The sequence below is a fragment of the Triturus cristatus genome, chromosome 1_1, assembly GCF_964204655.1.
Source record: "Triturus cristatus chromosome 1_1, aTriCri1.1, whole genome shotgun sequence".
NCBI classification, from domain to species: Eukaryota; Metazoa; Chordata; class Amphibia; order Caudata; family Salamandridae; genus Triturus; species Triturus cristatus.
Window position 1 is genome coordinate 135,113,887 of NC_140579.1, and position 66,408 is coordinate 135,180,294.

General features: G+C 48.4%; 1 protein-coding gene and 1 long non-coding RNA gene across 2 annotated transcripts in view; both read right to left on the bottom strand.

The window, feature by feature from the left end:
• The window catches only part of LOC146869809 (uncharacterized), a 23,155-nt gene extending 21,850 nt beyond the window's left edge, over window positions 1-1,305 (bottom strand). Inside the window, exons 1-2 of the long non-coding RNA XR_014966636.1 lie at window positions 1,169-1,305; window positions 971-1,072 (exon numbers count right to left, since the gene is read on the bottom strand). This is a non-coding gene — a long non-coding RNA (uncharacterized LOC146869809). The remainder of the gene's footprint in view (window positions 1-970; window positions 1,073-1,168) is intronic.
• Window positions 1,306-13,616: 12,311 nt separating this feature from the next.
• Window positions 13,617-57,046, bottom strand: LOC146869810 (H-2 class I histocompatibility antigen, Q9 alpha chain-like). The gene is made up of 4 exons (XM_085617763.1): window positions 56,983-57,046; window positions 16,521-16,790; window positions 14,694-14,715; window positions 13,617-14,260 (listed from the first exon to the last, which is right to left on the bottom strand). Exons 1-4 carry the CDS (start codon window positions 57,044-57,046, stop codon window positions 13,969-13,971), a joined length of 648 nt encoding a protein of 215 aa, XP_085473889.1. The 3' UTR covers window positions 13,617-13,968.
• Between the last annotated feature and the right edge of the window lie 9,362 nt (window positions 57,047-66,408).

Consider the following 66,408-nt stretch of genomic DNA (forward strand, 5'->3'; position numbering starts at 1 on the left):
CACCAGCCCCATCACAGATTTCCAAAAGAAACTGAAAACCTGGTAATTCAAATAGGTTCTTAAATCCATTATCAGGGGATTACGATCACTTTTGGCTATGATATCCACTCTCATATCAATACCAATTGCACTGGCTCAAAAGCAAGTAATCTATAAAACTACATCTACTAACAGAGTCTAAAGTGAATGTCAGTGGGGAGTCAAATGATGTTTCTAATTCTTGGCCCTCAGACTAAGTGTAACGAAAAACAGTGCAAATCTGTGGGCAACTTTGACTGTAAGTTAATGGTGAACGATATAAAACAATGGGGTAGCTCAGTCTAGTGCAGAACCTGGGGATTACTAGTATATGTGAAACAGTGGTTCTGCCACTCTTAATAATCTAAATAACTTCTTTTACAATTATGTCTCTCCCAGAACAGTCAACAAATGAGAAAGCGAGACGTTATGTCCAAACCAAAAAGCGCAAAAACTCTTGTTTTATATTCAACGATATTCTTTTTATCTGTTTTTTTGAAAGATCAGTACAAACTTATTGTGATATATATATTTACATACACACAGAATAGTTCTTTTGAACTAACATTTAGGACTTAGAAGTGCACACACATTGAAATATTTACATGTCACAAAACATTTCACAAAATACATGGACATATACTATATAGAAAAATTATATACTGTGTGAGATTTTCGAAAGGATGAAAAAAGAAGTATCAGCCCAGTAAGTGATTAATCAAATTATTGGTTTAGTATCCTGGGTGAACATCAACACTTGAGATTAAAGCGTTGACGTTTCGACCCCTGAAAAAACGCAATATTTAAACCGTCTTAGTGGGGTCTTCCTCGGGACTAACTGGAAATTCTATGTGTAGCCTATTAGGGAAAAACAAATTGGGGGTAGGTACTTTAATATATTGCGTGGTTTGGATAAAAACATAAAGTGGAAAGACCAAATGTCCCTGCTCACCTTTGAGGGGCTTCCACCCTGTCATCTATTTTTGGCACGGTAGTTTCAATCACGTGCTGTAAGTGATCTGATCACTTCAGAGATAAATCCGATTAGCCATTCCTGCATGGTAATAAAGAAGAGGGATTGCTACAATTACAGCCTATCTACACAGACTTTATTGCACTGGGGTACATAATATTAAGGAAAACCACTAACCTCCGGCGTCAAGCGCACGGGGCTCCATGTGGATTTAAAAGGTGACTTCCAAGGGCCTTCCGCCTCTTCACCTGGCCCTTCAATTTTACTTCAAAGGCTCCTTAATCGCCTTTTGATACTGTGGTGTAAAAATCAAGGTTAGAAATATGTGGGCGATTAAGAGGGAAAAACGTCCCTTTAAATACTAATTCCTAAGCCTATCGCGGTCTTATCTCACTTTCAGAGCATGTATTCCCTTCTTAGATAAGAGCGACGGGCAGCCCTCGTCCTCTGTGTCCTTGTTAGTAAAGACAGCAGGATTCCCTTACGCTCGGTTTAAATACAAAACGTGCTCATGTGTCTGAGCACGTACATGACGCTGCTGCCACCTAGTGGGGATCGGCTATAAAGCGAAAGACTAAAGGTGCCTAAGGGGCTATGGAAAATTATGTAGAAAAACTGGTTCATTCCTAATACTTTGAGAAAGTAAACTAAAGAATATATATAGCAAGGAATGTCAGTCGATATACATTTTGGTGATCAATCCAAAGCCCCTTAGGCACCTTTAGTCTTTCGCTTTATAGCCGATCCCCACCAGGTGGCAGCAGCGTCATGTACGTGCTCAGACACACGAGCACGTTTTGTATTTTACCCGTTAACCGCGGCGTAAAATACGCCGCGATGCGGGTGAAATCTTGTGCGGGCGGCGCACACATCGAAGGGGTTAAACCGAGCGTAAGGGAATCCTGCTGTCTTTACTAACAAGGACACAGAGGACGAGGGCTGCCCGTCGCTCTGATCTAAGAAGGGAATACATGCTCTGAAGGTGAGGGCTGTGTGCATGTGTGAGAAGTTGGCCTGATATATGCTGTCCACTAGTTATAGTGGGCACCTTGCACCAGTCCAAACAACCCTTTACTGATGATAGGTTAAAGACAAACTTATTTGAAAGCTATTCTAGTGGTAGCTATGGAGAGCAGCCTTACGAGTTGAGCGTTACGTGAGATACAGAAGCAATCAAGCACCGTCAGTGGAACTTGTGTCCTGACGGCTTCATTCTTTTTTCGAAGTGGTATACGCAATTTTTCAACCCTGAAGTCAGTTGAAATACCCAAGTGTGGTTAACGAAAGCAGCAAGAATAAGGAGAGAGTTATTCAGAAGAAGCCAACCTGGCAGAATAAGAGGCCTTTTGTGCAGATTAAATCCGTTGCAAGCCTGTTCCCCTTTGATTGACTACAAGAGGTGGCAACTGCAACACTATTGGTCAAATCTGTTCATTCACCTATATCCTAGGCTGGTATACAATTCCTGTGTCCTGAAGAAGACCCGATATGACTACTTACAACTAGCGGTTGATGTAGGGTTGAAACGTTGACGGTTCTCCAGTCCCTTATTAATCTGATTTCCTTGTTGACAATAAATAGATAGGATACGTGCTTTACAAGGTCTATCGTATACCCATGAGGAAACTAAGGACTTTTTCAAAATAAGGAATCTTGTATATATTTTTGTTACATTGTGTAAATACGTACATATACTGTAATCATTTGCACTGTCACTTATTGCACTAAGTCACTTTATTCACTTGTTCACTGCGTCGTTTTCTAAAAATATTGTATATACAGCCTTAGCTTTATTTTTTCAATTTTCGGATTTTGCTTACCTCAATTCAAAATATAAGGAATAAATTGTTATATCTAAAATTGTATAATTTTGTTTAATATTGATTATTCAATTGATTCATATATGCTGTGATTCTTGATTTATTATGATTGAAAGTAATTGTTTCCCTATGGAACCATTGTTTATATTTTGTTGATGAGGCCCAGGTTCCTTGGGTTATAGGGTTACCCCTGTTTCTTTAACTTTAGTCTCTTTATGAGGCTAGAGGTCAAAGCACAGATGTTACACTTCAAATATTACAGTAAATTAGCACAATATACGATAGGCCCTAGGGGCGAACCAAACCATATATTAAGAAAGTGGTATAAGACCACGACTTGACTAGACACAAGGTCTAGAGCCGGTAGAATTGCTGGGACCCCAAGGAACCACCCAAGGTAGTGACACAGGGGACCCACGGGGGACGTGTGCAGTGCGAGAACACAGCCGCGAGCTCTGTTAGCTTCTATGGGGAAAGTCACAGTTGGAATTTTAAAGTTTAAGGACACTTAGGAGTGGACTAGTAACAAACCCGTTACTGGTGTGGGGGTATGATTCCAAGATGTTTGACACCAAACACGACATGTTTCCGGTTATAATGCACTTAAGAGTATATGGTCAGGCTGCATCACAGACAACCTCAGGGAATAGATTCCGAAGGCTGCAGAGGGGCTCTGCTCATGCATGGGCACCCTCTCACATAAAACCAAGCACCTTGCATTCAGGATTGATAAGGCCTGCCATTGGGGTGACTGATAGGTTTATTTGCGCAGTGATAGGGTGAGATATAGTGAACCTATATCTCAGTAAGGGGTGCATGCACCACCTTACTCAAGCTGCAGTAGCAGACCTGTGGTGTCATTTTGGAGGGCTTCCCAGGGGTGGCATAATATATGCTGCAGCCCCTGGTAGGCCTCTGGGGTACCTATGCCCTGGGTCCATAGTATACCATATACTAGGGACTTATAATGGTACCCCAAAACCCAATCTGTGGTGTACCTAAGGTACATGGACTCAATTTAGAGAGGAAGCAGCTAGGCTGGGGTCCTGAATCGCAAAACAGTGAAACATCAGCAAAAAGTGGGGGTAACCCTAAGAAGCAGATCATACTCTCCTACAGATGTCACTCCGTATGACTGAATACCAGTGGGTGACTTTTTAAATAATGCTTGCTCTATTTCCAATATCTGCTTCTAAGGAGTTTTGTGACCCAACCATCTATACAGGGTCCTCTGTTATCATCAACCACGGACTGCACAAGTCGACACATTTATTTTCAAATAAAAAATGTAGGCAAGAGTATTTTGCAGGGACGTGACTCAGGCAATTTGTTGTTGGTCAATGCTAAGAACAGACATTGAGGGACAAGTACAGCCGTGATCCCCCATATTTCCTGTGTGATCCACAATCCCTGTAGTATCAAACCTACAAGTATTACCTAGATGTATAGTGAGAATTGACTCATATAGAGTCTTCCTGGGGCCCAGATGGAAACTCTAAGCTACATTCGACCGATCTTTCTCTTGAATGTAGTTTGACATTTCACTGCTCTGTCTCTTAATGTGGTCTGAATGTAGTTTGGAATTTGTGATAACCCCTGTCAGGGGGCCACATGGCACTCATGGACTACTGGGCTCAACAGTGGTGATTGAGGCCTTTGACTCCTCCTGTTCTGGGGCCCATCCTACTATGGATCCTGAGCAACTGGGCCAAGTATGGCTTCTGTATTTGACTCTCAGTGGTAGCTGTCGTCGAGCAGTCATAAACAGGACTCATAACTCAATGTGCACACAGTACGAACAATAAAACAATTTCTAGTCTAATACTTACTTTCATATGAAAAATTATTCTATTTCTAACTCTACTGATGCAAAGAAATACCAGCACTCATGAGCAATATCACAATCCGCTTGCGGTTGGGGCACTAGTCATTGTTAGGCAAATCCCTGTCCCACCTTCCATCTTATAACGTGGTCGGGTTTAGTCCCCATTCACAGATGTCCCCATTCAGCGAAAGTGCACTTGATGACCATACTCAAGACTTCCCCTTTGTCTCCTTAGGAACTAATCAAAAGTGTCTATGGTACCTCAGCACCATTAGTGTAGAGTCCCCTTGGGCTCCAAAGGCCCAGTTCAAATCTTACCCACTACAGTGATATGGACATAATCAGAGATGCAGTGAATGTCCTCTCGCTGTGGGCACTCACGAGTCCTGATCTTGTGTGGCGAAGTCAGGCTTCTTGTGGTGCACCCCGTGGAGCAGTCTCTCTTGGTCGAGCAGCGCTGCCAGTTTGTTCCAACAATTGGAGCTGCTCCCGCTCGGCAAACACAAGATAAGTCACTCTTTCCCTAATGGGCGGGGTGAAGGAGGGAGGAGGAGTAGGGAGGGTGAGTAGTGTTGGTACTAACCTCTGGCTCCTGACCACTGCAATGGGGAAACAGCCTTTTTAATGCAACCATTACAACGCATGCAATTACATCGCGTGCTATTGCAACGCAAAAGGTGTGCAGCAGTGGGTAGAAGGTGTTGGATTTAACTCCAACACCTTCCCGGCTGTTGCACACCCTGGAGTTGGAATAGAAAATGAATCTATTACAACTTCCGGAGGGCCCCCAACCAAAAGTCAGGGTCAAGTTTTGCGTCGCAACAGCATGTGATGTAATGGCATGCGTTGTAAGGTCACATATTCACTGCAATGTCCTCTGCATCCTTGCGATGCTCTGGGAGTCTGTTGGTGCAGTTCATGGTGTGCAGGCTTAACCTGCTGGTCAAAGCAGTAATCCTCCAGTCTGGGCAACGACCCCACCTCTTGGCCACAGTGGTGCTGGCTGGCATATTGAATTGTCGTGGTACTCTCGGTCTGAGCGCAGACACTCCTGGTGCTGTCGCCCTCACTACAGTGGCCCCTCCTGGCATACGGGGTCGCCGAACCATTCTCGCACACAGGCAATGACCCGATTGGCCATTTTCCACACAACCTACTCAGGTAGTCCTGCCTGTAGAGCCCCCCACTGGAGCACGGTCCCTCCAACGCTCACCTCTTCCTCACAGAGCACACTGGTATTAGCAACCAGGCAGGCGCCGTTGCTCCAGGCTCCAGGGCAGGTGGTCTTGGTTTCCCGGGATTGATGTCCCCGCCCCTAGCAGAGAGACTAGCAGGCCTCGGCCCCTAGTCCTGTTCACAGGCTGAAGTCTTGCAAAGCTTCTCCTCCACACAGAGCTCGTATGGCTGCTTGGCAGATAACAAAGTTTGGGGTCTCCACCTCCCCTTCTTATTCTCCATTTTCAGTCACCGAATGTGATTTAGGGTCTGAGTCTTTGAAGTTTTATGTTGGGGTTCTGCTCCTTTTGAAGTGGACATCTTTCCTTTTCTTCTTCCTAACTGAAAGGATGCCTGTCACAGCAGGAGATGCTCCAAAGTTTGTATTTATTTCTTAAATATTGTTTATCAACACAGAGTATACAGACATGTAATCTGGCTTGATACATCATCATGACATAATTTATGTTACATTAAGATAGAGTAACATGAAGTGGCACAAACATCACAGATCCCCAAGTCGGTCCTACATTCAGAAGGTGGCACAAGTGAAGGGTCGAGACAACTAGTGTCGGGTAACCAACAGAGTATAAGCAGTTATCCAACACATTAGCATTCCTTTTAGCCTGACACATATAATACCTATGAGAATAAAGAATCAAGGTACATCATCATCTTTGCGTTCTGTTTCACCAGTCTCTTTGCCCACTAATTAATTAATATGGGCCCCAGAAACCCTTAGGATACCTCTGAGGAGGAAGCAAGTCGCCATAGACATTGGATTGCGTATTACAATAGACCATATCTGCATGCCATTCTTTTAGGGTCGGGGCAGGGCATTTAGGTAGAAGTAGCCTCATGGCTCCCAGTCTCCTGACACTCCTGTTCAGGAAGAAACGAGTCGGGATCCAGAGAGATGCCAGCACTGATACCCAGCTTATGAAAAATCGTTTCCCAAAACTCCAGGATATCTGGGCAGGACCATGCCGTGTGCATGAAACTAGCATCATGCGCATGACAACGCTCACATTCCGCAGAGTCACGCAACCCATATCTGTACAATATTTCTGGAGTATAGTAAACGCGATTGACGAAGTTGAAATGTATAATACGGTGCCTACTGTTTAAAGAAATCCCCCTGGTCATAGCACAATAATATTGCCAGCATTTGTCATCCATGGTCCTACCAAGATCATTCTGCCACTCCATTCGTGTCTTTCTCATAGCAGGCCTCCTACCTTCCTGAGTAAAAGGTTGAATTTAGACACCAATTTCATATTAGAGATGAGAGTGCCAGCATTTCTGGGGTACCTGCAAATCATCCCCTAATAGGTCTCATAAAGCCTGACGGGCTCTATGATAGTGGAATCGGGTAAGGGGTGATAGAGCGGGAAAAATCCCATGTTATTTCCAGCAAGGTAGGAGTGCGATATAATCACATGTAGTACGCACTCACATTTATTTGCTTATATTTTCGATTTCTAGAAAGCTCATAGAATTCCCTATCAATCGCATTTAAAGTAGTTGATAAATAATTAATGTGTTGTGTATTTAAATGTGTTGACCTAGCACTGCAAAGTGGTAGTCTAAATCGTGTAGGATGTGAATTGATCGAATGTGCTCAAATTACACGCTTTCAGTAAATCACATTGCTTCATTAGCTGCTTTAACTGTAACATATGGAACATATATTTACAATTAGCATTGATTCCTAATATAGGGAAATGTTAAGTTGACATCACAATTTTTCTTACTCAATAGCCACTACTGTCCTTGTCAGTTCAAGTTCACCTGTACCCAATATTCACCTATTATAGCCTTATAGCCCGCCGTAGCGAGCTATACCGGCTATTAAAGGCCCGCTACCGCGTTAGAGGCCCGAGCCGAAGGCGGGGCCTTTAACAAGGGAGCGGGACTGTAATAGCCGGTAGAGCCCTGCTACGAAGGGCTATAAGGCTTTTAGAACATTCTGCCACTAGAGGGCAGAATGTTCTAACAAATAAAACAAAGGCCTCTCGAAGCTCGAGGGGCTTTAAATCCCCTCGAGCTCCGAGGGGCCTTTGTAAGACATTGGAATGTTGCTCTGCAGGCCTTTCCCGGCCCGTACAAGCAGGGAGCACTCCATTGTATGCAATGGAGCTCCCAACATTCCAATGTTCTAATAAAGAAGTACGGACAACCCCGTAGTATTTCCCAGACAGTAAATCTCTAACCAGTTATCTAATTACATCATAGATATATTTAAAGAAGAACGGACATTCCCGTGGTTACCCCAGATCTTGAGTACTTGAGTCTATCTTATCACTTCATTTTAATCACAGAATCTCAGTATCCCATAAATTAATACTATCATATCCCAGCACCCGCAATGCATCAACGGTTGGTTTGAGGTGGTGCACATCTGGGGACCTCGCGGCCGGGAGTAGGTGGATGACATACATTATTGGGGTCGGTTTATCGATGATTGTATTATGATTTGGACCGGTTCGCCCCTTATGTTAAATTAGTTCTTTGACTTTTTAAATGATAACAAGTACAACATGTCGTTCACTATGGTTAGCAGCAACACAGAAATAGTGTTTTTAGACGAATAACTATATGTTTCTGGAGACCAAATACATAGTAGAATGCATCGAAAGCTTACATCTTGCAACTCTCTTCTGCAAGCAGACAGCTCGCACCCCAAGAGCAAAATTAATTCTATTCACTTTGGGGAGATGTTTAGTGTGGGCAGAATATCGTGTCAAAAATACAAGGTCCAAGGGGCATATTATCAAGCACGGAGTTAAAATTATTGCCGCTTTAGCGGCAGAAAACTGCCGCTAAAGCGGCGATAATGGGCTTGATAATATGCCGCAGAGAATTCCCATAGAAGCCCATGTTGACACCGGAACCTGGGCTTCTATGGGAATTCTCAAGGGCATATTATCAAGCCCGTTATCGCCGCTTTAGCGGCAGTTTTCTGCCGCCAAAGCAGCGATAATTTTAACGCAGTTTCTTCATAATATGCCCCCAAATTATTAAGAAGGTAAGTATAGATTTACTGTTCTTAATCCACATCTACGTACCTTGAACATATAGACATCCGATACATGCATCATCATGGTACATATGTGTGGAGTTATATAGAGTAAAACTTTGCTTACCTTTAGAAATTTACCTGAACAATATTTTCATCCTCGATATTCTTGACACAATATTTTCTCCCACAATATTTTTGTTCCTGATATTCTGTTTAAAGTCCACATTGACACCCATCTGAGGAATTATGAAATATTTGTGACATAATTTACATCCTGAATGAGCCCGCTGTGTGAATGAGCCCTTCTACATACAACACGCACGAACAGTAAAATACATGCATGTGCTTCAGTCCCAAATCTCGGTTTGTTGTCGGATGACATTTAATTTTACAAATCAAGAAACGCAGTGAGAAGCGTTGTGCACATTGTGCACTGTCCTGTAATGGGACCACTTAAGGGCACTGGACCAAGACATGCGTGGGCAATCAGGAGGGTCTCAGAGGGCTGAGTGTAATAGTGCAGGGAATGGGGGTTGGGATCAGAGGAGCAGACCGGACCTCTTCAGAAACATCACTCACCGTGTTATAACACTGCCCCCTAGTGCTCACCCCCCGCATGCAGCCCCATGCCCCCCGCTTTGAGAGGGAGAAGTAGAAACCATCAAAGTAAGACTGCAAGGGTGGATGGGTTGTGGCTGGAGCGGAGGGAGGAAACTGACCTCATACAAGGTCTGCAAAGCCCCTCAGTGTGTATAACACTTTACAGCATCCCACATTGCAGTGACCACCAGCAGCCACCCTCCCCATTACTGAGTTCAAGACTGCTCCCACCCACACACCCCCTTCCCAAAAACATCGGAGACTGGGGCTCCCGGAGGTGTCATCCACAGACTGTCTGACCCGGGGACTTTCTTGAGTCAGTGGCTGTTTTTTGATCCCACTAGAGAAGATGCGCTGGTTTTGAAAATGGGGTTTTAAAACGGGCTTTCGGCTAGGATTTCAGGGTCCCAGGATCAGGAGATTTGCAGAGAAATTGGATTACGCCAGGGAGCGCCCACAGATTGTGAAGCAGAAGTCAGAAAAGGAAGTCATGGAAGGGAGGATGGCAGATCCCATTTACATACTGGCCATTGCCAGATGTGATGGTTTGCCTACTGGAGGTCCTACCGAAGAAACATGCAGGTGAATTCTGGAAGATTCATCATCTGGCTTGGCCTGAAGGGGCATCAGTAAATGACTTCATTGCTAGAGAGGACACAGCAGTTCAGTTCCCTTCCATGGATGAGATTATGGCTTTGGTACGAAGGGTGGGTCCTGGTGCCGAACTGGCAAAATGAAATATAAAATCAGCTTTTTGCCTGCTCCCTGTTCATCTGAGCAATTTCACTATTGGGTATTCGGTTAGAGAATCAGTCGTACCTTCTTGCAATGGTGTTTCACATTCAGGACAGGCCATGAACTAGTTACACATTATTTGGACGAAATCCTGTTCATTGGTGCAGGCGGCTTTAAGACATTGCAAACTGCGCTGCAAAGTTTTCAGAATTTGGCAGATGAGATGGGTGTTCCATTGGCACCAGAGAGTGGTGAAGGACCAATAGGTGCTCAGTCTTTTTTGGTATAAAAATGGATACCATAAACCTGGAAGCTCCGCTGCCTAGTCAGGAAGTGCAAGAAATAGTGGCGTTGCTGGAGAGCACCATCAGAGCACGCAAGCTCCAGCACCGACGGTTTTAGTAATTGCTGGGTCATCTCAACTTGTAATGGCAGGGGCGAAGTTATAACACCACAGGATTAGTATTGCAGCTGCATTAAAGGCGGACATTGAAGTTTGGCTGATGTTTCTAAAGGGTTTCAGTGGTGTGACAAGGTGGCCGTGGATGATGACTTTGTTGGGGTGGTTCAAATGTACTTCAGTGTAGCAGGATCACAAGGTTTTGGTCTGTTTTGGAAATGTCGGTGGTGTGCGGAAAAGTGGCCTTCAAGGCGGAAAGATGAGGGGAGGAGCATTGCCTTTTAATTCGTCCCATTGCTGGTGGCACTTGGGGACAGAAGTTAGAAAAGAGAACAGGTGCTTTTCACGTGGTCAACAGAACTGTGGTGGATTTGGTGAATGGTCAACAAGCTAAAGACGAAAGACTGTTGAAACCACTACAGAGATTTATGCTAGACTGCTTAATGCACAACATTGTCTTTAGAGCTAAACATGTGCCAGGTGTGGACAGTAACATCGCAGACTCATTGTCTCGTTCACAGTGGCCGAGATGTGTCGTGGATTGGTGCCCGGCGCAGATTTGCAGAAAACTCAAGTACTGCAGGAGGTCTGGGATCTCACAGATTGAAGATTCTGGAATTGGTAGAAAAATCCATTTGCAGTGAGCACGAAAACACTTACAGGCGTGCATGGGAAGAATGTTTGGGAAGTGGTGTGACTCCGGAATCATGATGAGATGGGGTCAATTGCTAGACAAGAGGATGTTGTGAGGTCTATAATGTACAATATCGACAGACGCCAAGTCTGAGCTAGTCTTTCTTCACACGTTTGGGTCCAGGCTCTTAGCATCTCAGGTACTGGGAGTCATGAGAAAAGTTCTGAGACAAATGGAGGAGAATCCATCACGTTTTGGCACCCATTCCTTTAGGATTGAAGCTACACCAGAGGCTGCCACTGTGGGTTTTTCATTACAGGAGGTGATGAAATTGGGGCAGATGGTCCTTACAGTACACCAGACAATTGAATTGTTTAATGCTGTTTCTTTTATAGGTAGTTTTGCTGGACTTGCCTCTGCACTGTTTTCGATTTAGATTGTGGACCATTCATTCATTAACTTAGCGGCAAAATAAGCTGAGAAGAGACCTTTTGAAAGTAATTTGGGTTTACACTTTGATGAGATAAAGATGGAGTGGTGGGGTATGGGAGGTATGAAGCGGGGTCAATTGCTGCCACGTTTTACCGAGCGGGTGTCAGTGAGCCCATGTCCAGATGTGTTGGTGATGCATTTAGGGGAGAATGATTTGGTGAAGTTGTCCAGTCTAGGATTACTGAGAGAAACCCATGTCCAGATGTGTTGGTGATGCATTTAGGGGAGAATGATTTGGTGAAGTTGTCCAGTCTAGGATTACTGAGAGAAACCCATGTCCAGATGTGTTGGTGATGCATTTAGGGGAGAATGATTTGGTGAAGTTGTCCAGTCTAGGATTACTGAAAGACGCTCATGTCCAGATGTGTTGGTGATGCATTTAGGGGAGAATGATTTGGTGAAGTTGTCCAGTCTAGGATTACTGAGAGAAACCCATGTCCAGATGTGTTGGTGATGCATTTAGGGGAGAATGATTTGGTGAAGTTGTCCAGTCTAGGATTACTGAGAGAAACCCATGTCCAGATGTGTTGGTGATGCATTTAGGGGAGAATGATTTGGTGAAGTTGTCCAGTCTAGGATTACTGAAAGACGCCCATGTCCAGATGTGTTGGTGATGCATTTAGGGGAGAATGATTTGGTGAAGTTGTCCAGTCTAGGATTACTGAAAGAAACCCATGTCCAGATGTGTTGGTGATGCATTTAGGGGAGAATGATTTGGTGAAGTTGTCCAGTCTAGGATTACTGAGAGAAACCCATGTCCAGATGTGTTGGTGATGCATTTAGGGGAGAATGATTTGGTGAAGTTGTCCAGTCTAGGATTACTGAAAGACGCCCATGTCCAGATGTGTTGGTGATGCATTTAGGGGAGAATGATTTGGTGAAGTTGTCCAGTCTAGGATTACTGAGAGAAACCCATGTCCAGATGTGTTGGTGATGCATTTAGGGGAGAATGATTTGGTGAAGTTGTCCAGTCTAGGATTACTGAAAGAAACCCATGTCCAGATGTGTTGGTGATGCATTTAGGGAAGAATGATTTGGTGAAGTTGTCCAGTCTAGGATTACTGAAAGACACCCATGTCCAGATGTGTTGGTGATGCATTTAGGGAAGAATGATTTGGTGAAGTTGTCCAGTCTAGGATTACGGAAAGACACCCATGTCCAGATGTGTTGGTGATGCATTTAGGGGAGAATGATTTGGTGAAGTTGTCCAGTCTAGGATTACTGAAAGAAACCCATGTCCAGATGTGTTGGTGATGCATTTAGGGAAGAATGATTTGGTGAAGTTGTCCAGTCTAGGATTACTGAAAGAAATGAAACAGGACTTGTATTTGATCGGTAGTTTGTGGTCAGGCACACATGTTTTTGGACAGCATTGGTACCGTGAAGAGTTTGGCTAGGAGCTGCAAAGTATTCTCCAGATGAAAAAGCAAAGCGGAAGGTGAATAGAGAAATGCAGCATTTATGTAAGGTGAGGAGAGTGTGTTGGTTGGAACATAAGGACATCAAAAAAGATTTCATGGTCTATAGGCAGGATGGGGTGCAGCTTTCTTTCACGGGGAATGAATTATACTTGTCAGAACTCAGGGAAAGGTGAGCCATGGCATTGGCAATGAAGAGATGGTGTTTATAAGGCTGTTGGGGCAACAGCCAAATTTCTGCTTGCTCGTTGGACAAACATGGCTGATGTGTATTGCAAAAAGGGACCACGGAGCAGGAAAAACTCCTTGACAGTATTTTATCTCAGTGGCAGAAATGGAGGAGCTCACGACAAGTCAAAAGGGTTGGGGGTTTTACAGGGTAGTCCTGGCAGAGGGTGTATAGGGGAGTTATGGTTAGGTGGCATGTGAAGGACAACAATTGGAAGGAAAAGGGATGGTAAGGAATGAATGTTTGAATGATGGCTTGGGGAATGCTCTTGTTGGGGTGGAGTTTTAAGTGTGGCAGTTCAGGAAAAGGTATTGTATTAGTGAGGCAGGGTCTTGATCAAATTCCAGTCTGCATGCCTGCCCTAAAAAAGCGGCCTTGTGCCCTTATTTTGGTCTGGTTATTCTGCATATTCATGCCCGATGTCAGCTGGTGGGTGGGAGAGGTGCAGACCGGACTTCACACACAAACCACCAGCCCAGGAGTGTATCACTGTCTCCCCACCACTTTCCCAGTAAGCTATGTGGAGTACAGCGCTATTAGTACCTGTCCACACAGATGACTCAGTGCCTGGTGGGAGGCAGTACATTCTATTTGAATACCCATAACCCACCACTTTGGAGACTCTCCGCCCCGTTTCTCAAGTATTTCTTCAGGTACTCGAAGCACGTCCCCTCCAGGTATTCCTTATCTCGCTGGATGATGCTCCTCTCAGAGTTCCATCGGTCCTGTGTGATCTTGGCCGCATCCATGGCCGCCGTGTAGGTCAGTCTGTCCTTGTCAAAGCTGATGAAGTCGTGTCCATCGAAGGCGTATTGATCAAACTCCTCGATAGAGCCGTCCTCTTGGAGCTCACAGCCGTGTACTGGACAATGTGGAGACCTAAGGGGGAGAAAGCGGTGGAGGAGAGTGTGAGAGGCAAGGGGGGAGTAAGGGTCTGACATCTCCAGACAGACAGTAAGTGAAGACAAGAAACCTCCCTCAAGAAGACCTCCTTCCAGAGCTCACAGCCGAACATAAACTGGGCCATGTGGAGGGAGACTTAAGGAAGGGGAGAAAGAGTTGGGAGTTCTCAGAGCAGCGTGATGTCTTAGGGGCCAATAGGGGCAGCAGAGAGTGATACCTGCAGAAGGGCAGCAGAGAGTCTGTGCCTTAGGGGCGAGCAGCAAAGAGTGGTGAAACCGTCAGGAAACCAGAGATTAAATGAGAGCCTGGGGGAGGCGGGAGGTGGGGACAGAGTGACGGTCCGATGTCTCCAGGCAGAGATCGGGGGAGCTAAGAAAATCTCCACTTGCGCAGGTCCCAGAGCTCAAACACCACCTGCGCCATGTGGAGACCTATAGGAATGGTGTGTGGGAGAGTGAGGGGCTAAAGGAGCAGAGTGATGGCCCGACAGGGTGAGGGGGAAAGGGTGCCAGGCAGACAGTGATTGTGGACAAGAATCCCTCCCCCTTCGATTGACCAGTCCCTCTGACAGGGGTGCTAAGTGCGATCTGATGGACAACAGCACAGAGTGTGTCTGAGGGGGAGCAGGGAACAGTGGGGCCCCTGTGTGTGGCAGTGGGGGCCTTGTTACCCCCGGTGTGGTTGGCCCCCAGGGATCACTCAGCCCTGGTCTTTTTCTCTAATTACCACCTCCATCATTCATCCCTGCTATGCCTCACCCCCACCCTTTTGTCAGTGTTACTCATTCCCCCTCCTGTAGATCCCACATCATTCGCCCCCTCTAGTTGTCACCTCCTTCCCCTAGTGTCACTCACCTCCGGTCTGGTTGCCCCCTCCCCTGGTGTCACTCACTCTCAGTCTGGTTGTCCTACCGTTGTCACTCACCCCTAGTCTGGTTTCCACCTTCCAGCGGGTGTCACTCACCCCAGTCTAGTTGCCCCTGGCATCACTCACCTTCGGTCTGGTTCCTTCTCCCCTGGTGTCACTCACCCCTGGTATGGATCACTCCTCCCCTTCCCTGGTGTCACTCACCCCGAGTCTAGTTGCCCTGCTACCCCATCCCACCCCCCTGCTATGCCTCACCCCAACCCCCTTGTCACTCTTTACTCATACCCCCTCCAATCCCCAATCATTCGCCCCCTCTAGTTGTTGCCCTCTCTCCCTGGTGTCACTCATCCCTGGTCTGGTTACTCCTCCTCTGATTTCACCCCTGGTGTGGTTACTTCCTTCCCTGGTGTCACTCATGCCTGGTCTGGTTGCCCCCCTCCTTGGTACCACTCACCCTCAGATCTGGTTGTCTCCATCCCATGGAGTCACTGACCCTCAGCCTGGTTGCCCCTACCCCAGTGTTACTTACCCTCAGTCTGGTAGCCCCATCCTCTGGTATCACTTATCCCTGGTTGCCCCCTCCCTTGGTGTCACTCACCCAACACGGTCTGGTTGTCCCTCCCCCAGTGTCACTCACCACCGGTCTGGTTGCTCCTCCCCAGGTGTCACTCACCCCGGTGTAGTTGCTCAATCCCCTGGTATCACTCAAGCCCAGTCTGATGGCTCCTTCCCCTGGTTTCACTTACCCCTGGTCTTGTTGCTCCTCCCCGATATCACTCACCCACGTCTGGAAGCCCCATTCCTTGATGTTACTCACACACCCAGTCTGGTTGGGCCCTCCCCCGGTGACACTCACTCCCGGCCTAGCTGCTCCCACTCTTGTCACTAACCCCCAGTCTGGTTGTCCCACTCCCCCGATGTCACTCAGCCCCAGTCTGGTGACCCTGCCCTCCCCCGGTGTCACTCACCCCCAGTCTGGTTGCCACTCACCCCGGTGTCACTCACCCTTGGTCAGGTTGCCGCTCCTCGGTGTCACCCCCAGTCTGGTGACTGTCCCCCTCCCCCGTTGTCACTCACCCCCAGTCTGGTTGCCCCCCTCCCCCGCTGTCACTCACCCCTGGTCTGGTTGCCCCTCCCATGGTTTCACTCACCCAAGGTCGGGTTGCCCCCTTCCTCGGGTTTCACTCACTCCTGGTCTAGTTGCCCCAACTCATGTCACTAAAACCTGGTATGGTTGCCCCTCTCAGGTGACACCCCCATTCTGGTGACAGTAGCCTCCCTGGTGTCACTCACCCCGGTCTGGTTGCCCCCCCACCTCTCCTAGTGGCACTCACCCCCAGTCTGGTTGCCCCTCCTCTGTGTCACTTACCCGGGGTCTGGTTGACTCGCTCCATCACGTTCCTCACATTGGCCTTGAACACCTGCTCCGCTCCTCGGCTGTACTCGGTTTCCACCTCCCGGTATTGGGGGTCCTTAATGGTGATCTTCTCCATCCAGGGGGCCACGGGGCTCATGCTGTTGCTCTCACTGGTGTAACTGACGATGGGGACATCGTCCATGTATCCAACTATGGAGAACTGAGGGACCCCGGGGAGGGGCCCCGATAGGGAGGCATAGAAGTACCGGAGGGAGTGCGAGTCTGGAGGGAAAGAGGGACAGAGGTTCAGAGAAGAGAGCGCACACTCCTCCCCCACATGTAATACTTTTCCTCTGCACCCTTACACAACATTGCACCCCCCCACCAATGTGTCTAAAGAAACTGTGAGACCCTGGGGAGGGGGTGGGAAGAGAGAGGGACAGAGAACAGACGTAAATGAAGGCCGCAGGGAGGGGGGGGAGCAAACACTGAGGAAGGAAAGACTGATTCTGGCAGCGAGGGGGCAGGGACTGCACCTCACATGGAGTTGCATTAAAGGTACCATGTCTAATACTGCCCCCCGCCCCCACGTGGTCATTCCTTCCTTTGACCAGCCTGGTGAAGGTGGTTAATAGGGGGCTAGTTATGGAGCTTAAGACTGTTCTAGACAGTGCTGACATGGAGGGCTGTATTTACAATACAACGCCCCTCTAACGCGGATGGTGGGGGCCATAGATTTATCTGAACACTCCCCTCAGGTACATAGAAACCATAACTTACATGGCTTCATCCCTTAGCTCTATGCAAATGCCACCACATCTAATTGAGCAGGAGAAGAAGGGTGAGAACCACTCTCTTATCAACTCTGCGAGGATTAAAGCCCGAGTGCGTCCTATCATGGCTTTAAACCAGTGTCTGCAGGTGAAACAGCTGTATGTACAGAGCTGAGATCGCAAAACAATACCCAGGGGCCCTATACCTTGGAGCCAAGGTGTGACAGAGAAAAGTGGTGGAGTCATGAGGGGCAGAGCCACGAAAAGCAGAGTTTGACGTCAATTTACGCATTCATTTTTGTTAAACCTCAGCCACAAGGACTAATGTGACAGCAAATATGCTGCGGCTTACTTAGCTGATCACAAAGTGGCTGCATTTTGTCTGTTTCAGGTGTGTCGCAGGGAAAGTGGGACTGGTTCCCTCCCCACACACATTGAAGAATCCAGTTGGATCTTGGCGGCTAAATTACATGGCTTCTGGTTTTGGCCCAAGTGCATGCAGAGGAAAGAGGCACCTTGGGATTTCTCGATGCACATGAGACAATAGAGAAATCCGGTCCACAGTGAGGACCCCCGCTAAGTATAATCCTGGAAATTTCTGATCCATATGTAACTGCACCAAGTTAGATGTAGTAACTTTTCAAATCAGGGTGTTTTTGAATTGTCCTAGTCCTGAAGAAGGCTACACCTTCATCAGGGCAAGGATGGACCAATGGTGTGGGACAGACACACCTACAATCATAAAAAAAAGTTATGAACAATTTCAAAATATATAAAGTTTGTACATACAAGGTCAGCAATTCAATATTCAACAGATTAATTTCTCAACTCAGATCTGCCACGGAGGACAAGGATCGTAAGTATGATGGGCATGAAATACAAAAACCAAAATGGAATAGAGTGCGCTGCGGGAATACAATACATAGAAAAGAAATAAAAAGATATATTAAAATAATTTAACACACAGGATAATATTGTGAAGGAATGATAAACCGTGTATAGTCCTCAAAACCATATAGTTCAGTAGAAAGATGTATGACACCAGAAAAGAAAGGAATACTACGAGATAACGAAAGAAAATTCTAAGAAATGAAGAAGAAAAAGACACCCAATCAGCGTGATAAAGACATAGAGAGAATACGTGAGACACAATGTCACCCATCACCTGAAAAAGGCGTTCTCATAAAGGGCCACATGTACGACCATTTTTAGTGGTCGCAAACAGGAAATAAGGTTGTTTGCGACTGCTAAATAGGTCTGTTGCATGTACAAAACCCTATTTTGGAAGCTTTTTACCTACTACCGACTCGCAAAATAAGGTTTGCAAGTCGCTATTAGGAAGGGGCATTCCAAGGGCGTCCCTTCCTAATAGCTAGTCGCAGTGCCATATATAAATGTTTTGTGACCAAAATGTAGTTGCAAAACATTAATATTTTAGCTTCTCCGTGAAGTAAGAGGTAACCCATTCACAAATGGAAAGGAACCCCAACGAAACCCTTCCCCTCGATGAACGGTTGCGAAAACATTTTTATATGTCCCACCGAGCACTGCCTACTCCTAAACAAGCATTGGCATAGCCAATAGGTCTCGCTTTTTGGACCGTATAAGTGTTTAGTCATGCAGCACAATATCCTTGGTGCAACAACATCAACTGTTGCATGGCTAAACACTTACAAGGTCCCAAAGGCGAGACCTATTGGCTATGCCAATGCTTGTTTTGCGTTGGTAGCTTGTTTCAAATCTCGGTGCAAAACTGTACTAGCAGAAGGCTTGTGTAATGTGGTGCCAGTGTACCAACATTATTCATCGGCAATAACTGAAAAATGCACTGTGGCTGATGGCGTTTGTAAAACCCAGGACAGACTGTCTCTGCCTCTCAGGGCGTGTAGTCAGCTCAGCTGGCATGTTTCCCGCGCCGCCCGCGGTGGTTCAGCTCTCGGATGAGCATTATGGCATCGCCGCTTCTTATTCTTCATTTGTGTCGGAGCCTTCCTCGGCCTAGCCAGGAAAGGGGACGGGAAGCAGACCTGAGAAACCAGGCGAGAAAGGGGATCAGCGACACAGGGTGACGGAAGGGGGTCAGAGGTTAATCTCACGCATGCTGGAGAGTGTTTAATTGACAGGGTCCATGAGCCTCTGCGTGCCACCCATCCTGGTGTCCCATGCCACTTAGTATTTATTATATATCACCCAATAATAACTTCTTATGGGAATGAAAAGCAGAGGCCCTTCACGGCCATAAGGGGCAAAGAGCCACGGGCAGGTGGGGTCAGAGCATGCGCACTGCAAGGGAACATTGCAAGCAGAGCTAGCCCGTCTCCTGGCTCCATCGGACAAGGCCATCGGCATCTTCCGCTGCTGGTACTCCAGCTTGGCAGCAGGCAAAGGTAGGAAAGGGAGGGGGAGGCGGGCGCCCTCTCATGGCTGCCAGCTCGGAGAGAGGAGCCGCTGCCAGCTCCTTCCCCTGACCTTGGAGAAGCAGCGAGAGAGGCTGGCAGGGAGGAGAGCAACAGAGCGCAGCCACTGCCGGCGCCCTACCCCCGCCAGCCAGGTTTGCGGAGGGCACCTGAGGGGCAGAGTCTGCACCCACGGATGGGGCAGCACCGCGGGTGCAGAGGCAGGACGCGGTGCAGGGAGGAGGGGACTAAGGAGCCAGTGCTTGCTGTGAGTAGCTTGCGCTTAGGAGAAGGGTAGTTTGTTGTGTTGGCACTGCTGTATACTATGGAGTAATACATGACGTAAGGTAGAGCGTGCCGGCGGCGGCCCTTCGGGGATCCCCCCGGGCAGACGTAGACCATGTAGAGGTGCAGGCCCAGGGTCGCAGTTACTATCAGGTATGAGTAAAGGACACAACACTGTCATAGGTTACTGGGCTACACCATAGAGACCACGTGCGGTCTCGCCCACCTTTATTTATCCCCTCAGGGCGAGCCCGCCCCCAGGGGTGTGTGGATGCATGTGTGGTATCGCAACATTGTAGTGGAGAGCCCGAGTGGCTCTCTACATCCCTCCTTCGTTTTAGATATACAACCCACACACGATCCATACTTTGGGAAAAGTCTATACATAGTCTCTTAGTCTCTGGCTAGGCGCCGGATTGGGGCGCAGCCCGTACCTCAGGCACCTGGAGTAAGAATCGAGTGACCTGTCCTGCAACAGAGTCCCAGAATCACCCGCCCCACTGTCTTGACTCCCTGACCCCTGGCAGGCCTCCTCACCTGACTCAGACGGTCGTCCGCCGGCCAGAGGGGAAGCTATTCAGGTGGGAGACGTTGGAGCCCCGGCCATGACCCGGCCCTGGGCCAGATCAGGATCTTCGACCTCCCGGCCCGTCTCCGGCACCGCCTTGAAGCTGGACACATTCCTCGTGATGGTCTGCTGGCCCCGACGTGCTGTGATCATGGTCCCTTGCACCCCTGTCACTGTCCATTTCTCAGGTTCATAGGGGGTTCGGAACTTCCAGCCGGGGTGCCGGTCCTTGATGACCACGCTGTCTCCAACCTTGAGCTCAGTGTCCTGGGCTCGGGGTGCTTCACTCGCCTTCTGGTTCGTCAACTCTCTCCTGGCCTGAATGGCGGCTTCATCTCGCTCTGCGGGGGTCCAGGCGGGATCCATCGGGATACTGTCCCTCGGGGCTCTTCTAAACAGGAGATGCGCGGGTGCACATTTCGTGGTGCTATGGGGGATCTGACGGTACACTCCCAAGAACTGACTTAAGGCTGCCTCCGGATCATCCCCGGCCTCCACGGCGATCCGCAGTGCCCGGTTGAGTGTCCTCATCAGCCGTTCCACCTCCCCATTAGCTTGCGGCCACAGGGGTGTGATTTTCCGGTGCCGGATGGCTTGACTCGTCAGGTATTCATGAAACTCCCGCCCCTGAAATGGGGGCCCATTGTCCGACTTGATCTCTTCGGGCAGTCCCATCGTTGCAAACACGAGATCTTGACGTGAGGAAATGCGGTGGACGCAATGACTTCCACTATCGGGAACTTTGAAAAAGAGTCAACCAGCACCATCATCTGCCGACCATCCGGAAAACTTCCAACGTCTATGCTGAGATGCGTCCATGGCGACGTGCTTGCTTCCTCAGTGATCACCCGGGCGGGTGCTGGATCCCCTCCAGTGATGGTGCAGGCATGGCACTGTCTGACCATTTCATCGACCTTGGTATCCATCGCCGAGAACCACACCTTGTCTCGGAGTCGTGCTTTGGTCTTGGCCGTGCCTTGGTGGCCCACGTGCGCAAGGGCTAAAACCTTCTGCTGGAGGCTCTCTGGGACCACTATCAGCCGCCCCCTCAGGATGACGTCTTTGTCCCCCACGCTGAGCTCACTCCGGATGTGCCACAGTTGCTGACGAGCATGACTGACCTCCGGCCGCAGCGCCCGAGCCCCGTCGAGGAAATGAGTCCATCCCTCACGATCTAGCGCTTTCCGTACTCAGGTAAGAGTGGGGTCTTCCCGTGTAGCTATGCCGATTTCTTCCAGAGTCATGGCTTTCGGACAGGCCCCTTGGGACACCATTCTCACGAACGCCTCCGTATAGCATGTGTCTTCCTGCGCTCCTGCATCGAGGCTGGGCTTTGGATGTCTGGACAGGTAGTCCGCGGGGTTGTGGGCCCCTGGCCCGTACACCACCTTGAACTGGTACCCTTGCAGTTGGACGGCCCACCGTTCGATTCTGGGTGGGGCGAGCCTCGTCGATCCCGTGAACAGGGAGAGTAGAGACTTGTGATCGGTGACCACGGTGAAGTCTTGTCCGCAGAGATACAGATGGAAGTGCTGGCACGCCCATTTGATGGCCAGCGCCTCTCTCTCAATTTGGGCGTACCTCGTTTCCGTGTCGGTCAGTGCCTTGCTGGCATATGCCACCGGCTTCCATACTTCGGAGCTGTGCTCCTGCAGGAGGACGGCCCCCAGGCCCACCGGGCTGGCGTCCACCACCAGTTCCGTTTTCCGTCGCGGGTGGAAGTATGCCATGATTGTCTTATCGAGGAGCCCTTCCTTGATTTCTTGGAACGCTTTATGAGCTTCCGGGGTCCATTCCCAAGGGCGATCTTGGTGCGTGAGGGCGCGCAGCGGTTCAGACATCGCGGCCAGTCGGGGAATGAACCGCCCGCAGTACGTAGCCATTCCGAGGAAGCTTCGAACCTCTGTCGGGCTCCGAGGTGTGGGTGCCGCTCTGATGGCCTCTGCTTTCTTCGGATCTACCAGCAGTCCGTCGCGCGTGAACGTGTATCCAAAGAAGTCTACCCGGTCCTGGTAGAACGAACATTTTGCCTTGTGCAGGGTCAACCCGCACTCCTCTAGCCTTCGGAGCGTGGCCCTCAGGTGAGCATGGTGCTCCTCCAGGGTGGTGGAGTAGACCAGGATGTCGTCACTGAGGTTAATCACCCCTTGCAGTCCCGACAATGACTCTCGAATGGCGTTCTGGAACACTTCTGCCGCAGAGGAGACGCCAAAACTTAGCCTCTTGTATCTGCGGAGACCAACGTGTGTTGAAAAGGTCGTTATGTATCGGCTGCTGGGATCCAGTTGCAGCTGGTGGTATCCTGCATTAAGATCCAGCTTCGAGAACCACTTGGCCCCGTTGAGATCTGCCACTATGTCGTCCATCATGGGGGTGATGTGCCTTTCCCTCTTCACCGCGGTGTTGGGCAACCGCATGTCGACACAAAGCCGAATGGCTCCGGGCTGTTTGGGCTTGGGCGCCACGACCAGAGGGGACACCCAGGGCGTGGGGCCGGACACCTTCTCGATTACGTCCAGTTCCTCGAGTTTCCTCAGCTCCTCTTCCACCTGCGGGCGCAAGTTGAACGGTACCCTCCGGTGTCTCAAGGCTACTGGCCTCACGGTCGAGTCTATGTGCAGTTTGAACCTTTTGCCCTTCAGTTTGCCCAGGCCGGTGAAGAGAGCTGGGAACTCTTGGAGTATGTCCTCCGCGTGGGAGTCATGAACTTGATTCGCAAAGAAGACCAGGCCAAGGTCCTCGGCAGTGTGACAGCTGAGCAGCGTCCCCTTCTTGCCCTCCGTGACATAGAATTGCGTCTGCATGGAGTATCCTCCGCTGGCGACGGTGGTGGTAATGAAGCCACGGAGCGGAAGGGGATCTGTCCCTCCGTATGTGTATATTCGCGCCTTCGACGACGCCAGCGGGGGTCTTGGAGATAGTCGGTCATACTGGTCCGAGTCCATGACGTTGACAGACGCACCGGTGTCGATGAGGGCCTGGATCTCTGCACAGCCCACGGAGACTGAGCACATGGGCGGTGGCCTCCACCAGGAGCTTGTCCTGCTGACGAACGACACCACGAATACCTCATCGTCTTCGTCCTCGTACACCGGGTCGTGCGCCTGGTGGTGGGGTCGGTCACTCGGCGGAGGATCCTCGTGTTCGATCTGGAGCACCTGTTGTTGTCCAAACTTCGGCCTCGCGGACTGCTGCCTGAAGCGTCCGCCTCGGCACACCCGGGCGTAGTGGTTCATCCTCCCGCAGCCTTTTGCTCCGCAGACTGCCGTCGCCGGGTGATCTTCCCCACAGTATCCACACAGGCCCGACGTCGTGGGCTTGGGCGCCGAGCGAGGCGCGGGTGGCCGCCTTTGTATTGCCTTTGTATTGCCTCTACCCTCTCCTCCTTGATGGGCACGATCTTGAGCCCCGGTCCTGCCGCCACGGGAGCGTGGAGGGCGGCTTCCATTTCTTCCGCCCGGGCATCGGAGAGTTCGTGGACCGGGCCAGGATGAGGATGTCATCTAGCGAGATCCCTGGCTGCCGAAGGATCAGCTTCCGGAGGAGCTTGGAGCGACATCCTAAAATGATTTGATCCCTTATCTCAGCCCTTTGATCGGCGAATGGGCACGTGCTGGCCAGCCGGCGCAGCCGTGCATAGAACATGTCCACCGACTCTGCGTCCGTTTGACACGCCCTCCTGAACTTGAATTTTTCGAAGTCCGGGTTCAGTTGGGGATCAAAATGCTTGTTCAGGGCCGCAACCGCGGCGTCGTAATCATCATCGTCCCCGGTGTCAGGAAGCGTGTCGAACAGCTCGTAAATTTCCACCCCTCCATAGTAGATTAGTAACGATCTCTTTACCGCCCCGTCCGTCTCTCGGGTCCCTCGGAAGTAGTGATTCAAATGACCTATCCATGCTTTCCAGCGTGGGGCGGCGGTAGCTGGGTCTGATGCTTCGCTGAAGGGGGGTAAAGGCACTACGGCTGTGTGGGTGACCACCGAAGGTGGCGGGGGATTGTTGACAGCCACCGCGGCAGGTCCGCTCCTTTGCGATGCGCCTGCGCCGGTAGCCGGCGTTGTGGACATGTTGGGGCTTGGGGCAGCCTGAGTAACGCTTGTGCTGGAGTGCAGCCCTGATGGGGTATGGGTATACCCCGTGCCTTGTCTTCAGTAGCGGTGAGGCAGAGTAATGCCCTCCTAGGCCTGGATTCGTAGCTGCCAATGCTTGTTTGAGTAATGCCCTCCTAGGCCTGGATTTGTAGCTGCCAATGCTTGTGTGCTGGAACCTAGGCGTCTTCGCCTCGTGCCGACGAGCTACTCCCCCCCCAGGGAGTCTCCACGCTACAGCTAGCAGCCACGAGCTGCACAGACGGGCACATTTCTGGCAGGCAGCGCGAAGGGCAGCCTGCCGAGGCCCCCTCGCCGGAGACAGATCGTCGTCGAGCGCCGGGGAGAGCGCGTCGACTGCCACTCACCCGGCCAAACAGGAGATGTCACCAGCGGCTCCAGGCGAGCGCGGACCAGCAAGCGGGTGGGGTCCGCCGACAGCAGGCTTCAGGCGGAGGCAGGCCGCCTCCTTCACCACGCGGGTGGGAACCGCAGGCAGCGGCAGCGATGAAAGCGAGGAGGGAGCGTGACCGCTCCCCTTGCTCCTGCAACAGCGTCGCACGCACGGGCACGACCGTCCTCGTCGCCAGTGTAGAGGTGCAGGCCCAGGGTTGCAGTTACTATCAGGTATGAGTAAAGGACACAACACTGTCATAGGTTACTGGGCTACACCATAGCGACCACGTGCGGTCTCGCCCACCTTTATTTATCCCCTCGGGGCAAGCCCGCCCCCAGGGGTGTGTGGATGCATGTGTGGTATCGCAACATTGTAGTGGAGAGCCCGAGTGGCTCTCTACAGACCAGAGCAGCGGCTTGTTATCTCAGCTGTGGGCTGACAATGCTGGAATGCTAGGCAGATACTGTTCTAGCACCTAAAACCCCAGAAACCCCCGTCCTTCCGGTCCATTTTTTGGAACACCAGAGCGTACAGGTACAGGGTTGCCTCTCCACTGGTCTGCTCTGCATCTGAACTGGAGGCTGTAGTGGGCTGCTTGCAGGGAAATAAGCACAAGGACTCTCAGGTGTAGATGGAAACAGTGCACTTTATTACCACCAATAAAGTAGCGATATACTCGGGAGAGCGCCGGAGGCCGACTTACTCGTGCGCGCCTCGGCACATACTGATCGCCAAAATGGCCGCCTCGCGCCTACGTCATCACACGCAGCATGACAACTAGAGCGCAACTCTACATATCTCCCCTTTTTTATACAAACACAAACAACAATAGTAGTTTACTTGCGTGCACTGTTGCTTCCGTCTCCCATCTCAAAGTCTCTAAACTTTGCAGGTCTCACCACCGTTCTTCCAGTCCGAGTACGTCTCACCGGGGTGCTCGTGGTAGGAACAACCTTCTCTCGGGAAGTTCTCATCTCTCCTCCTTCGGTGTTTGGAAGAACTCCCTTGTCGGGGAAACCTCCCAGGCCACCCCGGGGATCAGAGTTGTTCATTTCTTCGTCATACTGTACATCTGCCTCTCCCCCTCTTTCCCTTGAGCCGCTTGTGTTGTTGTCCTCCGGTATAGTCTCCGTCCCTTGGGTCCCGGGCGGTGTCATTTGTTCCCTTTCCCTTCCGTTCCATTGCATGATTTTATTGCATTTGGACATTCGGTCCTGTGACCACACCTTTCCGTCGCTGAGTAGGGCTGACCGATTATACACTTCTTCCACCTGCATCGGTGCACTGAATTTGCTGTCCCCTTTCCTTCGTAAATGGGCCAATTTGACCCGAACCCATTCTCCTTTCTCCAGCTCAGTCTTCTTGACCTTGTTCCTAGGTTGTAGTGCTCCGCGTATATCTTCTGAGCTTTCTCCAGGTTTTGGCGTACTACTGCTGGAGACCACTTGCTCGTGATGGTGCGCTCCTTCCAGGCCACATTATCTTTCGTGAAAGGGTCTCTACCCTGTAGGATCTGAAAGGGGCTGTACCCAGTGCTGGTAGGTGTGATCCTGTACGCCCACAACATGTTCTTCAGTTCCTTTTCCCAGTCTTTACCAATCGCAATCGCTGCCTGTACGGACCCCATAATGACTCGGTTGAATCTTTTGGCTTGACCATTCCCTGCCGGATGGTATATGGAGGTGTGTTTAATCCTGATACCATTCCTTGCCATGTAGGTGTTCCACTTGTCAGACACAAATTGCGGCCCATTGTCACTTAAGAGGGAACGTGGGATACCTTCTCTAAGGAATACGGCTGTTAGGAACTTTAGTATGTTCTCAGTGTCCATATCTTCTTGTATGTCCACTTCCGGCCACTTGGAGTACTTATCCACCAGTACCAACACGTATTTGGGGGTCCCTTGATTGTCCAGTATCGGGCCCAGGATGTCTATGGCTAGGTCTTCCCAAGGGTTCACAGGGTTGTCAAACTTCCCTAGGGGTGGACGCATCAGACTCATGGATTTGTCCGCTCTTTGGCATTGGCTGCACTCCCGCACGTGCCTCTCTATCTGGGTGTCCATCGCCGGCCACCAGTACATCTGTTTTGCTCTCGTTTTCGTTTTGACGATTCCCAGGTGGCCCTCGTGAATGAGAGTCATAATATGTGGTATCAGCTTGCTTGGGGGAACCACTTTCTCTCCTCTTCTCAAGAAGGTGCCCCGGTCACAAACCAATAGCTCCTCTCTAACTTCGTAGAATTTCCTGATTGTTGCCCCCAGGCGCTTCTTTTCTGGCCATCCCCTCATGATGTATTGCTTTACCGCTTCTATGTCTGTGTCTGTCTGGTATGCGTCCCTCCATTCCTGCTCGCTTATCACTTGTTCGTGATCCCCCATGAATGCTACCTTACATTCTTCTTCTTCCCACATCCCAGGAGCTTCCTCCATAGCCGATGCTCGGCTAAGGTAATCAGCCACCTTGTTCTTGTTTCCTGGGATGTGCTCCACGTCATATCTGTAATCTAACAGTTTTAGGGTCATCTTTGCAATGCGGGGCGTTGCTGTGGCATGTCCTGCCGATGTGAGTACCTTGACCAAGGGCTTGTGGTCTGTCCTCAGTCTGAACCTCGTTCCCCATAAAAACTGACGGAACTTGTCCATAGCCCATACAACAGCCAGCGTTTCTTTCTCTATGACGCTGTACTTCTGCTCTGTGGGAGACAGGGCTCGGGATGCGAAGCTTAGGGTAGATAGTCCTCCGCCTTCCGATTCTTGCATTAGGACAGCTCCTAGGCCTCACTCACTGGCGTCTGTCGTCAGGACTGACCTGGCTCGTGGGTCATATCCGTTCAGCGGGACGGCCGTGCTGATGTCCATCTTAATCTTCTGGAACTCCTCTTCTGTTTCCGCAGTCCACTCAAATTTGGTCTTGTTCCGTATGAGTTGCCGTAAGTGGTGTGTCTTCGTGGCAAAGTGGGGAACGAATTTGCTATAGAACTCGGCCATGCCCTGGAATGACCTTACATCTTCCTTGGACTTGGGAGGTGGGGCACTGCATATCACCTCGACGTTGGACTGTTTGGGGAAGATCCCCCTGTCACTGATCACATGCCCTAAGTACGTGACTGACTTCATCCCGAACCGGCATTTCTCCCATTCTGCCGTGAGTCCGTTACATTCCAGCACCTGTAGGACTGTAGACAGCTTAGTGTCATGGTCTGCCTTGTCCCTGCCCATTATCAGAATGTTGTCTTGAAAGTATTGCACCCCTTCTACTTCGCGAAATAGTCTGTGCATTAACTTCTGGAACACAGCTGCAGCCGAGTTCAGTCCGAACGGCATTCTGCAGTACTGGTAGCACCCAAAGGGGGTTATGAAGGATGTCAGCCCCCTGCTTGTGCAGTGTAGGGTGATCTGGTGGTAGGCGGACGTGAGATCTATTGTCGAGAACCACTTCACTCCCTTGGTCTTGGCTAGCATTTTATCTATCCTTGGCAGAGGGAACTTTTCCACTATGATATTCTTGTTCAGCTCCCTTAAGTCCACACATAAACAAACTTTTCCGTTGGGTTTCATGGCGACCACCAATGGAGCCAACCACTCGGCACTTGTTATCGACTCAATGATGCCGTTTCCTTCCAGCCTATGAAGTTCTTGTTGCACCTGTTCTCTGATGGCTAGCGGTATGTTCCTCACTTTGTGACACACTGGTCGGGCATCCTGTTTGAGATCAATCTTGTGCGTGAATTTTGTTAGTCTTCCTACTTTGCCTCCGAACACAGTGGGAAACTCAGTCTTAAGCTTCTCTGTTTCCGGTCGCTGGGCGTCATTGGTCATTAGGACTTGAATGATTCCACTAGGATTCAGCTGTATTCCTAGACCGCCTTGGTCTACCCATCCTAGGACCGACGGACCTTTTTCCGCTACATATAACTTGCAGCTGGCGTGTCGTTCCTTGAATACAAACTTCAGGCGTCTGAATCCCACCATCGGGATGGGTTCTCCTGTAAAGGTGACTGGTCGGATGTCTGGGGGCTCCAGCTGGTCCCCAATGTGGTTCTTGAACTGTTCTTCCCACACGCTGCGTTGTATGATGGTGTAGGGGGATCCTGAGTCCGCTACCATTTGTATTGGTACTCCCCCAATCACTAGGTCGCATTGTGGTTTCTTTGACCGGTTGCAATTTATTCCCATCACATGTTCGTCTACACATAGTACGCTGTCATCATCATCCTCATTCTCTATGTCTTCCACCTCCTCTTGTGCGATATATTTGACGGCCGTTGTCCCTTGCTTGCGGCGACATACTTTCTGGTAGTGCCCTGTTAGTCCGCAAAACATGCATTTGGCTTTGAAGGCTGGACATCGCTTGTCATGGGCTGGGTGCGACCAACTGCCGCACCTGTAGCACATGTCCTTGCTTTCCTTGCCTGGTTTCTTCGCCGGAGACGGTCTGGGCGTCCACCTGGTCTGTGTTCTCGATTCCCCTGACGCTCCTTTGCCTCTCTCCGACGGTTCAGCTTCTGTGACTTTATCCACCGTCAGTCTCGGGTTAGCCTCCTTCTTTGCTGCTTCTGCGCATCTCTTCGATAACTCCGCCTTTTTTACCATGGCTATCACCTCCTTTAAAGTCGCGCCGCCGTTGACCCACAACTTGTACTGTATCGCTGAGTTGGTGGTGTGCATGACTATTTGGTCTTTGATGAACTCATCATGCAACGCGCCATATTTACACGTGATGGCTAATTTCCTCAAGGCCGCTACGTATTCGTCAATGGACTCTCCTTCTACTTGCTTCCTCTGTTGGGAGTTATACCTATCGATGGACGTACATACGGCCGGCCTGTAGTGTTTGTTTAAGTCGTCGATTGCGTGTTGGAACACGTCGTCGTCCGCCGCTTGCCTCGGCGTGGGCACGATGTTCTGGAACACTCTTATTCCTTCCGGTCCCAGGTTGTGCAGCAAAATTCTTCTTTTCCTTTTGCTGAGGAATGCTTCTCCCGCCTCGTCTTCTAGGGCTTCTACGTAATTCACAAAGTATTCCCTCCAGTCCTCCCATTTCATCGCCGGTTCCCCCGGTTTGGGTAGAAAGGGGATTGGTGTTGTGAGCGAAGATGGTTGGGCGCACATTTCTGCTCTCCCTTCCGGTGACTCGCCTTCACCCCTTGGACTGCCTGGCGCGCTCCGTCTCTGCGGGCGTGGGGGGCTTTGGTGTGCCGTCGCTCAGCCGCCACTGCTTCGTTCAGCCTGCTCCGCCAGGATCTCCCTCTTCTATAACTTGTTTTCCCTTGTGCCTCGGTTCGGTGTGTCCTGAGCGCCTACGCACTCTGGGCCACGTGTGTGTAACTGGTGCCGCGTTCTGTAGTGGCTTAGGAGGTTCACACTCCACCCCGCTGCCCTGCTTGCTACTTGGGTTCCTCTCCCAGGCTGTACCTGCACCTGTGTCGCCTTCCCTGATGTGCCCCGTGGCTTGGTCCTCGCTCGTGGCCCTGGATGTGCCCTGTGCCACCTGACTTGTGTCCCCTTCAGGGTGTTTCTCGAGTTCCAGGCGTCCCCGCTGCCACGCTCTCCCTCCTGAGTACCTGTGGTTAGTCTTTGCGCTGTTTCCTGGATCCTGGCTCTGTGTGCTGTGTTCCGAATGCCAGCAGTCTTCCCCGGTTTTTTTCTTTATTTTCGGATCCCACTCCTCGTCGCCATTTGTAGTGGGCTGCTTGCAGGGCAATAAGCACAAGGACTCTCAGGTGTAGATGGAAACTGTGCACTTTATTACCACCAATAAAGTAGCGATATACTCGGGAGAGCGCCGGAGGCCGACTTACTCGTGCGCGGCTCGGCACATACTGATCGCCAAAATGGCCGCCTCGCGCCTACGTCATCACGTGCAGCGTGACAACTAGAGCGCAACTCTACAGAGGCAACCAAAGAGTAGCCGAACTGTATAGCGCTTGGTCTGGCACTGTTGTGGCCTTGTAGATCTGTTGGATCGATGCTCTAAGCGTCATAGGCAGTTATGTATTAATATATTTATGTGTGCTGTTGCCTAGTGCTAAAACGACACCTAAATGGCTGATTTGAGGCGCTTCAGAGCTTGAGACGAGGCGAACATTCTGCTGGTTGCAGATTACCGTAAACCCAACGACGAACAGCTCTGGAAGTGAGTTCACACGAGTAATCTTTAAGAGTATTATAAATGGAATATCTAATTACAATAATGGATGGCATGGATAATATGAGGATGGAATGCAGCATTTGGCCTTTTATGGTAACCAGCAGAATTTCCTAAGGGAGTCTTCTGGAAAGAGCAAGAGAGACAACCCGGTGTTGGGGTGAAGTGGTCGTAAGACCTATTGCATCACTTCAGACAACCTGTTTTGTGTTACCAACAGCAACTTTTATGCTGGGCTCTGTGGTGCCATGAAATGAGAAAAAAATAAACTTCAAGTCTAAAAATCGAAGGTGGTGTGTCTAAAAACCCAGAACTGGTGTCACACGTGGGATGAGTCACTTGAAAGCTGTTTAAATCCTTCACAGTTTCATTTTAAACGAATCCTTTCCAAGCCATAATGCTCCTCCTCCTTAAATGTAATAATAATAACATTAAATTGGATAATAATATCTTTGATTTGTGTAACAGCAATAGCTGTTGTTTACAGCGCTTCGAAACGGATGTGTGCATGAAATATAAATGTTACTTTTCAGGAGACATTGCTGCGCGCGCATCCCTCGCGTGCTTAGCACGTCATCGCGATCGCAGTGAAAACGAAAGTGATCGCAATGACGTGCTAAGCAAGCGAGGGATGCGCGCACAGGAATGATTGGAGAGGCGGAGCACACTCCCTTTTCGTGTCACCCCACAGGTGTTGGAGCAGCACACATACCACATCCCTGCAGAGTACAACACTGCTCCGCCATCCCCTACGGATACTCTCCTCTCCATTGTGTGCCCTCACACATTCCCCCCCCCACAACCTCCCATTTCATCCAGGTGAACATTCTACCTTTCTATCAGACACTGCCCCCCAGAAGACGCCCCCTCACTCTCATCCACATTACTAGTCCAAAACACTTAGGGACACATGTACATAGGTTTCATTTTGTGAGTTCCAAAAAGTGAATTTTTGTGATTCGCTATTAGGAAATCACAAACATTTATGTATAAATGTGTCCTTGACACATTTAGGGATTCCTAATGGGGTCGCAATTGACCTACCACATAAAGGGCCACATGTATGTACCATTTTTAGTGTTCACAAACGGGGAATAAGGTTGTTTGCGACTGCTAAATAGGTCTGTTGCATGTACAAAACCCTATTTTGGAAGTTGGTAACTTACTACCGACTCGCAAAATAAGGTTTGCATGTCGCTATTAGGAAGGGGCATTCCAAGGGCGTCCCTTCCTAATAGCTAGTCGCAGTGCCATATATAAATGATTTGTGACCAAAATGTAGTTGCAAAACATTAATATTTTAGCTTCTCCGTGAAGTAAGAGGTAACCCATTCACAAATGGAAAGGAACCCCAACGAAACCCTTCCCCTCGATGAACGGTTGCGAAAACATTTTTATATGTCCCACCGAGCACTGCCTACTCCTAAAAAAGGAAACTGAAAGGTCTCATTTTTCTTTCGAAAACGCATCCCAGTTTCCTTTGTTTAAAAGCAAGCCCAGACAAGGTGGTCCGCTGCCCGCAGCAGGCCACCACCCCTGTGTTTTTTGGCCATTCCCAGTGGGTCGCAGTTTGCTACCTACCTCATAAAATATTGATGCGGTAGATCAATTGTGACCAAATTGCGAGTGCTAAATGCTCTGCCCTACTGTCCTTGGCCATTATCCCACGGATCCTTCTCCTACCTCGCTGCGAAGACCTGTAACTCTCATCTCTACATCTCAGGCAATCACCGTCACTGCCTCAATTCAGGAGGGACCCCAAGACCTGGCTCTTCAACTGAACTGCAGAATCCCCCCCCCCCTCAACCCCACCAGCACCTTGAGACTCTAATGGGTGAGTATCTGTACTCTATAAGAACCTTGATTGATTGATCGATTGATTGATTGATTGATCAATCAATCAATCGATTGATTGAGCCAGACACATTTTGCTTCTAAGCATCTTAGCAACAAACTTGGTAAAAACCCTTGTGAACACGGTACCGACCATTGGCGCCATCATGATAAATATTTCTATCTTGCTACACAGCTAGATTGAAAAGTTACAGGATAGCACCTCCCATTGGCAGGCCAGAAAGAGAGCTAGGTGTCACTGTGCGAAGGGATGGGAAACTGAAGTAGAGGCGCCTAGCATTAGTGTTTTAAATGGATCTCTGGGTACCAAAGCCATTCATCCCCATGGCAACAGAGGAGGATGCTTTCTGTCCACTACCCAGTGTAGACACGTGCTATACAATACTGTGAGGGTCCAGCACAGCTCTTCTCTTACAGGAAAGCTTGTCTCTCCAGACGTGCTGAGTGTGCTGATGTTAGCAAGGTTGGTGGGCGCGCGTGCTGCACGGATGTTAGTGACGTTCAGGGGACAGGTGTGACGGTGGACAGGGTCGACTCTGCGTTTGAGAGGGATGTGCGCTGGTACATGAGCATTACCTCTAAAAACAGACGCCCAGCAGTGACAGACAGGAAGAAAAGGGGGTATGAGGAAAATAAACCAAGGGAGGTGTGGGGGGGAGGGAGCACCAGCTGCAGGTGGAGTTAGTCCCTGGTAACTGATCGCCCCACAACGATGGGCTCTGAGCTGAGGGCGATGATGCAGAATGAAGTGATGGGCAATTAAAAGTGGTTAATGCCCAACAGCATTATGCAACAACACAACTGGCATCCACCATGGTAATCTCAACAAACACAGACACACAAGCATGCCAATTCTCCCCATCAGCTCCATCATCTTGCTTCACACTCACTGAACCTAGACCTCGGGCAAATAGGAGCGAGGTCCAGCCATCTGGGCATTTTGATTGGCTGGGACAATATCGCCATTCCAGACAAGATGCTGTTAAACAATACAGAGCAGTCTTTTAAGCAACTCAGAAACGCACAAATCAAGTTGAAAAGCTGCTTCTTAATTGACACCTTTTTAAACATTTTAATGTTTGCGCTTGTGCTGATTTGAGATTTTTTTTAACAATTGATTGTTCGCCTGCTTTGCTTTGTGAACCATCCCCCGCACAACATGTCTCCCATCCACATCATCACTGTCACGCGAAAGCTGAAATTCAAGCAGAGAATACCATAGAAAACCATTATGTCGTGGCAGAAAGCACTATATCCCCCGCTGGCAAGCAGCACTACACAGAATGAATTCCAGAGAGAGGCCCAGCGGGCACAGCCTGGAAAACAAACACGAAAACAAGGTCAACAGAAAAGGACAATAAGGTGAAAGACGAAGTGTAACAAATCACTTACAGTTCCAGCCACATGAAAACGGATGTGTGAAGCTTTATATAATAACCACCGTCTCTCAATGGAATGATGAAACAAGTAGTTTCAAAGAACAGGTCTTCTTTGGAAAACGCTAGTTTGGGTGGGAGGCACTAACAACTAATCAATATAAAAGCACAAAGGTGGAGCTGCAGAGAGTGCATCTGCGATTTATTAAAGTGAATGAGGCCAATAAATTCCTTATCGGAGCAAAAGAAATGAATGGTTAGAAAACAGTAACAAAGCAGAATAAATTCCAATACGAAGGGAATTGAGGAGGAAAGTAAATACAACTAAACAAGAACTATACTGCCTTCCAGCTGTCACTTAGTGAATAACTGAAGGCGATAAAAACATAGGGGCATATCATCAAGGCCAGGCGATAATTATCGCTCAGCGCTCTTAGCGCGAGGATAATTATCGCCGGCCAATGCTGAATTTTATCACGGAGATAGCGTGCAATCAGCAACGCTTATCTCCAAAGCGATAAAATTAAACGTGCCAGCTGCCATCTGTGCGATTATCACTGGAAATCCAGCAATGATCGCACAACGTTTGGCGAAAGCTTGCTGATAGGGCAAGGCAGACTTAGCCATGATATCCACCTTCCATAGGATATCATGGCTAAGTCAGTTGAAAAGCAGGTGTAAGGAAAGTAGCGATAACCGAGGTTATCGCTACTTTTCTTGTCGCTCCGCAGGTTAGCGTGTGGCTAGATAATAGGAGAAATGTTGCTTAGCGACATTTCTCCCGTTATCTTGGGGTGGAAAGCCCACTTTGCATCTCATTAAAGATACGAAGATGGGCGTTGGGGAAAAGGACGATAAGGCAAGCATTCACGCGATAGCATGACCTTACTGATTAGGCGATCAAATTATTGCTGCTTTGCGTCCGAAAACGGACGCTAAAGCGGCGATAATTTTATCGCCTGGCCTTGATGATATGCGCCCTAGCTTTTTGTCTGTTTGTTTTTGTAGTTTTATATAGCGTGAACTCGACCCGAAGGTATGGGACCGCTTTCTAAGAGCAGCAGCCATATTACACAAGGACACATTCATTTTCGTTATGCACGGGGAGATTAAAGGACATATCATCCATCCAGGTGATAATTATCTCTCAGCGCTCTTAGCGCGAGGATAATTATCGCCAGCCAACGCTGAATTTTATCGCGAAGATAGCGTGCTATCAGCAACGCCTATCCCCAAAGCGATAAAATTCAACGTGCAAGCTGCCAACTGTGCGATTATCGCTAGAAATCTAGCGATAATCACACAACGTTTGGTGAAAGCTTGCTGGTAGGGCAAGGCAGACTTAGCCATGATATCCACCTTCCATAGGATATCATGGCTAAGTCAGTTGAAAAGCAGGCGTAAGGAAAGTAGTGATACCCGCTACTTTTCTTGTCGCTCTGCAGGTTAGCGTGTGGCTAGATAATAGGAGAAATGTCGCTTAGCGACATTTCTCCCGTTATCTTGGGGTGGAACGCCCACTTTGCATCTCATCAGAGATGCGAAGATGGGCGTTGGGGGAAAGGGCGATAAGGCAAGGATTCACGCGATAGCGTGACCTTGCTGATTAGGCAATACAATTATCGCCGCTCTCCGTCCAAAAACGGACGCTAAAGCGGCGATAATTGACTGGGGTCAGCAAGGTGAAACCACTGCGCGATGTTTGAGGCGCGCTGCGACTACTTTGAAGAAAGCTTTTACCCCTGCACATGGCGTGCCCGCTTGGGGAGAAGGGAAGGCCGGTTTCTGTGACCCCTGCACACCTGCAGGGAGACAAGACTGCACCCACCAGTGTAGCAGCCCCAGCACCTGCGAGAAAGAAGGCTGTGTGCCTCTCACTGCAACCTTGCAGTATCCACGGTGCGTTCGCCCAACAAAAAGGAGGAAACAAGTGCCCTAGGCCCCCAAAGGTAAGAGAGAGCCCAGCAGCGGCTCATGAGATGAGAAGGGCCCGATAGAACCTCGCCTTAACGCTGCCCTGAAAACCCTGCCCGCCCGAGGGGACAGCGTGGGATCGGGCTGCTGTGGGCACACAGAGGATGAAATGCAAAACCAGCAAGCACCACTAGAGGGCGCCAGAGCGACATGTATCACAGCACCACACCAGTACAGCGAACCACAGTGCAGACTGATTCCTCCAGCACATGGGGATACTGGAAGGGACAAATAGAGAGACTGTGAGCATCAACTCCCTGGGGGGCACCAACAACTACCACCAAATGGAAAGACCCTCTGGAGGCTAGCAACACGCTGGCCAAGGAGTAATAGAGACAGGCAAAGGAGTAATAGAGACAGGCAGGCACAGAGACGCAGAGCATAACAAAGCGACCCTCACTGAGTCAGACCCTGCCCGTACCACAGAGGGGCACAGCTCAGTGGTCCACAAGGAAAGCATTGTGGCAAACCACAACCACAGCAAGAGTAGACGCCGGCATACAGGGTCCAACAAAGGGCACCCTCTAAAGAGCCAAGGCTAGCTACAGAAAGAGCCTGCCAGGGGCCTGCAGGAGAGGTGCTGCAGATGCCTTAGGGAGGAAGACTGGCTCTGCCCCCCACAACAAGACAAGTAAGGAGCTTCCTGCCATCGACCACACAACGTGCCCAGCCCACCAGCGCTCCCCGGATATAAGAGGAGAGGACAGGTCTAGCACGGCCCGAACACAGGAAGGAGATCGTGTCCATCCTGACTGCACCAGCAGCGCCCCGCAGTGGGCCAAATACTGCACAGAGAGTGTCGTCCCCCACACGGCCGTAAGACGGAGTCGCCAGTGGACCAGTACAGGCAGGAGCAGGGTTGCACATCCCAGATTGGCTGGCTGCCACTGTCGCAAAAGAAATGAGACCCTCGTCTCCCACGGGATCCTGAGTTGCACCCAAAATACCTTGTCCAGAATACAAAAGATATGGAACAGGCTGCAGACCAGATCCATCAAAGCAAACCTACCTCCACTGCCGTTCACAACCTGGCTGACACATCAGTGAGAAGACGCCTGATCCTACAGAGAGGACCAGACCTGCGAGTGGTCCAAGACAGAAGATACGCAGTCCTTCAGACACAACGGAGCTGGCAGGAGGTCCCAGTGAGGAGAACTGACAGCACGTGGCAAGACGCCACACTGCAAGCAAGAATGGAGGGAGAAGAGCATGTGACCAGACCTGTCACACTGAAAGACTGGGCGACCACAGATGAACAAGAGCACTAGATCACAGGGTGAAGGGACGGAGGGCTCGTGCCACTATCTGAGAGTGCACCTACAGACTCAAGCCAGCCCCCAGGGTGCAGCAATGTCACTCGAGACAGCCCAGTGGGAGTACTGAACGTTAGCCCTGATGACGCGAACCGAGTATCTGCCCATCTCACAGTGAGTCTGCCCAGCACCTGAAACCCGCTGCTTGAAGCAGAGGGCATTCATACTAGCAACTGCACATGCCAAAGGTGGAGAAGAACTGCACCATCAAGGTAACAGGTCAAGTGGCCACAAAGTCCCTCCAGTCATCCGCACTCCTGCAAGTCCATACCACCTTTTGTCCAGGTACACCACGCAGCTGGCAACCTCATCAGGGCAGCCCAGGTAAGTGCATCAACTCCACTACACCTAGTGTATCAAACAATTAGACTGGAGTCCTACATCGTTGCCTTACCAACAGACAAGAAACACCAGTGACCATCCGCAGAACCAGTGACTACGTGCTCACTTGGCTTGCGTCTGGATCCCAGTAGTGAGAGCACATCTTGACCAGGACCCATCTACCCCTGAGACCTTGTGAGCGACTAGTGGTTCCTCGGCGGTCTTGCAGCTGGTCTTGCAGATGCCTAGATGTAGACACACATGCATCCCGAGCCTAGCCCTCAAGCAGTCTCATGGCAGTCCAACCAAGGGGCCTCCCTCAAGCGCGAGAGATGGACTTGATGTTGCCCCACTGGCAGATTCCAGGAGGTAGCAAGGCCGTCTAACGGAGACTCCAACAAGTCACAGAATGTCAAGACTGTCTTCAGTGGATGAAGCAACACTATAATGGACCATCTATGCTCCTGAGGCATCCTGTTTCCGATCTAGTGAGACCCACCAGAAATCGTCATCAGCGTCAGGGGAGTGGAACAGCTTCAAACCAAGGACATGTTTCCACCCGGTATGCTGCCGGAATGCTCCTGACGTCTCCAAGACAGCGTTCGTGTCCTGAACCACTCAGGTTAAATTATGAATGCACACCGAGATGTCCAGTTGCAGTTTGTATCATCAGCCCACCTGTCCACATGTCCACTGCTGTCTCTCTGATCAACTTTAGAGGCTGGTGGATTCTGTGGTGTTCCTTTTATTATTGTTTCATTCCCGCAGGTTGGATCTGTGTTGTGTTTCAGTAAAGCTTGACAGGAATGTAGCATTCTGCTGAATACACATTCTAGTGCTGTAGTATGTGTTAGTTTTACCAGGTACTCCCTTGAGGGCTGACCTCTACACCCACTCCACAACCATCCAACACAGGCATCACCGGTCAGTGACCTTGCTGATAAAAAGGCCAAAGTGACCGTGCTCGCTGACAGTTCAGTAACCACATACTCTGTGTCTGCATCTATTATTATTATTTAATATGTGGGCCTAGGACCCACAACAATATACACAGATGGGAAGAAGGCTTACTCTGTACAGAGAAAAAACACGCTTTCAATGTTCGTAAATATGAACATTAGTTAAGATAGAATCAACTATATACAAAGGGATTGAGGGAATACAGTACCACACCTAATCAACCAAATAAGTAGGGTAAATTGTTAATATATGTGTGGTGGACTGGACAAGGAGTACAATCCCTCTATACTTTAATTTGAAAGAAACTTTCAAAACAACATTCATCACTGGTGGTCCAGCACTGACAAAAATGTAAACAATAAGTCCAATTAGTGAGAGTTCAGCATATGTTCTTCAATGATTTACACTGAAAAGTACATTAATACACAACGTAAATCATTGCATCTGACGTAAGTAGCCCAGCTCAATTATTCTTTATTCATATTTTTCATTTAAAAACACCAATGCATATTTGATATAGTAGCCAATGTGTTTCGTCCTACGCAGACTTCTTCAGGGCTCCAAGTTTGACTTATGAACAAGCATGAGACGTTTCTTAAGATTTGAGCACACAAACTCAAACTAACACACCACACAGAAGGATTGAATACTGCAAATCCTTAAATATATTTCCAGCTTGTAATAAAAGGCTTTGTACACACATTGGAGCCCTGAAGAAGTCAGTGTAGGACTAAACGTGTTGGCTAGTGTATCTACTATGCCTGGGTGGCACAGTCATCCAGGTTAATTTCACAATTGACCCCTGTGGTTCCTTTGCCCTCAGCACATTAAAATCTGGGACACTTTGTAATAATGTAAAGCAAAGAGAAACATTATACATTCTAGCAAATAAATTGTGGCCCGGCCTTTTGGTCATAACAAACTTTGCATTAATCCCAGCCCCTCTTCCTAAGTACCTGCTCTGTGGAGCTCGGCTGCCATCTGCCGTCCTACTTATGTAACCCCCTAACATTAGAAGAATTCCATCCATCGCGGCATTCAAAAAGGAAGCAAAATCATTCTATATGAGGAAATTTCTGCCATAAGTCCATATAGCAGAACTACTGTCTACAAACGTCTCATGACTGTTTCCTTGCTTCCGCTAGCCACTCATTAACCATATATGGGCTTGTATATATGTTTTCCTTGTAGCTTAATGTTTTAATCTATTCATGGTAACTTAACTGATGACTTATATATATGTTTATATGTTTTCCTTGATGCTTAATGTTTGATCTAGTCATGGTAAGTCACTAATGACTTGGTAACAAAAGGTTTTGTTTGTTGAAATGCATCTGTAAAGTGCTCTGATACCCTACGCAGGGTCATGTCCGCGCTGCAGAAAACACTAAATAAATTAAATAAATAAATAAATAAAATGTGGCTCGCATAACAAGCAGGCCCTGATGCAGTACCTAATTTGAAGCAGTGGTTTCCGGTGCTTGGCACCGGCACTGAATTGTCGGCACAGGCACTTATGGCAGTCTGCCACATGATGGTGCTGCTTGTTTAATTGACAGGTGAGCACAAGAACAGTTGTCTATTAATTGAATATTTATGACAAAATAATAATACCTGCTGCTCAAGCCATTATTATGACTTTGGTGGACTGGAATAGTCCGAATAATCACACTTGTAGCAGGAGTGTGATGGTTAGTAATTGTCACTGTCCATGTTGGCTTGGGCAATGGTTGATGCAAGCTGCAGTGGCCCTGGCACTTACTGTTTTACAAATTAAGCACTGACCTGATGGTCTTACACTCGCAACACAGACTCATTATAGCTGGGCTCAGGGGCATAGCCATTGGAGCGCCTATCACTTTGATGAGCAACAGACCCTTGCTCTCTACTGCATCCATGCTTGTTCTGCTATGAATTTGACCTCCTCTCAAACTAGTCAATTGCCAGGGCTGACGTCCGATGTCCTCAACCTAGCTACCATTTTGGATTAATGTAATTGGTCACTTAAGTACATATAAAAACACTTTGTGAATGGAAACACCATTCCTTGTAAGTAGCCAAAAAGAATCACTATGCTTCTGCTGTTCTACTCAGGGCCGGACTGGGAACCACAACCGGCCCTGGCAACGGGCTCGGCCGGCCCCCTCCTCCCCGAGAGGAGGGGGGGGGGGAGGGTTGCCGCCGAGCTCTTTGCCAGGGCTGGTTTTTGGACGAAACGGCCCTATAACAAAAAACGGCCCCCAGGGGCCCAAAACCGGCCCCCACCCGTGCGGCGCACCGGGGGATTGCCCGGTGCCAGCTACGGCCAGTCCGGCCTTGGTTCTACTCATATCATGAGGTACTAGAAATATAAATACTAACGCTATACTTGATATATATTTAATATACTGAGTGACGTACTTCCCATTATGCATGACATGATGTAGGAAGCTGGGTTTCTGTTGCAGGAACCCCCCCACACACACACACGTTTTGCCAGACTACTGATGCACTTTGACTTGATGTGCCCTGGGTCCTTGCCATTCAGGTTCCCAGGGCATGTGTTCTTTCCCAAAACTCTACCTTGTACCCATAATTGGCACCTCTCTGGCCACATATCAGTCCATTGTGAAAGGTACCATGGGTACCAAGGGCACTGTGGCCAGGGAAGGCCTCTAAGGGCTGCAGCACTTATTGTGCCACCCTTAGAGGCCCTGTACCTTTACACACACACTCTGCCATTGCAGCCTGCATGTTTTGGTGCAGAACAAAGTGAAGAGTGGACACGGCACACATCCCTGTGTGCCATGCCTACAACCCACTGCCCTGGCATAGGTCAGCCACCCCTCTAGCTGGGTGCACTTTACCAGTGGTGAGGGCACAGGTGCATGAGCCCTGTACCCCTACAGTGTCTAAGCCAAATCTTAGACATTGTAAGTGCAGTAATGTCATTAAGATTATATGGTGCTGGGAGTTTGTCTTTACAAACTCCCCAGCACCATAATGGCTTTACTGAAAACTGGGAAGTTTGGTATGAAACTTCTCAGCACATTAAACCCACACTGATGACAGTGTGGGCTTTAATGAAAAATGCACTCAGAGGGCATCTTAGAGATGCCCCATGAAAAAGGACCAGCCTCTGGTGGGTTCCCTGACTGGTACACACCAACCTGGCACAATGAGACATGTTTCTGGACCCCTGGGGTGGGAGTCTTTGCTCCCTGAGCCCAGAAACAAAGCCTTTTCTGGACGGAGGTGTTCACACATTCCCCAGGCCAGGAAAAGCCATCTGTGGCAAGGGAACTTCAAAGGCCTTGCTGCCTTTGTTATGCGACCTCCAGCCTCTCCTGCTATCAGGTGCAGGCCCTCTTCCTGTCTCCCCTCCTTTTCGGCGGGAAGATAGGTGGGAAAAATTAGCACAACTCTGAAGGTGTGCCCACCTCTGCCAACCCCACCCCTCAGATGGGGAAGTCGAGGTGAAGCCCAATCTTCAGTGCCCGCCATCTTGCAGATGGCTGGCAGTCTCCAATCAGGATTAGGGATTGTGCCCACTCCCCCACATGGGGTGAGCACACCAAGGGTGTAGTCACCGTAAGGTCAGTAGCCCATTGGCTACTGGACTCGAGACCCCTAAAACACCCCCTAAATACAGTATTTAGGGGGCATCCCTGAACCAAGAAGACAAATTTCCACAAGCTACGAAGAAGGATGAAAGAAGACGCCTAGCATAGGAGACTGCAGAGAACAACTGACTTTGCCCCAGCCCTACCGACCCATCTGCAGTTTCCAGAGATCCTGCCCCAGAAATCTCCCTGTCCTGCAGCCAGCGACCTCCAGAACCCTGGGAGGACGGGCTGCCTTCAAAAAGACCTGATCTCCTGTGAACAGCAGCTCTGTTCAATAGAAACACCAAAGAAAGACTCAGAGCCTGCTGAGGAATAAGAAATCCGATGCCTGGAACCACCACTGCACCCAATGCCTACGGCCCGAGAACGAGTGGCCCACCAGTCCCAGCGAGGACACCCAGTGCTCTGGAGTCTGAGTCCACCGTGGGTTGACCCCTCCAGGACTCCCCGAAGTCGCCTGCAGCCTCTGCAAGGAGACCCCCCCCCCCAACCGCAAGTGGCACAGTAAGGTGAAATCCGACCTCAAAAGACACCCCTGCATCCAGCTGCCCTGCGCCGTGGAGAACAGAACCCGAGGTGCACCTACGTCCCCGAGCCCTCCAACTTACCTGCCCAGCTGTTGGTTTCTCCCGGAAGTCTTCCTGGGCTGAGCCTGCAGCTAAAAACCAAAATGGAGAATCCCCATTGAAAACAACAGGGCACCCAATGCCAAAACAGCACCCTGCTCCCAGCCGCCCCTGTGTCGCTGCGGGTGTACTTTGGGTGCTAACCCGGATCCCCCTTTGCCCTGAGCCGAACACCAGGAGCTTTTCTCCCACAACCTTGTGGCCTGCTCGTGAGCAGCCACCAACCGGAGGCTTCCTATCCCCCATTGGATAACATTGGGCCTCAGCACTCCGCACCCGGCCGCCCTAGTGCCGCTGAGAGTGTTTTGAGAGTGCATCCTTGACCCTGGGGGAATCCTGGTTCTAACCCCGGAATACCAACTCCCACAAACTTGTACTTACCTGTTACCCGATAACTTAATTTCTCTCAATAGGAATACATTGACTGTTTTTCCTTTAAAAAATGTTCTAAATGTGGAGCTGGTTTTGTATGGAACTTTGAAAAACTGCAAAGAACTAAAAATTGCTTGCTTACCCTTTCTCTAGGAAATGTCCCAGTGTGATATGTAGGTGTATCACACGGAGTACAAAAAGTAATCCAGAAAGCAATCTGTACAGTAACCAAAAGTAATCTAACAGTAATTTCAACTTATTGAAAGCATTTACGAAGCTTTAACGAAGACATTTTCATTCATGTTGCTTTTATTGTTCAACCTGCCTCGAAAATTATCCTATACACTTACCTGTGCCAGGCTTGCTTGGTTCTAGGAAATAAATACAACTAAATAATATTTTTTATACAAATCAAATTGGTCGGAGTTCAGTCTTTGAGAGTGTGTAATCATTTCTTGCCTGAGTTTGTACAATAAATGCTTAGCACTACCCCCTTATAAAGCCTTACTGCTTGCCCACACTACTACAAATAGAGAGTGAGGTGCTATCTACTTTTACCTCTGCCTACCTTTGGGGTTCCACTGGACTCTGTGCACAGTGTACCTCATTTTGGTACAATATATACAGAGCCAGCTTCCTACACATGATAATTAATCTATTTTTTTGAAAAGACATAATATTCTCTCCTTTTTTGACAATTTTAATCTCCGAGCAATGAAAGTAATGTTGTTGCAAAATGGGAGTCATGTTCATCCCCTATCCGGAGTAACCAACGGCAGAGAAGGGCTAAGACTGTGCGTGTCACGGGTGACATCGGTTTTCGTATTCTAGACCTAAAGATGTTTACATGAAGTTATAACTACACAAAACAAGCAAGAATGTGGGTGGGGAGAGCGATCTGAAATGCACGCAAGCGCTATGGACGGAGCAGCAGAGAGGGGGACTGGGAGGGGTGCATCAAGTAGTACCTCAATCATGTAGGGAGCAGCAGACGGACATGGATTAATTTGAATTAATCTGTGCAATGTAGTCTGCACCCCTGACTAAGTTTAGCCTAAAGAATCTGCTAAAAAAGTGTGGTAAGACCACTCTGAGGCAACAAGACATTTAACGGATCAGATCTGTTCAGGGTGCAGAGGGTCTTATCAACTCATATGAAACAACTGGATGCCAGCCCTACCTAAAAGCAGGACTGGGAAGGCAAGCTTTACAAAATTTTATGATGACAAGGCTATTAACTTTGCCAATTCAAGATTATAGAACTCACTTGAAAAATGAGTTGTCAAGAAGGTCTGCATGCTGTTTGTGCAAATATTACACAGAATCTGCGGAGCATGTCATTTGTTGTTGTCCAGCTCTGCAGTCCCCAAGGCACTTGTATCTAAGAACCATGTTCATACAACACGGCGTAAGAACATGCAAGGAGGCCTTAAGGCATATATACACCACCATAGTCCCGATGAAGCTCGCACAAATTGGGAAGTTAAATGGGGAGGGTGGACTGTTTTTACGATCAGCCCGCGAACTGACAACAAACGAACTTGCGAATCACGGAACACCTCTAATCGCTTTTGCTTAGTATCGCCCTTAATACTTCTACTGTCCATAGCAACTTTTTACTAGTTAATAGACGTTGGTGATGTAGCTATGCACATTCTTTGCATGTAATACTAAACATCTGTTTTAATTTTAAATGTATTTTTTATGCGGACTACGATTGTACTTGGCATCTAAACCCTATTCAGATTTATTCATTTTATCTTTACCTCTTCTTAATTTGTATTTATCTGCTCTGCTTTTGTAAATGATTTTCAGTAATCATACAATAAACTCTGCATTTCCAAGTAGTCTGCATTGTGTTAGTTTTTCAGAAAAACTTACAAAAATTCATTCTAGTTTATGTCTCTCACTGTTGTCTTAGTTGCATCTCTCACCATGCATCCTTCGTTCCACTGTTTCCCTTGAGTTCAGGGCTTCTTTTGACAGGGTTTTGGGGCTCTCAGAAAGTTGGAAGGTTTGAAGTTGGTGGGTGCTGTCAGTTGCCACCTGACTCCTGACTCCGGGACCAGTGTGATGGCTTGTTCGCAGTTCCGATGTTTGTGAAGAATAAATCCTCTCTCATACTCTCAACCAGGGCCGAACTGGGAACTCAAAACGCACTGGCAAATTTTGTTAGACCAGCCCCGCGAACGAAGCAAGCAAGCCGGACCTCTAAAAAGAGCCATTGGGGGATTCTCCCCCCCCCTCAAAATTTTTGGGCAAAAATGGTTCATTCTACAATACATTTTAAATTATATATTCAATTGTATTAGCTTTTAATGCATAGTAAATGATCACATTACTGGGCACCAGGATGCGGCAATCTTTGTTGGGGGTCTTCAAGTCTTCCCTCACTAGCACGCTTCAACAGTGCCCCTCATCTCTCTGTGTAGCCCCTCTCTCACATGTGGTTTTTTGTTATATAGCTCCTCTCGTACCAGTTTATGGTGTTGGAGAACTTTACATCAAACACACCTAGAGACAATGAATAATACGTGTGTAAGTCAATGTATAGAAAATGTAACATAAGACAAAGGGCACTACGGGGTGCAGGCATTTTTTAAGAGTGCTTGGGATGGAGAAGCCCAAACTCAGATTCAGAATGTAATATAGTGGTTAGTGTTACATTTACTAATGAGAATGTATTTCTACCCAAACAAACTATTTTTAGCAACATTAGGATAATGAAAGACTGGAAAAAACATAACTTTCTAACATGTACCAGGCAGTTTGCGTCCAGCTCTTTGATGACACTTCATACCTCACTGTGCTGGATTACTATTGTAACTTATGAACTGCACAGTAACAAAAGGATCTCTGTGATAAAAGCAGTAACCCACAGAGCTGTGCGCATAAAATACACTTATGTGATCTGCGCGGTACACAATCTTTGCAGCAGGCATGTTAACCCTCTGCGCTACCTTAAATGAGTCAAAACTGCCACTGGACAGAACTACAGCTCTATCCAGCGGGAAGATTATTTACTAGAGATATCTTGACACTTTTATTGTCGCTGAAAAGGGCTCGATATACAAAGAACTCTGCAGCAGAAACAACTCTGCAGCGGGTGCTTTTAAAAGTACCATAAAACTCCGGGAGGGTGGAAATGAAAGTGAGCGCTATGTGGATTATGCTATCCTGCTGATTTTTTTTATTGAGGGATAACACTGCAGCAATGCAATAACACAGCCCTAACAAAACCTGCCCCCAGTAACAGAACTGTCGCCCCCCCCCCCCCCCCGCAGCCTTCAAGCCTCCTGGAAAAACACCCAATGCCCGGTGAGACCAGTCGGCCTTTTTCTCAACCTTGATCTACTGGTTATTCTTGTTTGCAGAGAAACACCCCCTAAATGGAGGCTTAAAATTAAATTGGTATCTTTAGATGATTGAGGGAAACAGCTCAAGTAGAGTAGAGAGAATTTAGGGGCATATTATCAAGACAGGCGATAAAATTATTGCCACTTTAGCGGCTGAAAACTGCTGCTAAAGCAGCGATAATGTGCTTGATAATATGCTCTATGGAATTCCAATTGAAGCCCAGGTTAGATGTCCTTCACATCTAACCTGGGCTTCAATTGGAATTCCATAGAGCATATTATCAAGCCCATTATCGCCGTTTTAGCTGCAGTTTTCTGCCGCTAAAACGGCGATAATTTTATCTCCTGTCTTGATAATATGCTCCCTAGTGTGGTTACTGGTCTGTGCCAACAAAAAGAGCACAGGGGCAAAAAAAAGTGATATGCTAGCGTATGGGTCGCCAACCTTTTCTGTGTGAGATCTACTTCTGGTAATTGAAAGCCATCTTTAGCTCCTACCTGATATAAGGGTGTTTTATAAGAGTAGATATAGGAAGGGAGAGATAAAGAAAAGCCGGAGAGAGCTTGAAAAGGGGAAGGAGAAAAAAGAAGCAAGAACAAAGGAGAGAAAGAAAGACAAGGACGATTAAACAGAAAGAAAAAAGGACAGAAAAAGAGAAAAAAGACATGAGAAGGCAGGATAACAAAGATAAAGAATAGGAATGAAAAATTAATAGAAAGACAAAGAAACAGAAGCTAAAGAAAGGAAAAAAACGATAAAGGGAGAAAAGAAACTGAAGACTTAAATGTAGAAGAAAAAAGGTAGAACAGTCTGAGACTACGGAAAGAGCAAGTGAGAAACAAAAATGACAGAAGGAAGGATGGGGTGAAAGGATGGATGGATGGATAATGGATGGATGAGTGAAAGGGTGGATGGAGGGATGGATGAGTGAAATGATGGTGTTAGAAATGGGATTTCTGGTTGGCTAGGGCTTGCGCCAAAGCCAGGCAGAAACCACCACTCTAGTCAGGGCTGGGGAGTTACACGCCAAAGATAACCCCTGCTCACCCCCTTGGTAGCTTGGCACAAGCAGTCAGGCTTATCCCGGAGGCAATGTGTAAAGCGTTTGCGCACGCACACAGCAACAACACCCTAGGCCCACCACAAAAGAAACTCCACACAAGGTTATATATAAAAATAGCCTTTGTATTATACCAAAACACATTAGATAATATTCACACAATTTACACTGTGCCAACTGGCACTGGGCGGAATTTACAGGGGACAATTTACACAAGACAGGGCCACATGGGCCACTGTCAGAATTAGCACAAATCACCAATTGTAAATGTAGAAATGTAGAACAAATAATAAATGTAGCGCACAACCAGTAACCACTGGTAAAAGGTAAGTACACCCTACGCAATCCTAAACACCTTAGGCATATATCACGCAGGGAACCATGAACTCACTAGCATAACCTAAACTAGGAAAACAGTCTCCTACGCATAGACACAGTTAGGAATAAACATAGCATAGAGGCAATGCACATTGCGCAAAAGTACACGCGTAAAAATAACCATGCACCCTAGGTGAGGGCAGAACACAGGAAAACTGTCCCCAGGCCAAATTGGCCTCTCAGGAGCTCAAACGCCCTTTGTCTCAAATGTCAGGGCTGGGCTGCGCAGGCAGCCAAAGCAGAAGGCGCAAAGATCTGGCCTAAACGTTGCAGCTGCCCACTACTTGCTGGGCAGCTGTGTAATCACCAAGCAGGGCGCAAGCACTCCGTGTGCCCTTCTGTGCCAACCTGCGCCAACCGTCGCCGCTGCCTGCGATCTCACAGGGCAGCTGGGGTCTGGGAAAAGCGGGCCCTGACACGACTGTGCCCTCTGGGCCTTTCTGGGGCTTTTAAAACAATATTGCCCCCGTGGGAGCCACACGGCTCTAAAGTAATGGTGCCCAAGTGTTGGAGCCTCTCTGGGCTCTAGACTAGAAATGCCCCCTTTGGTGGAGCCCCTCTGGGCTCTGAAAGAATAATGCCCCCAACGATGGAGCGGCCCTCTGGCAGGCGGGGCCGCTCGAGCACTGTGCCTTTACTGGCACTAAAACTGAGGGCGCCCATAAATGCCCCCAGCCACATGTTGCAGTGGCCCGCTACGGTGGTGCCACTGAGAAGCAAACGGGTACAATACCCAGCCACGTGGAGTCCCACTCACCTGGGACTCCCGCGTTGTCTCCGCTCTTCGGGTCTCCCGCGTTGAGGCTTCTCGGCAGCAGGACACCATGCGGGGCTCCTCTCCGCTCACAGGGGCCCGCCTTGGTTCACGATCGCTGGACTTCACCCGGGCCCCCTCCTGGGACCCGGGACTTGGAGGTAGAGTCCCCGAGGCCCCAGACGGCCTGCTTCTGTTCACCGGAGCGCGGGGTGGGCTCCCGTCGGCTTCCGGCTTCGTCTCCTTCACTTCGATACAGGAGCGCGGGGTAGGCTCCCGTCCGCTTCCTGTTTTTAGCCACGCCCACGTCTCCACCGAGGCTGCCTGGCTTCCTGGCCAAGCCCGGGTTGCAGCGGTGATTTTCCCTCGGTCTTGGCAATGCGGTGTCAATACGGGGTGGGCTCCCGCAATTTAAATAAATAAATAAGCGGGGTGAGCACCCGCGACAGTCACTAGTATGCAGGGTGGGCTCCCACAATTTAAATAAAGAAATAAGCGGGGTGGGCACCCGTGACAGGCACTAATATGCGGGGTGGGCTCCCGCTTCTTCTCGGAGCACGGGGGAATCCTCCACACCTCGGGGAATTCTTAACTGCTCACGAAGCCCAGCGCTAAGCCAAGCGCTTTTTAGGGAATAAAAGCAGATGTCCACAGTCCAGGGTTAAAAGTGGAATGCTCTCCCCAGCAAGGCAAAGTCCAGGGAAAGTCTTTAGGAAGGCAGGGGGGCAAGGGCTGGGCCCAGGGGCCAGCTCACAGGGCCCTCCCGGCAGGGAGGCAGTCCCCAGCGGCGGTCTCTCCTGGCGCCCAGCAGCAGCAGGCCCCCCCCCAAGTTAGAATCAGAAGAAGAACATTTTACATGGGGTCACAGCCCTTTTTTATACACAGGTTCCCTTTGTCTCAAGGTGCAGGGAAGGGGCGAACCAGATGCAACTGGTTCCTGAGCAATTTGTTTTGCTCAGCCCCTCTCCCTATTCACAGGACAGGCCAGGGACATCAGTCGGACCACAGGGGGCGGAGCCAGCATTGTGTGGGGAAAGCCCAGCCCTATTCAGGTCCCAGGTGTTCCCCCCCCACTCATCAACATGCAGATCTCTCCACTCACCACTGGGGCAGACCTACCATGACTCCTGGAGCCAGGCACACCAGCCAATCACAAGCCAGACAGTCACTTCATATTTACTACACAGACATGCCAGCTTCTAGAAGTGCCACTTCTACACTAGACACAGTAATGCTGCACACATCATCGCGCAGCATTCAATCGCACGAGTTCGCACATACCAAACTCGACCCTGCACTCCCCACGCACCAGGAACTACCATGGACACACACATTCCCCATGCATCCCTATGGGAGGGCAGGTCAGTCTCACTAAAGACATACACAGCGCACACGCACTCTCCACTGGGACACAGTGTAAAAGCGCCTAGGGAAAAAGCTAAGATAATCGCAAAAAGTTTAGGGGTGAACCTGCCAGAAGGGCCAAGTCCAACAGATGGATAGAAGGATACATGATGGATAGGTTTGCAAATGATGAAATATGTTTGGATATGGATGGGATTAATTATTTTCTATTTCCTCTGATGTGTCTGTAAAACGTACCTTTTGTTCCGAAGTTTTGTCCTGAATTTTGATCTCCTGTCCTGAATTTCTGTCTTGAATTTTGACCCTTTGTCCTGAATTTTTAAACTCACCGTCCTGAATTTACACCCATGTCAGTTGGTCACCCTACACACAGCCCTTACCACATCTCAAACAGATCCACACACACTCCTTACCCAGTGTTACACAGATCCTCACACACATCCCTCACCCCATGTTACACGGACATTCACACACATCCCTCACCCCGTGTTACACTGATCCACACACACACAGCCCTTACACCCTCCCACACAGATCCCCACACACAGCCCCACCCCGTGTTACACAGATCCCCACACACAGTGTTAGAAGTGGGGGGGAACGGAAGGGCACGGCGTGCCCCTACTTTTAAAAATTATGCTAGTCCGTTCCCCTACTTCTTGATTTTAAAAAAGCGTCCCGGGACTGCCCTAATTCAGGCCCGGTTCTAGTAAGGCTTGAAGGCAGGCGCAAAACGCCATGGGGCTCAAAGTGCTTCAAAACCCGGGCGCGCACGCACAGACAGTTTCAGAGATTATCGCAGCCGTACCTGAGTACTTCACAGGTCTTTAAAAGACCATTTACATGTTAACGAGGCTTTGTTTATTTTTTCACCCCTTCAGCTCCACCAGGGGCATGGCGAAAGGCGACAAATCCTTTCTTTGGCCGCGGTAACCTTTGCCTACTGTCCTGCTGCGCGGATATTCTTTTTCTATGCAGCGCAGGAGAAAAGAAGTTTGTTTATTTTGATTCACCTTTCCCAACCCCTGCAGCTGCTTATCACACCAGGCTGCGACACTAAGATTGACTAATGGAGTAGGTAGGAGAATGTGTCACTATTTGTTTTTCTTTTTAAATTCTGCACAGGCGCAGCAGGACATGTACTTTGTGTGTGCTTCATTTAATCCGTTTTTATCATTATCATGGCTGATGCAGGACAACAATAGGACAATAAAAAAATGCCCAGATAACGCTGGGTATTAATGATCCTGCTGGAGAGCAATCATTTCTCTGTTAGTAGTTAAGTGCAGATGAACTGTATTTTATGTGGGTAGCTCAGTGGGTTACTGCCTTTGTCACAGAGATCCTTGTGTTACTTGCAGTTCAGAAGTTACAATCCTAACATAGGACAGTGACCAATGAACTGTCATCAAAGAGCTGCATGCAAACCTGAATGATATAGTTAGAACTTCGCGTTTTTTGTTTTGTGATATAGTTAGAACTTCCCCAGTCTTTCATTATTCTAATGTTGCTAACATGAGTATCTTTGGGCAGATATACATTTTTATCAGTAAAGCCAACCCCTAACCACCGGAGTACTCTTTAAATCCTGAGTTTGTGCTTCTCCAGACCAAACCCTCTTAAATATACTGCCCACCAGTATGGATGACATCTGATTCATACACCTTGTAATCCTCATTGGCTTATGTGACATTCCCTGTAGGCTGATTTACATACTTGTATGATTCGTTGTCTCTGTATAATGTGTGCGTGGTGTAAAGTACTGACACACACTACACTGATATGAGTAGCGCTACACAACAAATGAAATGCATATGAGAAAGGGGCTACATAAAGATGAGGGGCACTGTTGGAGGGTGGCAGTGAGGGAATCCGAGGAGGAGGTAGTGGGAGTGGCTATGGAGCGATGAGGGGCACTGTTGGAGGGTGGCAGTGAGGGAATCCGAGGAAGAGGTCATGGGGGGGAGGGGGGAGCTAGGGAGAGATGAGGGGCACTGCTGGAGGATGGTAGTGAGGGATTCTGAGGAGAAGGTCATGAGGGGGAGGGGCTACAGCGAAATGAGGGGCACTGGTGGAGGGTGGCAGTGAGGGAATCCGAGGAGGAGGTCATGAGGGGAAGGGGCTATGGGGGGATGAGGAGCACTTGTGGCGTATGGCAGTGATTATTGGTGTGGCGCCAAAAAAGACTTTCGCATCAGCGGTAAAGCCGGCCTTGTCATGGCCTTTCTGTTTTTGTTTATTTAATTAGCAGTCGGGTCATAAGGGCTATTGTGGAACATACTTTAAAGTGTGTGCTAATTATATTTACTGCTATATTCAATGTTTTAAGTTTGAAGGTGATTTTACTAATGTTTTTACCGGGAAAAATGAAAGTGGAGCCCGATGGTGCCTGATATGGGGCTGGGACCCAGGGTCAGCTGTGAGATAAGGTGCACTGGAGAGGAGTAGTGGATAATCAAGCCTGTAAGGGAGTGCGTTGCGGAGTCTGGGGTCAGGTGGAGGTAGCAATGAAGAGGGATCCTCCATGAAGGCTCGAACAGAGGGAGCCCAAGTAGTGTCACTTGCCTGATACTACCACCTCAGAAACCTCCTCTTCCCATCAAAGGAAAATTACATAGAAAAAACAGTTGTTGAGAGTGATAATATTTAGAAAGAGATTTGGAAAAGAGTGCGATTTACTGGGCCTTGTAAGACTAAGAAGAGATAAAGGAGGGCCCGGAGGATTTGCAGTCTGGGTGTTGCTACTCCCAAGATAATTTTGGAAAAAAAACTATAGGGTCAAATACTGCATTTTATTTTCAACACCCCATTTTTACACAAATTCTCTCCAAAGCCATTACTGTGCCAAGACAACATCCCCAGGAGTTGACCACATTTTTTTTCAAGATGCACAATATGTTCCTCCCATAAGTAAATATTTACCTCCACTTTGCCAAGGCCTGTGTTTTGTCCTGCTTGCTCACATGTTATCTCACTCAGGCTCACTACCCCCATTATTCATTCTCATTCACTTTCCCTTTTACTCAAAATTGCTCACTTGCACTCACTCTTCAACATTCGGTATCACATTCTCACTCACTCAGTCTCACCACTTTTTCCTACTCTGATTACCTCATTCTAACTTACAGTTTCACTTACTCTACGTGACTCCTTCTCACTCACTTTCTCTCACTTTCATCGACATACACTCTTTCACTCATGCTCAGTTACATTCAGGCACTCAATCATTCACACCCACATTTACTTACTCGCACTCATTCTTCTTTGCAGGACACTTTAATACATATGTGCTATACTATGTTTGAGCAGCTAGCTGGCTGACATGAATAAGAATTATTTATTTATTTATCTCACTTGTAAAGCGCACTCTCACCTAACAGGCATCCTGGCGCTGACAATCAAGAGTGCACAATTTGTGGACAAGAAGGAGCCCTTGTGTGTTTCCGTGAGTCAGATCAGATTCTCTTTAAGAGTTCCTTTGTCTCTGAGCCCTGCTTAACACATGTGTACAGGAGGAGCCCTATATTCATGTCCTCAATGTTTGAGACAAAAAATACTCATTGATTTCTGAACGAGAGTAAAAGCGTTAAGGTAACATGTCGTTCCTGCTTATATTTTGCATGCTTTACATAATCCTGCATTCCCTATGAGTATCTGCTTTTCCCAGAATGTTGTTACTTTTTTTCAGGCACTGCATAATTTGAAATGAGTCACATCCAGGTGCTTATAATGGGGCAGAATTGGGTTGTAGGTGAAGACAGTGCGAGTTTCACTCAGTGGGGCAGAAGGGTGTTCGGTGGGGATAGGATGTGGCATTATGGCCAGAGCTACCAAATTTGGAACTGGGGAACCTGGTTCAGCCTTCATGCCTTGTCCATCAGACTACTCCCGAGGGAGCACCCATGATAGACTTTAGAAGGCCCCACTAGACCTTAGAAGCCCTGGTCTCTTAGCACCAGCAGGTGAACCCTACCAGTGGCCAGTTGGGTAAACTTGAAGCCCTGTCCACCACAATTCATACCGAAGTTCACCACCAGTCTTGCGGGCAGGTCTACAAAGCAGCACACCCTAGAGTAGCAGTGGCTTTGTCACACAGTAGTTTTCCTGCAATAATAAAAGTCTCCCACACAACCCCCACGGTTTTTGACGCATTCATAGATTGACAAAGACTTGTAATCCTGGGAATGCGGCAAAATCTTGCGCTACCCCAGAGGAGGCATAACTAGGAGAAATATCTTTATTTCTCCTTGCTTTTTCCTCTTTCAAACTGTGCTTTATTCTGCAGCCCACATAGAAAGATGAAAAAGCCTCTCAGGATTGTTTTTGTACAGGAAGGTGCCCCTTCCTGCACAAAAACAATCCTGCATGCAAAGGAGGCACCCTTGCACCCTTGCACCATGGGGCAAGTGTGCCTGCGTTGAAGCTAGGCTGTCGAAATGGCGCCAGTGCAGGGGGAAAAGACCGGAATGCACCATATTGGATAAATACGGCACATTCCCGCCCTTTCCCTGTGACGCAGGGCAGCGCAGCAAAGTAACTTGCTGTGCTGCCCTGCGCCACCATTCCCATAAACATGTCCCTAAGCTCACAAATAGTAAATTGACCACACTAATTATCTGTGTAAGAGCATGTATTGATAAACACAATGAACCACTGACCTTTTTCTTGGACCTTGTTGAGTTGCCAAGCACAGCAGCAGATCTAATCTTAGATGCCTTACTTGCATGCTTAGAGAGACACGGTTTTACTGATGAGTATTTAAAAAGTCATTTGGTTCAGCTTGTAACAGATGGTGCTTCCAATATGATAGGTAGGAAATCTGGTGTGGCAACTCTTCTGAAACTGAAATATCCACAGTTGAGTGTATGGCACTGTGCTAACCACAAGCTGGAGCTTGCTGTGGGTGATGTTTGTAAAGAAGTCGCAGGCATTAATCAGCTCAAATTTTTTTTTGATAAACTATATACCACCTACCATGACTCTCCGAAAAATCAGAGAGCTTGGGGAATGTGCTCTGGAGGTAGAAGTAAGACTTCTGGCAATTGGAAAGGTGCTAGATGTACGTTGGGTGTCCTCAAGTGAAAGATCTGTGAGAGCTGTTTGGAATAACTACAAAGGACTTATTAAACATTTCATGGAATCTTCCGAAGACTCAACGAGGAGTGACATTGAGCAGAGGAAATATGCTGGTTTAAACCGTTTATTAACCTCCCTGGTGTTTGTTGAAAATATGGGCATTTTATATGATGCTCTCACAGAATTGGGTGACCTATCCAGGAGGCTGCAGCGGCGTGATATGACCATATATGAGGCCGATCGTTCAATACAGATGCAGATTTTAGTGTTTGAATCAATGGCTGATGCACCTGGGCCCTTTGTTTGCTACAACTGCATTAGATGCTGCTGAACGGATGCAGTTTGCTGGTGTAGGATTGCAACAGAACAAAGGCTGTGTTAGCATCAATAGGGCACAGTTCTTTAGGAGCTTAGCAAATAACCTGCGAAAAAGGATGACAATGTCTAATGCATCAAATGTTTCTAGATGCACAACCACAAACAATGATGAAATAGAATACAAAGAGTTAGTACATAGAATGAAACTCCTACAACCAGTTTATTGGCCAGATCCAGTAGACATCTTATACGGTGAGGGAGAATTACAAAACCTTTGTAGCAGGTTGCATGTATTTGAGACCAGGCAGTACATCCTTGGTTTCAGAGAGTACAAACAAAATAAAAATTGCATCTCTGAAAGCCTGAAACCATTAATGCACATTATAAACACCTTTTGTACCTCAACTGCTGAATGTGAACGGGGCTTTAGTGTAATGAATGATGTGCTCACACCACTGCGGAACAGAATATCGATCAATCGTCTGTCTTCTACAATGTTCATAAATATCGTGGGGCCACCTGTCATAGAATTTAAACCTGAATTTTATGTTCAGAAATGGTTAGAAAAAGGGAGGAGAAGTACAGATGAAAGAAACTGCATGGCTCGGAGACAAATGGCTTATGATTCCACTTATAAGCGTATTTGGAATATTCTGTGATTGGAAACGTCCCACATTGTAAATGAATAAAATATAAACAACTTATATATTAAACCTCAAATAAACATGTTTATTGATTCTTTGAATTAAATAACGTTATAAGCTGTAACTGGTCAGTGAAATGCCAAACGTTCAAAAATTGGTATGTTTTGCTATTTCTAGCCACACCTCCGACTCCGCCCACTAATCCAAACCTTGGGTTAGTCCCGCCCCCTGAGTCTCCGCCCACAGTTCCCCTACTTTTTTTTCCCCACTTCGACCACTGCCCACACACAACCCTTACCCCGTGTTACACAGATCCTCACACACATCCCTCACTCCACGTGACAAGGATCTTCACAAACACCCCTCTTCCCCTATCCCCATGTGTTACACGGACCCCAGTGCAGCCCACAACTCTCCTTAACACTATACACTCTCCTCACCCACACCCTCCCCAGGTCACTCACCTGCCCGGGCCGGCTGCAGCCAGAGCCCCCCAAAGAGCAGGAGGAGGGGGGCACCCCAGGTCATGATGTGTAGGGGTGGGGGCAGCAGTGAGGTCACACAGGGGGTAGTTATCAAAGCTTTAAGTGTGGACCTGCTCCGGTGAGAACTTCACAAGATCTGAGCTCAGCCCGTCCCAGGGCTCTGAGGGAAAGGGGAACCCACCAATCAGAAGGGAGAACACTAGCGCGTCATCACTCACCTGTAAAGCCTCCCTGAGAGGAGCTAGATGAAGTAAACGTGAAAGTAAAGGGAGGCAAGAAGCTTCATTTCTGCAGACCACAGTGAAGAATCGGGACAGTGGTTTCACCCGCTCCCTCATCCCCCACCCCCCTCCCTTTTGTTATTCCTCCCTCCAGTTTTGACCCTCTCTCTGTATTTGTTTCGCTCCCTTGGTTTCTGTTGCTTTGGTGAGCTCTGCCTGTGCTCAGACTCTAAAGTGCTTAGAAGTCCTCACTGTCATTATTGGATGGGGAGAGTATGTGTCGCTATGGCCAGAGCTGCCGACTTTGGAAATGGGGAACCAGGTTCGAGTCCCAGCGTCGGCTCAACATCCTGTGATTCTGCTGGCCAAAGCCCTTCATCTCCACGTGTTCACAGTATGAATGTGACTTTCTGATATGTAACTGGTGCTCGTGTAAAGCGCTCCCCTTGCTCGATTTCGCGTTGTACAAAACGGCAAAAAAAATACTTTCCTCCCTATCTCAGTCGGACTCAGCTCTGTTAGCGCTTAGAAGCCAGTGACTTGACTCCCGCGTAAATGGCTCCGAGTCCAAACCCCCCGCTGCTCTGGTGACAGAGCTCGGTTGAGGCTGTGATAGATTTGGGGCTTCACCTGCGGTGCTTTGGCGCCCTCCAGTGGACTGATAGCGCCTCTGTGACAGGAGATGGGCTGATGTCCCAGAAATAGAGGCTTTGGTACAGTGAGGTGTGCGGGAAGGAGCGGTGAGTTCAAGTTATTGGAGTTTAATTCTTGGCTCTGCCGCAAAATAAGATTACCAGCAGACTCTCATTTCACTGAGGATACTGTGCTCAAGTTCTGGGTTTCCAACTAACACCCCTGATAAAAAAACAAGATTCGTGAAAGAAAAGTCCAGGACTGGAGCTTTGCATCTAGGAGCAGCAGAGACATTTACTAATCGCAGGAAATGACGTACTCATAGCGAACGGGGCCGAGGGAGATTCATTTCGGTTTCATCTTCAGAGGGCGCGGGTAAACTTTCTGAAACCTGATAACTTTTCTGTCCTTGCGAACTGCAGCCAACACACAACGAGGGCTGCTGGGTGTCCCACAGTAAGGGCTGCTACAGGTGACCCCGCTGAGAGCTGTGATGTGCCCCGGGGCACGAGTCCTAAAAAAACAGAAGTGGGGGGGCTAACCAAGTTAGGCGCTTGACAGCACACAGCACGACATCATAGCGCTGCATCACACGAAGTCAAAAGACACACGATTGATGGACGGAATGCAGAACAAATCAAAACATTCACCCCCAGTCAAGAGATCTGGGCTAAATCCATCATTCTTTTGCTCACCATGTCACCCCAGTTTAGACCAGGACATATGCAAATCAGTCTTGACCCTGCGCCTCATGGGAACAGTCCAGACCGAACTGCCAAACCAGGTTACTCTATGGACCAGAAACAAGCATCCTAGGACCGGTTTCAGGGTTTCACCCCTCACCCCTCATCAGCCTGGATAGCTTGAATCCAGTGGCACAGTGAGCCCGGGACCCACGTCTAGGCATACCCGGCGCACTTAGGGTGAGAAAGCAAAAGACACACAATCGATGGACGGAATGCAGAACAAATCAACACATTCACTCCCTGGAGAAGGGTGGAGGGGCAATCTGTGTCCCCCTCCCCACAGTACCTGCTTCATACGCCAAATGTGGGTGAGTTAAAAGGAAGTGAATATTGGAGGTTTATAGGTTGGGTGTTACTTACCTGACTCCCTCATGTCTTATGTGGCCAGGGCAGGTGTTGTGTAATATTTGGAATCCCCTAGAATGTGTGTATCCCCTGCCATTCGGCAATCTTAGGAAAACAAACTCCACCCTGTACAGTGGAACGCATTGCTCAGCAGTGTCACTGGCTACACCATCCCTTCGGATATGAAATTCAGCTCAGAGGGGCTGGTTTAGGGTTTGGTGAATAGGTTACTGTGTTGCAACAGCCTGATTTAGAGGCAAGTAGACTTTAATTATGTAGATGTCAGAATCTACTCTAGATCCATCACAGACATACTCCTCTGATGGCCAGATGGAGAACAGGTCATGGGAAGCGACACATAACTAGGCCTGGGCAGAGTTCCACGAAGTGCCAAAAAAACTTAGCGAGTGTGGAACAAACTCAGCTACGTGAGGAGCCCAGAATGCAGAAAACTACACAAACTCTGTGAACGGAGTGGAGTTCACCACCCAGGCCTACACATAACAGCATCCGCCCTATTTGGAGTGGATGGCTTCACGTTTGTTTCCCATTTGTAACATTTAAAAGAAATAATGGCTACCACAGTGTGGGAGTTATCTGTGTTTCATTTTTCAAAATCAAACTCCAGTTTTCCTATGAGACTGCAGACAGCCACCTCCGAGGCCAAGCCCTCCCTAACTTTAAAATGACTTCCTGCTGCAGGATGCGTTACTTCCTCAGCGGACAAACCATGTAGGGAGTAACAGCGAACCCCAGAAGGTAAGTGCTTTCAGGGGTCCTTGTTAACTGGCATATGCACAGTTCTGGTGCCAATTAATATTCTGACTCCAAACAAATGCTAGACATGGATACCACCAAGATCGCTTGCTGCACCACAGTGCCTACTTACTGATAGCCTGAAGACCACGTCAGTGGTTCAGACCTTTTGAATACATGCCAGCACTGTGAGCACATTACAATACTTTCCAATGAATGTGTTCTTGTTGTGAGATTTTAAATAATTGTTTGTCTGTCCACTCTCTACTATATGTACCCTGTTCATTGGTTTGCCAAAATAAGGCTTGAGTTGAGGTCTGACACGCGACCTTAGTCGGTAAGCAATGCACATCAAATTAAACACCTAGTATGAAGCACTAGAGCGCAAGCTCCATGTGTGTGCTGTGCGATGTCACAGATGCACGACCACGAGAACACACCAAATGTGCAAGAGTGAATTTTAGACTTTTGAAGTTCTCTTCTTAATCTTCTGCATGTATCCTATTCTGTTCTATTGGATCTGTAGAGCGCATGGCAACCCGAAGGCATCCCAGTGCTGACATTTGACCAACACCGATTTGACACCAGGTTCAGGAACTAACAGGAAGTTGCTAACAGGAGGTTGACTAATTCACAAACAGCCAGGCAAAGACTTCCTAAACGTATGTTCTTGGTGCATTTGGCATAGCCTAATCGGCAAGGAGTTCCATAACTTTGGCGCCAAATAGTAAAAGGAGAGCCCTCCATGTCTCGCTCTACGGAGTTTGTGAACCAACATGAATTGCACATTTATGGACCTCAAGGCCTTCCCTGGGGTGTATGGCTGCACTAAAGGTCACAGTAAATGAGTACCCTTATTATGGAAGACCCTATTGGCAATGCACGGCCTCAAGCTTCAACCGTTGTTCAATTGGGAACCAGCGAAGCTCTATCAATGCACTCTGGGCTGAACTGATGTCTGCGAATATTTAAAAGAAGGTGGGCAGCTGCATTTTGTATTACTTGTAGCTTCTTGATTGTAAAGTGTGGGGCTATGAAGTACAAAGAAGTCCCATTGTCCGAGGGAGACAGCACCAGTGTCTGAACAGCAAGCCTTCTAGACAGGGAAGGGAGCAGAGCTAGAACTTTCCTGAGCAATCTGGATAGGCTGTAGCAGATAGGCCGTAGCAGCTGGAAGAAAGTTTTCTCACTTGGGATTCTATCAAAAGTGTGTTGTTTCACCAAAACCTGAGGTTCTTTATGGAAGATTTAGGAGAGGGGACGTTTCCTAAGGAGTCTGGCCAGACAGACAGGGACTGCATTTTAATCATGTTGCCCAATAACAATCTCTGTTTTATAGCCAATGAGTTTAAACCTGGCCATCCAATTGGCCACCAGCCTCAGGCATTTGGAATCTGGAATTTTGGAGAGTCCTCTGGTGAGATGAACACTACTATTTGTGTATTGTCTGTATACAGAACTACTAGTATTATAATATTTCATGCCAATAGTGAGGTCACTTGAGATGTCATCAGTGATGTCATAAATGATGTAACAGAACATGGCATGAGTGATGTAATATGTGAGGTCATAAGCAGTGCATGCAGGGGCTCTGCTACTTATAACTGGTGAATTTCTATGTTTTTTTTAGTTCAAAAACTTAATGCTGTCACTAATATATTCACCTAACTATAACACCACTTTAACTTTTGTTTTTTTCAGTGAATTTTCAAGGTTTTTTTAAAAGAAAAGCAGATCTTTTTATCATACCTAACTATAACATTACTTTAGCCTTTTGTTTTACAGTGAATGTCTCCTTTTTTTAGGTTAAGCCTAGGCAGCGCGCATGCGCTGTCTGCAAGACCTGTTGTAATCATTATAACAAGTGTTATCCCACCTGCTGCTCACCGTTGGCTCACTCCTGTGTCGCTCTTTTTGTTGCGTTCTAACTTGTTCACGTAGCGATGCCAAATTTCCATTAAAGGATTAGAAACACCGGAGAAGTATAATGTCCTTATGCTTGTATTCTTTCTGTGTTGGTTTGGAGAACTATTTTGTTTAAATGTTTATTTTCAGCCTTTGCTGCTCCTTTCTTTAGGCTGCTTGTGTTTTTTCTTTCTCCCAGGGGTCCTCTTGTATAAAGTAATTGGTGATCATGTAGAACAATACAAAACCCTCGGGTTGAGATCACGCTACAGGTCAAGATCATGCTACATAAAACGGAAAAAAAGCACTTTGATGCTCGTGTCTTTTCCTTCTTCCAGGAGTCCTCTTGTGTGATGTAATTGGTGATCATGTAAGCGATCAAAACCTTCAGGTCGAGATCGGCTGCATGTCAAGCTTGCGCTACATTTCCAGATCATTCTACATTAAACGGAAAAAGAACATTTTGCTGTTTGTGTCTTGTCCTTCTCCCAGGAGTCCTCTTCTGAAACATAATTGGTGATCATATAAAGCGATCCAAAACCTTTGGGTCAAGATCGGCTACATGTCAAGACCATCCTACATGTAGAGATTGCGCTACATTAAATGGAAAAATAGCACTGTTGTGCATGTCTTTTCCTTTTACCAGGAGTCCTCTTGTGTAATGTAATTGGTAATCATGTAAAGCGATCCAAAACCTTCGTGTTGAGATCGCGCTACAAAAACGGCAAAAAAGCAAACGTTTTATGGACTCCACCGATTGGCGAGCAGTCAGGAAGGTGGGATGGGACGTGGTCAATACAGAAGGGCGTGGTTTCTGGAAGTGATCTGTCTGCCCATTGCGTCACTAACCGCACACTTTGGAGTTGTCTCCGCTTTCAAAGTCAGAGTCGGATACTGCTCTCCACCCCCGCAGGGTCCGCCGCCCCTTTCCTTTGGTCTCTGTGTGTTGCCCCAGGGGCGCCCTCCAGTGGACTGATAGCGCCTCTGTGACAGGAGATGGGCTGATGTCCCAGAAATAGAGGCTTTGGTACAGTGAGGTGTGCGGGAAGGAGCAGTGAGTTCAAGTTATTGGAGTTTAATTCTTGGCTCTGCCGCAAAATAAGATTACCAGCAGACTCTCATTTCACTGAGGATACTGTGCTCAAGTTCTGGGTTTCCAACTAACACCCCTGATAAAAAAACAAGATTCGTGAAAGAAAAGTCCAGGACTGGAGCTTTGCATCTAGGAGCAGCAGAGACATTTACTAATCGCAGGAAATGACGTACTCATAGCGAACGGGGCCGAGGGAGATTCATTTCGGTTTCATCTTCAGAGGGCGCGGGTAAACTTTCTGAAACCTGATAACTTTTCTGTCCTTGCGAACTGCAGCCAACACACAACGAGGGCTGCTGGGTGTCCCACAGTAAGGGCTGCTACAGGTGACCCCGCTGAGAGCTGTGATGTGCCCCGGGGCACGAGTCCTAAAAAAACAGAAGTGGGGGCGCTAACCAAGTTAGGCGCTTGACAGCACACAGCACGACATCATAGCGCTGCATCACACGAAGTCAAAAGACACACGATTGATGGACGGAATGCAGAACAAATCAAAACATTCACCCCCAGTCAAGAGATCTGGGCTAAATCCATCATTCTTTTGCTCACCATGTCACCCCAGTTTAGACCAGGACATATGCAAATCAGTCTTGACCCTGCGCCTCATGGGAACAGTCCAGACCGAACTGCCAAACCAGGTTACTCTATGGACCAGAAACAAGCATCCTAGGACCGGTTTCAGGGTTTCACCCCTCATCAGCCTGGATAGCTTGAATCCAGTGGCACAGTGAGCCCGGGACCCACGTCTAGGCATACCCGGCGCACTTAGGGTGAGAAAGCAAAAGACACACAATCGATGGACGGAATGCAGAACAAATCAACACATTCACTCCCTGGAGAAGGGTGGAGGGGCAATCTGTGTCCCCCTCCCCACAGTACCTGCTTCATACGCCAAATGTGGGTGAGTTAAAAGGAAGTGAATATTGGAGGTTTATAGGTTGAAATGAAATGAAATGAAATGAAATGAAATGAAAAATTATATTTATATAGCGCGTAACTACCCGGAGGCCTCGTCGCGCTTCAGCAATTACTATGACGAGCTCCAAGGTACATTAGCACGCTTTCGCAAACAAATGGGTTTTTAGGACTTTCCTGAATGCCATCCTATTGTTGATCTGTCTAATACTCACAGGAAGGGAATTCCATAGTTTGGCGGCAGAGTGTGAGAAAGAGCGACCGCCCCAACGGGCTTTGATAACCTTTGTTGGAGTTGCTAAGTGCAGTGAGCCGGAACGAAGGGCTCTGGAAGGGACGTAAGGCACTACAAAGGGGAACAAGATGGCAGGGCCTGTTCGATGAAAAGATTTGTGCACTATGCACATCGCCTTAAACTGAGCTCTGGCAGTCATTGGGAGCCAATGAAGCTCCTTAAGGGCTTTCTTAGCTGATTGCCAACGAGGAATATTAAACAATAGCCGGGCGGCACAGTTTTGGGTGACTTGGAGCCTTTTGGTCACCGCTACAGGGGCGCCCAAATATAAGGCGTTCCCGTAATCCAGGCGAGAGAGAATCAGGGCCTGAACCATGACTCTCCTCGCCTGGAAAGGGAGCAGAGGAAGGACCTTGCGGAGCATTTTCATTAACCCAGCACAAGTTGAGGCAGTCTTGGTGGCTTGGACCGAGAAATCAAGCGCCCTGTCAAGCCAGATTCCAAGGCTCTTTATCTGGGGCTTAGGGAGGGGAGGAGTGCCAAGGCATGTAGGCCAAATAGAGGCCAAAGTGTTCGGTAAGGAATTACCTAATAACATGATCTCCGTCTTCTCCCCGTTAAGTTTAAGACAAGACGCATGCATCCACTCAGCAACAGCCTCTAGACACAGACCCAGGGTGTTAGATGACCCCTCCGAGTGGTCCAAAGAGACCACCAGTTGGGTGTCGTCTGCGTAGGTGACGATACGCACACCAAAGGGCTGAACTATATTTGCTAGAGGTTGCATATAAACATTAAAAAGAGTGGGGCTCAGGGACGAACCCTGCGGAACCCCACAACTGAGTGGTTGCTTGGCCGAGATCGTCTCACCCTCGAACACCTGAAAAAAACGCTCATCCAGGAAGGAAGTCAGCCATTCCAGGGGCGCGCCCGACACACCCATGCCTTTCAAACGATGTAATAGGATGGCATGGTTGACAGTGTCGAACGCGGCACTGAGGTCGAGTAGTATGATGGCTGCTTTTCCTCCCTGGTCCAGCACCGCTCTAGTCTCTTCTGTTACTGCTATAAGGGCAGTTTCAGTTCCATGCTGAGGGCGGAAAGTGGAAACCCGTCTGAGAGACACATAGTAGGCTATTAGATTCTAAATAGTCCACTAAGATGTTATTAATGTGTCTCTCAAGAAGTTTGCTCATCCAAGGAAGTAGGGAGATAGGGCGAAAGTTGGCCAAATTGTTCTGATCTAAGGTGGGTTTTTTCAGAAGTGCCCTAACCATCGCACACTTCCATTGGACTGGAACAGAATTCGAAGCAATGGAAGCATTGAGGACATCCAGGATGGCAGGACGGATGACGTCGATTACTTTGATAAGAGTCTGAGGAGGTGCTGGGTCGTTAGGGGAACCCGAGGTGACTTTAGGGATTATTCCATCCAATAAGGAGGAGTCTAGAAGGGGGAATTTGTCCAACAGGCAAGAAGTCATCGTGTCGGGGTCCATTGTGGTGGTAGGCTCCAAGTTCCCACCAGCTATGGAGAAAGAGGAATAGATAGTTGAAATCTTCTGGGAGAAGAAAATTGCTAAGTTATTGCAACGGGTTTTTGCGCCGTCAAGTGACTGACGCTCAGGGGGAGGGGGAGTGATTAAGGATTTAGCAATTTTAAAAATTTCCTTAGGAGAATTGGCAGCTAAACGAATTTTTGATTCATAAAACTGAGCTTGGGCAGATTTAATTTCACTTTTGTAGAGCTTTATAGCAGCTCGGTACTCCACTTTTTTAGATTGAGAATATTCTTGTCTCCAGGCTCTCTCTAGTTTGCCACAGAGTTGTTTCCTAGACCTGAGAGCAGGCGAGTACCAGGGAGCAACTTTGGGTCTATTTATTAGATGCAAAGATTCCTTTGGAAGGACTAGATCGAGGGTGCTGGAGATCCAATTGTCAAAATTGACAGTGGCTGTGTCGGGGTTAGTCACCTCCGGGGCTGGCTGATCAATGAGAGCTAGTTTCCATTTAGCAAGTGGAAGTGAAGCCCATTTTCTTCCCCAGCGCTTATTGTGGGAGTGTGACATAGAAAAGCTGCCGGTAGACCAAGAAAAAGGTACCAAAAAGTGATCGGTCCAGGGTAGTGGTATAGGTGTCTCCACGGTTAGGCTCTCTAGATTACTGTAAATGTGATCTAGAAGATGGCCCCTGATATGCGTCGGTTGAAAGCCTTTCTGTAGCAGGTCCATAGCCTGCAGATTAGATCGAAGGCTATTGGCATCTGCGTCAAGTGGGACATCCAAATGCAGGTTCAGGTCTCCTAGCAGAGTAAAATTTGCTGAAGACAACACTAAGTCGGCAACTGTGTCCGTTATATTGGTGATAAAATTGCTGAGGGCGCCAGGTGGTCGATAGACTAACATACCAGAAAAAGTGTTTAAGGGGGAGAATTCAAGAGTAAAGTGTAAAGTCTCACAGGCTGGCGTAGAGGATGGGGTGACACGACATCTAAAATTGTCCCTGTAAATAATGGCCAGTCCTCCCCCTCTACCTGTCTTACGATCCAAACGTTTA

Bases quoted from the DNA above. Each gene is read 5' to 3' on its own strand.
- LOC146869810 (XM_085617763.1), bottom strand. From the start codon at position 57,046: ATGACCTGGGGTGCCCCCCTCCTCCTGCTCTTTGGGGGGCTCTGGCTG. The intron at 16,791-56,982 runs GTGAGTGACCTG...CTTTCCCTCCAG, and splicing joins GCTGCAGCCGGCCCGGGCAG to ACTCGCACTCCCTCCGGTAC. The intron at 14,716-16,520 runs GTAAGTGACACA...CCATTCCTATAG, and splicing joins GCGAGTCAACCAGACCCCGG to GTCTCCACATGGCGCAGGTG.